At 44.6% G+C, this 59,018-nt stretch overlaps 7 protein-coding genes, 2 long non-coding RNA genes and 2 pseudogenes across 10 annotated transcripts in view; 5 read left to right on the top strand and 6 right to left on the bottom strand.

Annotated features, from left to right (window-relative positions):
- The window catches only part of LOC136474765 (uncharacterized), a 10,185-nt gene extending 4,920 nt beyond the window's left edge, over positions 1–5,265 (top strand). The window contains exons 2-3 of the long non-coding RNA XR_010763013.1: positions 3,947–4,107; positions 5,168–5,265. This is a non-coding gene — a long non-coding RNA (uncharacterized lncRNA). The remainder of the gene's footprint in view (positions 1–3,946; positions 4,108–5,167) is intronic.
- Positions 5,266–7,667: 2,402 nt separating this feature from the next.
- On the bottom strand, positions 7,668–12,728 carry LOC136474764 (alpha-mannosidase I MNS5-like). 2 transcript variants are annotated; one of them, XM_066472321.1, is made up of 15 exons: positions 12,485–12,728; positions 11,587–11,629; positions 11,441–11,506; positions 11,285–11,346; positions 11,032–11,131; positions 10,757–10,939; positions 10,113–10,195; positions 9,880–10,007; positions 9,543–9,663; positions 9,370–9,451; positions 9,211–9,296; positions 8,948–9,048; positions 8,447–8,588; positions 8,142–8,292; positions 7,668–8,024 (listed from the first exon to the last, which is right to left on the bottom strand). In XM_066472321.1, exons 1-15 carry the CDS (start codon positions 12,628–12,630, stop codon positions 7,797–7,799), a joined length of 1,722 nt encoding a protein of 573 aa, XP_066328418.1. In that variant the 5' UTR covers positions 12,631–12,728; the 3' UTR covers positions 7,668–7,796. The 2 variants fall into 2 exon arrangements, with proteins under 2 accessions (XP_066328418.1, XP_066328415.1); XM_066472318.1 differs by having other exon boundaries at positions 9,880–10,059; positions 10,147–10,195; positions 12,485–12,727.
- A 1,163-nt stretch (positions 12,729–13,891) lies between these two features.
- LOC136478060 (uncharacterized) lies at positions 13,892–15,541 on the bottom strand (the record flags this gene model as incomplete). The annotated part of the gene is made up of 1 exon (XM_066476383.1): positions 13,892–15,541. A coding segment is annotated over one exon (1,464 nt), but the record flags the coding sequence as incomplete, so codon positions are not given.
- On the bottom strand, positions 15,421–21,509 carry LOC136478059 (chaperone protein dnaJ 16-like). The gene is made up of 12 exons (XM_066476382.1): positions 21,063–21,509; positions 20,571–20,694; positions 20,415–20,497; positions 20,222–20,333; positions 20,033–20,137; positions 19,560–19,610; positions 18,106–18,192; positions 17,915–18,023; positions 17,688–17,836; positions 17,545–17,598; positions 17,174–17,474; positions 15,421–17,081 (listed from the first exon to the last, which is right to left on the bottom strand). The coding sequence occupies exons 1-11, from the start codon at positions 21,221–21,223 to the stop codon at positions 17,184–17,186; spliced, it is 1,326 nt and encodes a 441-aa protein (XP_066332479.1). The 5' UTR covers positions 21,224–21,509; the 3' UTR covers positions 15,421–17,081; positions 17,174–17,183.
- Positions 21,510–27,340: 5,831 nt separating this feature from the next.
- Positions 27,341–29,031, bottom strand: LOC136474763 (protein JINGUBANG-like). The gene has a single exon (XM_066472317.1). The coding sequence runs from the start codon at positions 28,740–28,742 to the stop codon at positions 27,447–27,449; it is 1,296 nt and encodes a 431-aa protein (XP_066328414.1). The 5' UTR covers positions 28,743–29,031; the 3' UTR covers positions 27,341–27,446.
- A 2,984-nt stretch (positions 29,032–32,015) lies between these two features.
- Positions 32,016–33,540, top strand: LOC136474762 (metalloendoproteinase 2-MMP-like). The gene has a single exon (XM_066472316.1). It carries the CDS (start codon positions 32,357–32,359, stop codon positions 33,446–33,448), a length of 1,092 nt encoding a protein of 363 aa, XP_066328413.1. The 5' UTR covers positions 32,016–32,356; the 3' UTR covers positions 33,449–33,540.
- Positions 33,541–36,338: 2,798 nt separating this feature from the next.
- Positions 36,339–36,769, top strand: LOC136476595 (uncharacterized). The gene is made up of 3 exons (XR_010763657.1): positions 36,339–36,457; positions 36,537–36,604; positions 36,681–36,769. It is a non-coding gene; the product is annotated as an uncharacterized lncRNA (long non-coding RNA).
- Positions 36,770–37,619: 850 nt separating this feature from the next.
- Positions 37,620–38,360, top strand: LOC136474761 (uncharacterized; annotated as a pseudogene).
- Positions 38,361–38,482: 122 nt separating this feature from the next.
- Positions 38,483–40,308, bottom strand: LOC136474760 (protein NRT1/ PTR FAMILY 5.8-like). Its single transcript, XM_066472315.1, has 3 exons — positions 40,119–40,308; positions 39,459–39,955; positions 38,483–39,384 (listed from the first exon to the last, which is right to left on the bottom strand). The coding sequence occupies exons 1-3, from the start codon at positions 40,257–40,259 to the stop codon at positions 38,514–38,516; spliced, it is 1,509 nt and encodes a 502-aa protein (XP_066328412.1). The 5' UTR covers positions 40,260–40,308; the 3' UTR covers positions 38,483–38,513.
- A 1,521-nt stretch (positions 40,309–41,829) lies between these two features.
- LOC136474759 (uncharacterized) lies at positions 41,830–42,628 on the bottom strand. The gene is made up of 2 exons (XM_066472314.1): positions 42,433–42,628; positions 41,830–42,242 (listed from the first exon to the last, which is right to left on the bottom strand). The coding sequence occupies exons 1-2, from the start codon at positions 42,538–42,540 to the stop codon at positions 42,015–42,017; spliced, it is 336 nt and encodes a 111-aa protein (XP_066328411.1). The 5' UTR covers positions 42,541–42,628; the 3' UTR covers positions 41,830–42,014.
- Positions 42,629–52,307: 9,679 nt separating this feature from the next.
- LOC136470559 (amine oxidase [copper-containing] alpha 2, peroxisomal-like) lies at positions 52,308–56,747 on the top strand (annotated as a pseudogene).
- Positions 56,748–59,018: the final 2,271 nt, after the last annotated feature.

Here is a 59,018-nt window from a genome sequence, read left to right as displayed (position 1 = left end):
GTCCTCCAAGCCTCGCTAACATCCTTCTATGTCAATGGTTCTCCAATGCTGACATGCCTTTGGTACCTTATGTGTGTTTTTACCCAAGAGGTTGCATCAGATTCAACCCAGATCACTGTTGCAACTTGGATACGAAGGCTCCCTAAGGAATGATCATCGAGAACGTTGAGCCAACAAAGTCAGCTACTATGTTTACCACTCACTCAGCAGACTCAGACCATACAATATTGTTATCAAAGAAAGAGCACTGCGCACATGGAACATTATGTAGCTTTCCATCAGTTGACATCTAAGTGATTGCATCGCTACAACCAGTTTGGATATTGGTTAACTAGCTTCTCATACCCTCAAAGGACGTTTACCCGTTTATGATCACATCCTTTACGAGAAGTTGTGCTCAAGCCACTTTAATAGAGAACTGCTTTTCAAACCTTGGGAGCAAATATAGCACCGTTGCAAGGAATATCCGTCAACCAACTGCGGTCTAGTGCAAAGTCCATAAGGTCTGTGCTATATCCACTTGGAAAGTAGATGCTGCAAGTATTTAGTCTACGTTTGTATCGCTCTTTGTACATCGAGGACGAAGTACGTAGGACATTGCTATCTTGGATTCCTCCCAAAGTAACAATACATCATGAAGGCCAACGAAGGAAATTCTTCAGACAAAACTTACTACAAAGGACAAGTATCAGAAAGTGTCTTGACCAAATTAGCCTCTCTTATGCTTGAAGCTATGTAGCCTAAAGCTCTGGCTGATATTGGAAACTGGTAGCATGTCTCTCTTCCACAAAAGTCTTTCGTCCTGAATCTCGGGACGTGATTCTTTTAAGGGGGGAGGGCTGTAACACCCCAGGTGTTTGCCACCAGTTGAGCAATGGGTTTGAGCTCAAACATGATAGATTAAGTGATGATGAAGATGTTAGATCAAACCTATGGAAATGAGCCCCAACCTAAACTTGGATATTGCACCCTTGCTTTATATATAGGCCCTTTTCAAGATATATGATTGGCTGGTGTTATTGGGATATCTTCATGTGTCTCACATCAATAACCATCTATATTAATCCATGGAAAAGTTTCGTGAAGTTTGGAATCAAGAAGTCACATGAAATGACGAGTTATGTCCTTGCTTGCATTATTTTATAAAGTGAATAGAATTCTCGATCGTCAACCAAATCTTGCAACCATGCCCAAATGACTCTAGATAAACTCTACAACAAAAGTCATGAAAGGTTCATGTTGAGCAAATGCCAAGAAAATGCTTCAATGGATCACGAAGGATAATTTAAGCTTCATCGTGATCCTACTTTGATCAAAGTAGAACAATAGGTTCTATACCAGTTTTGAGGTTGGACCTTAAATGAAAGTTGTAGTCCATATCATGTAGAACAAACTTTGTTTTTGGACCAAGAGCTGGATCAACATGGAAATAAGTCAAACAGAGGCTCGAAGTTGGAACCTGCTGCTGATTTCAACACTTAGAATTATTCTAAGTCAGTTTCGCTAAGCAACGACGTTGGCACTCCGCGTTCTCCAAATTTTGCTAAGCAACTTCAGTTGATCCAAATGTAAAAGTTGGAGCTTACATGATGGGGAAGAACATACAAGAAGATGGCACCAGTTGCATTTCATTTCGACCATCAATTTTGGATGTTTGCTTGTCGCTGTCAAATCACTGACACTATCAAGTTTAGTACTAATTATCTGCTAATCCAACAGCCTAATGGCCGAGCACCCTGAATCAAGTTTGTAGAGCATCAGAAGGAGAATAATTTTGCTTCAAGGCCCATAGCCGAATTCGGAGCAGAGATGGCCCAAAAATGGACCCAAGTCGGGCACAGAGACGCACGCCACGTGTTCGTTGTTTTGTCTCCGTGGCAGCCATGCAGCAGAGCGCACACTCCATTGCCGTCGCGCGTCCCGCCTCCGCGCCACGCGCTGCCCTGCCCCTGCGCCTCCAAATGCGAACGCCCGAGCTGCCCGAGCACTCACTCGCCTCCCCACTCTCCTTCCCTCGCTCTCTGGTGCTGCGCGCGCTCCGGAACGCGGCCGCCATGGTTGCCGCCGCGAGCTCGAGATTTGGTCGCCGTTGTTCCTTCGTCTCCAGCCTCCCTCCACCCAAATTGACAGCACCACCACCTCCCTCACCTCGCGCCGCAACTCCCGCACCCCTCGCCTGAAGCCACTCGTCGCCGTCGTGCCCCACAGCGCCGCCGCCGTCAGTCCATGCTCAGCCGAGCCGCATGCACACGTGGCCAGCCGTCCACGCTCCACCTCGGGCTGAGCCGAGGCCACCGGCGTGTGCGCGCAGGCCTAGGTACCCTCCCCACCACTTCACCGCCGCCGGCGGCGACCATGGCCACTGGAGCCACGAGCCGGCCGGCCACTCCCTGCTGCCGTCCTGAGGAAGAAGAAAGAGGACCCCGCGCATGAATAGGAGCTTTTCCAGGGGGTTAAGTGAACAGACAGTGACTCTGATGAATAGTGTAGTAAAGGATCCGTTCGTTCGGGTTTTATTTGTGGAAACTTCAGGGTCCTCGATGCAAGATTTAGATTCCTTTTCTTTCTGATTTTTGCAGATTTGAATGCTCCACTTTGATAATTCATAGTAATTCGTACAAAAATCATAAAATAGAAAATGAGGACTTTTTGGAATCCTTGTGAAATTCTCTATGTACTAGATCAATAATATTACATGCTTTAGTTTAAAGGTTTAGCTGTAAAAATAGATTTAAGCAGTTAGGTTCTCAATGCTAGTCATGTCTTGTTCTTTTTATAACTACAGTTATTTTACTCAAATAAATGTGAAATTTTTATGGAGTGTTACTGATGTGATTAGTGATGTCTGGTAAAAATTTCAGTATTTTAGGCTTGATAGTTTAAGATCTATAAAAATAACAAATTGCCTGTATTGCCTTACCCTTATTCTGAATAGGCCTGCAAGATTAAATTAATTGGCCTAGTTAGGTTATGAATCATGACTTTGTGATAATACATGAGTTGTAGTACTTTTATTAAGCTTTTCAAAAAGCTAAATATCATGATTTTTGGTTAAGTAGATCTTGAGTTATACTTGCTTAAATATCAGTGGTTGTTTCTGCCCAAACTCTGACAGGGTTACCTTGTTGGTATTGTGGGGCCTTCTTAATAGTAGAATTTGCTTTAGGTGTTTGCAACAAAGTTGTTTAGAATTTGATAAGCTTTCTAAAAAGTCTAGAACCACATTTATTGGATATGTATAACTCCATTTATAGCTGTTTAAAGTGGCATGTCAGTTTCTGTCTATGTTTTGGACAGAGATGCAATTATTGGATTAATTGACCCTTCTAACTGTAGAATCATCTTAAGATGATAATAAGAAAGTTGTAGATAACTCACCTAACTAGCTTGTGTTAAATTTTCATGGCATGTGGCCAAGTAGTTTGTGAGTTATGACTGTTCTAAGTTGGTCTTCAGAAATTGTAGCTTTCTGGAATTGCTGGACCAGCTTTGATAAATGTGCCTGTTTAACCTGGTTAACTTTGGAATCATGCTGATAGGTTTAAATATGAATTGTAGACAATTTCATAATATTTCCATAATGTCTTCTTGCAAGTCATTTGGATTTGTGTAACTCCAGTTATAGCTAAATCTTGTAGCTGTTGTTTGCATGTCCAGAAATTGGCAGATTCCAATTATAGTGTTTGCTTGTATATTGTTAAGTGTGACTTATGCCTTGAGTGATGACTGAGTTAGAGCACATGAGATCTTGGGAAAACTTGTGTCATGCTTGGTGTTGTCGTCTTCTTTGCCATCTTAGCATGATAGATTGTGTGATGGTTAAGTTAAGCATCGCAAAGTACTTAAGTGTGAGTGTAAACTATGCTTGTCCTTGCTTGCTATTTTGTGATGCGTCTCATGGTACTATTCTTCATATTCATACACTTGCATATTGCATCTCATCTAGGTGCGCTAGATGAACCACGTGAAGAATATGATGTTGGAGCCAAACCCGAAGACGGTGTATGGAGGATCTATCCCGAAGATGGAAGGACTAAGCAAGTGTTAGGACCTGTGATGTCACCAGGACGGTGCAAGCTAACTGAACTGACTTGTGGCGGATCCCAGGCAAGCCCCGGAGCATTATAAGTCTCCTAATTTATAAAAAGCAATTCTTTCTATATATGAGTTATATATTGTTGCATTAAGTTGTAGGAGTTGATTGAAACCGTTGATGCATTTATTACTATCCTTGCCTACCTTATTACCTTTTTACCCTGTTAGGTCAGGATCGAATAACTGCTTAGCCTTGCTTAGACCGGTAGCGATCGGTGATATCCGGTCACCTACATTATAGGTGGTTACTGGAAGAATTTAGCTATGGAAAGAATGATATCCTGGAATTAACCATGTGTGATGGATAATTGGAGACCGGACGGAAAAAGTTGGAGGCAACCAGACAGGGTTCTGGGGTGCTGTTAGTTTCCGTCTGTGTCGATTAAGGACCGACCGTTGTTGGGCCTCGAGTCATGTTGAACGCATGCCTTACATTTAGCTGGCCGGATAAAGTACCTTCCGACCGCGAAGCTGAGAGATTTTTTGGGCCGAGTAGATTGCCCGCAACGCACTGTGCCGGAGCAGGTGTGGTAGGACACGGGGGCGGGATGATAAGGCCAAAGTGCAGTCGGTCGGCCCCCGGGTACATGTGGTTCCTGGCAAACTCGAGATTCCTGGAAAGTTGACTCGGTGATCAATATCTCACTTTAGCGGGTGAGTGAGGTTTGTGTAAGGAATAAATCACCAGCTGGTTAGGAATCGATTCGAATCGCCATCGCTCCTGGATAGTGAGCACTTGACTCGAGTTACTGCATCGTATTAATTATTATGGAACAATGATGGTTATCTGGATGGTATGGGATATGCTAAATCTAAATTGGTAACTGGATGTTATTGGTTAATCAAGTGATTGCTATAGTACAGGTGCTTACCTAGATGGATAGGCCATAATAAAGATGATGCAAAGTACTTAAAATGGTTTCTTCATGATAGCTTATGCTTTTCGCAAACAAGTCAGCTAGCCCACTAAAGAAAGCCTTGCATGATCCTTGGTGTCATTTGTTTTGGTTTCCGACGGGTAAGTCTGGCTGAGTACACTCGAGTACTCAGGATTTATCCCACCTTGTTGCAGGTGATGTTCTCGACCTGTTGATGATGGTGGCTAACCACCGGTGGGCTCGGTGATTCTATACTTACTTCTCATCTATATGCTTTTGTCGGATGATGTCACTATGCTAGCAATATATTTAAAACTTATATTAATGTAATCATTTGAAAGCTATGTTGTTTTCACTAAGTGGTTTTGAAACCCAAACTTGTACTATCATTTGTTAACCCCTTTGTAATATCATTTCTGCTGCAACCCGATGTATATGATGTGTATTTGCTTAATCACGCGATCTTGGTTGTGATGTTGATTTACCGAGGTCTTTCGGGACACTCGGCAGACTACCGGGTTTATATGAGTGAAAGTATGGGTGTGTCAACGTGTTAGCGGGGACAACCGTACTTGATCTTGTATAAATTGGGCGGTTCTGTCACACCTCTAAAGATGGTGTTGCGAGCCTTTGCATTCCATTTTTCATAGTTCACTTCATCGTCTTGAAGTTGTGCGGGATTCTTAGGTGTTGGGAACCCTTGAGAGGCGGCTCTAAGTATTCCAACGTCTAGAGCTTCTAGGTATGCCTCCATGCAAATTTTTCAATATGAAAAATCATCCCCCTCGAAGATAGGAGGAGGTCCATCCCCGTGAGACATCTTACTCTAAGCGGTTAAGCTTAAAAACGTGAGCACGAGGCTCCGATACCGATTGAAAGGATCAAGATGCCCAAGAGGGAGGGGTGAATTGGGCTAATTCTAAATTTTCTTGCAATAAACAAATTCTACGGATAGCCCAATTAACCCCTTGTGCCTAGAAAAGTGTTTCTATCAAATTAACGCACAAAAGAATTGCAACCTATGTTCCAAAATTACTCTAGCATGGCAATTCTATGAATGTAAAGACAAGTATTGAATTGCTCAAAGTAAATACTTAAAGTAAATGCTAAAAGTAAATGGAGAGAGGAACACAGAGATGTTTTGTCGAGGTATCGGAGAGTCGCCACTCCCCACTAGTCCTCGTTGGAGCACCCGCGCAAGGGTATAGCTCCCCCTTGATCCGCGCAAGAATCAAGTGCTCTCTATGGGTTGATTCTTTGACACTTCGTCGCGGCGAATCACCCAAAGCCGCTCACAACTTGAGTTGGGTCACCCACAAGCTTCGCCGGGTGAACACCAAGCTCCCAATCACCACCAAGCCGTCTAGGTGATGGCGATCACCAAGAGTAACAAGTACGAACTCTCACTTGACCACGCGAAGCCTAATGAGAAGATGGATGCACACTTGTATACTCTTGATTCACTAATGAGGTTTCACTCTTGGATTCTCAAATCACAAACACCTCACTAGGACCTTGCTCTTCTTGGCACTCACAAACGTGTTTCTCAGCCGTTGGAATGAGCAAAAGTAACTCCACACATGAGTGGAGCTTCTATTTATAAGGCAGCCTGAAAAACGAACCGTTATGAGCTTCTGCGGGGTGACCGGACGCTCCGGTCGTATTGACCGGACGCTCCGGTCAGTTCAACCCGCGAACCAGTAAAAATGTATTGACCGGACGCTGGCAGGGTTCGGTCAGCACTGACCGAACGCGTCCGGTCGCATGAAACCCTTACTGGACCCTTACTCGACTCGATCGGACGCTGAACCCTCAGGGTCCGGTCAGCACTGACCGGACGCGTCCGGTCGCAGATTCCCTTCTCTGGAACCTTACTGGAGTCGACCGGACGCTGCCTTTCAGCGTCCGGTCACATGACCCCTCAGCGTCCGGTCGCACCGAACGCAGACAGCTGATTAAATAAACTGACCGGACCCTGCGGCCAGCGTCCGGTCGCACCGGGGCCAGCGTCCGGTCAGCATTTGACCCTCCATTCACTTCCAACTCTCGATCATATGTGAATGAAGTTTGCTCCAAAGGATCTTAGGCATTCATAGGAGCTACCTAGAGCTAGTTTCAACAAGTGTGCACCACACCTAACTCACTAGACTCAACTAGGTCAAGCTAACCGTCCATACCCCCTTAATAGTACGGCCAAAGAAAAAACAAAGTCCTAAACTACTCTAAGTGTCACTCCAACTCCAATCGACACTTAGAACTAGTCATCCTTAACCTTGTCGTCCATCCTTTGAAAACCGAAACGATTTCCATCGTAGGGGCATGACAACTTTGATTGCCCGATTGATTTCCATTACCATGACCTAACTTAATTGCATCTGCAAAACACACGTTAGTCATAGTAATCTTGTATTGTCATTAATCACCGAAACTCAACTAGGGGCCTAGATGCTTCCAGTGGCCATTGCCTGATTTGTATTTTTGTTCTGTTTGCCAAAAATAAATGTACGCCCGGTACTTGCATCCCAGAGTTTTTGGCTGGGGTAAACATGGTGCTCATTGATTAAGTCATATGGTGAAGGAAGCTGTTGTTACGTATCTTGTTACGTATCATGCAATTCCACTGAATTTACTTCCTTTACGTACACTCTCGAATGCTAAAAATCTGCACCAGAATACAGGCATGTACAAAACGAATTCAGAAAGGCAAATTTGAATGACTGAAATGCGCCATGCTATCCCACTACTCTATTTTACAGTTATAGGCCGAGGCTATTTTAATCCTCCCGTAATGGCAAAACAATATGGCCTCCCGATATTGAGATGCTAATAAATCACCAGCCATAAGCCGCAGTAGCCAGCCATACTGCAGGTCCTCTTCTTGCATGTTATTGCTTCTATACCACAGTCATCATCAGTCCTGCATCTGTGGCTAGCGTGTGCATCTGGTACATGACACGCACTCTCCCATGGGGTGCCAATGCTTTTCCAGAAAATTGTCTCCGGACAAACTTGAGACGATAATGCGCTCACGCGAATTGGTTGGATCTCATCCTGCAGAGGTTCTTGGTGTCATATGCAATGCCAATATTTTCCTAGATCAACTAATCTGAAGACCAATACTCATGAAAGGAGAACTTAAGGGATGGAGCCTGAAAGAAGAAAAGGCACCTTAACAAATGTCCAATTGCTGGGAACATATGCTGCAGGAAATTTCTCATGCCATGTGCTTCTTATTGGAAGGGGGTGCCCCTCTGTTGTAAATATGTAATTTTGATTCCTCAAGAATGAATCATCATACAGAAGAAAAAGATATTTGCACCTGCAAGTTATTAATTAGCATGTTAAGTAACTGAGTTATCGATGTGGGGTTCGTGCCCCACCATTGAGTCAAGAAAAAGAGAGACTTTCTGATGTGCACGAAGTATTTTCCTGCCAACTGCTTCAAACAAACAAGAGGAAGACTGTTAGCTTACGTTTCTGAAAGAAAGAAGCTGTGCTGATGATCTTCAAGTTTCATTGTTGAAACATCTTTGACGCTAGCAAAACCTCCATCCACTTTAGTATAGTAATTAAGTGATCCAACAATAGCTTCACCCACTTCTAGGTACCAAGGATCTATAAGAGAAGTGATTCAGAAATCTGGGAATGGAGAAGAAAAAAGAAAAATTCTACAATAAGAAAATGGCATGATTACAAAGAACAAGTCATATATGATGAGCTCAAGAGGACAGGAAACCTAGATGAACACAAAAAAAGGGCGTACCCAGTGCAGAGAGCTCCCGCACTGTGCGGGGTCTGGGGAAGGGTGTTAGTGGCAAGCCTTACCCTCGCCTGTGCAATGCGAAGAGACCGCGACTCAAACCCGGGACCTTCCGGTCACAGGCGGTAAGACCCTACCGCTTGCACCCGGCCCGCCCTTCGAGAGCTAGATAAAGATAAAACGAATATATTCTTCTGGGGTCTGTTGGGTGCACCTTTAGTAGCTTGATAAAGATAAAATGTTGACTCAGCAAACTCAGGACGCAAGGGATAGTACTTCTCTGTAGGATGCAACATTCCATAGTCCAAAAGATATCTATAAAATATAAAACATACATCAATGCATGTATCTAGATTATGCTTCATCTCTTTTTTTTTTTGAAAGATTATGCTTCATCTCTAACTGAAATAGTTTTGTCTTATTAGACGTGTGTACTTTAGTTTTCCATTAACGAAAACTTGGATGAAAACAGTATACCTTTCAGGTAGCACACCAAATCTTTGCCATATATTGTAAAACTCACGGTGTGATAGATTTGCAGCAGTTACGTCTCCCAGCAGTGTCTGTTCATTATAGTAGAACTAAGCAAACAATAAAAAAGTATCATCCAAAAGTAATCCATGGAGTTCAGCAAACCTGAAGACCTGGCCAAAAGGCCTGAAGGCTAGTTAGCTGCCAGTGTGTTGCTTCTCCAGTCCTCATATCAGCCTCATGATACCTGTAGAGTTAACAATCATTACTATTTCAATACAAGCATACTCCTGAGACTGACAAGGTGGGTGAAATGAAGTGCAGGAAGAATTGTTCACCATGGACCATGTCGGAAGTACTTCTGCACTGCAAGATAAGCTGAATGAAACATATCCCAGTACTCGTCACTTCCGAAAAGAATATATGCTTTAATCAGATACTCATAAAATGAATCAACACCTGCAATCATGTTACTAGAAATCACTATTATGCCTTAAAAGGTATATTTTCCAATTAGACATTTCACGAAGTGACAATAATTATCTGTTTTTAGAAATGAAGATGCTAAAATGTAACAGTGAAGGCAACAGAACAGCATATTCTCTAATAATGCTACAAACACATCACATAAGCACATGATCAATAAATCACATGGGTAAGTATTGATAGTTTTACCAGCACCAATTCCGGATGAATACTCAATCCACTTGCCAGTTAAAACATCTAGTGTTGTGCCTACTAGATTCAGTGAACTTCTCATGCTCCATAACTTGCGGAGAGCACGAAGAGCTGCAGCTTCGTATCTAGAATCACCAGTCAAACGTGACAATACACCCATTTCAAGTATAAGGGAACCTGTAAGCATGTAGATTAGTAAGCAACAACCACAACGGAATATGCATTTATACCTAGAAATGGCGAACCCAAATTTCTTCCACCTACCACACCCTGATGTGCTTGTTTCAGTTGTTTCATTTTCCATCACTCCGTACTGAAAAAGGTTGTTGTATGATCAACAAAAATATTTTAACAAACATAAGGTCAAAAGCTATGCCAATTGACAAGTAATAGTACCAGATTTCTAATACATGTGAACTTTGAGTTTTCCAAATAAAGTAATCATTCAGTGGTTCTTCATTCTACCATAGCATGCTTATATTTGTCACTCTTATCATTTTAGCTGTTAGCAAGCAATGTCCCAGTTGTCCTAAGGTAAACATTGATAGATGTTAACATTGTGCCGAATGAGCATGCTTGTCTTAATAACTATACACAGGTCCTTTCCAAAAATTATTGGAGAAAAAACTTAAGGTTTGTTGAAGTCTGCTTTCAGACAAATGTGGTAACTCTTTGAAGAAGATCCTTTCTCAGTTTGACCTGTTGAATGTACACAGATTTGTACAAACAACAAATGAGGTTATTCAAGTGGCCATACGATTTCAAAGCTTTTGTCTTATTTCACACAGGTTGTAAAGGGAACCTTACGATTGATCGATGCATACAATAATTTAGGCTTTTAAAGTCTGAGAAAAGACAAAGTTGGTATATGAACCTTAAGATTAATCCATGCATATGGCAATCCAGTAGGTGTCTCAAATGCCGGTAGAAAACGATTGCCTAAACTGTCAGCAAGATGTAGTAATCGATCCTGATACAGTCCATGTTTAAACTGGCTGCTGTAGTCTTTTGCAAGAATATGAGCAGAAATAAGCCCCCCAAGAAGTCTTATGTTACACTGAATAGAGAAAAAAAAAGAACAATGAGAAAAGGCTGCTTTGGTTCTTGAAATCCTGTGTGGTAACAGTGAAAATAATCAAATAGCATTACCTCAAAAAGATTAATCCGAGCATCAACATCAAATGTCAGATTTTCTGAAAGCCAGAGAACTCCTCTCTCAAACTCTGTGAGGTTACCTAAGACAACAAGACTGCATGAGCCAAACAGAGAGGCATCACATACCAATCTTATGAATAGAAGTGTACTAAAGAAAAATACAAAAGTTTACATCTTGAACAACAATGGACAATATAAATCTCAAAGCACAAAGAAACTAGAAACATTACAACTTCATAAAGTGTACCTTGATAATGACTCAACTAGTGTCAATGCGGATCCACTATAATCCTGTGGCAAGTGTTCAAGCTAAAAAAAAGGAATAAAGGGTAACATTAAGTTGTGGTACCTTAAGCTTATATAATACAAACTAAAATCCTTAAAGTTGTCAATACTTTAATACATTTAAGTTGCCAAGCTCACTAAGTGAGTCCGTGAAACTTTTAGTAAGAGGCTTCAATTCATCATGCTGAAAAGGTATCAAGAAAGAACATTAGCTCGTGCTAGTCAATGACCAATTGAACAAAAGTAAAGTGGCTGCTGACATACAGGGAATGCATAAGTCATGTAGTTGTCATAGGCATGGTAAAACCTGAAAGGAATGGAAGTATATCAATACCAGAACATATTTAAACATGGCAATGAAGCTAAGGCCTATAAGAGGCCAGGCTTCCTAGATAGGTCTTAACGCATGGCCACCCTGTCACACGCCTTTGTGGGTCATTACTTACAGCACTGGATCTTGATAGCGGCAACAATACAAATGTTAGCACCTTTAAAGTGGCTAGGATATGTTGGATCCTTTCATCAGGCATGTTCGATGCCCTAGAATCTTGACTGACAACACTAAATGTGCCAGCCTATCACATACCATTGTAATAGCATCGATGATCCATGAAGATAGATTTCGCGAGAGGGTATGCAACAGTGCTCTGCCTTGGAAGCATAAAACTGAAGATGTCAAGTTGACCAACTTCTACAGTCTCTTGATCTTTAATAACATCAATTTGGAAGAACTTTAAAGTCAACTCATTTCAGAAGAAGCTAATCATCGAAGAAAGAACAAAAGAACGTCAAATAATAGTGCTACTAGAGGCTAAAGCTCAAAGTGCTGTCAGATTTTGCCAACCACGTTGGCATAGAACTTTTGTTCCGAGGTGTGTCACCCCAATCCTAGGCCAAAGACACGTGAGCTCGAAATGTTAACATTTGACCCAACAAATCGAAATAGATTAGCATTGTACTCGTCAAATGTTAACTTGTAAGGATTCGTTTCACGACTTCAGTTCAGAACTCGTCAAATTAGAAGAGCTAGCCTTTGTGTTTACAGCATCACGTAGACAGCGCTGGATACACCACCCAAGGCGCCCACAACAAGATCCGTCAGAAGAAATATTGCGAACGGCGAAGACGGGAGGGATGAAGCACATGGCAGCTGAGTACTCACATCTCCAGGACCTTGTTCTTCATGTGCAGCCTCCTCGCTCGCCCGTACCCATCGGCACCGACGGCGCCCCCGGTGAGAGCCGCGAGGAGGAGGGCAGCCACGACGAGCCGCGCCGGCGCTGGGAGGCACGGCCCAGGGGATCGCATGGAGGCTTCCCGCAGTGCGGGTAACAAGGGACGATGAAGAAGGCTAGCCGGGCTGGGCTGGTGGGGATCGGGTTCGCCTCAGAAGTTGAGAGTTCAGACGGGTCTGATCGAGAGCGTAGCGGTATTTGCTAGGAAGCCCCCTTATGTTGTCCCTGCAGTGCCACCGATGCCTCTTGTTTTTTATGAGCTTGTAGAAATTGTGAGCCCGGAACACTATGTTAACAGATTAATTCACTGATGTTCAAAAGTACATGATTTACACATGTGTATAGCAAGTCTAGGGAAGGCAACACAAGGAGATGGGAGCGTGCAGGAGAATATTAGGTGGCCACTTGGGTGACAAATTAAGCATGAGAACAAATTTATCTAGGTGATAAATCCAACAATTTTATACCATTATTTCTTTTTATACATATCGCTCGCATCGTTTCTCGACTTAGGTGTGATCCATTGCCCTGTCGTATAGTCTTTATGCATGTTTTTTTCATATGAAACATGCTAATATTAACTGTTATCCTTCTTTTAATGTATCAATCACAAAGCTATGGTCATCGGGCATTACAGCTCGTTAGATCTCCTATCAAGTTTCTTTGTGCACTTCACATTGTTACCATCAATGATCACTTCCTGCTTGCATGCTCTTTTAATAGTAGTGTTGCTTTTGTTTGAGTCTACCGCAATCTGCGCCATATTAACCGGTTTCACCATTTCACACCATCTATTTAAGGTCCTTTCTCTTGCGTATGATTGGTCACCTCTATGTCTACCTCCACCGCTAGGTTCATTTGTTGCCAATGATCTCCCTCTAAACCTAGATAAGAAAACTTCCTTGAAAAGAAAATTACGTGAATCAATTGAACTTCATGTAAGGTTCGTTTTTTATATTCGGTTGTTTTTACTTATTTTTAAGTTATTGTATCTATTTTTTAAAGAACTAACAATTTTATAAAGTTTCATGTAATATTTATGCTGCGCTTAATTTTGCTTTCCCCAAATCATGAAATGAAACCCTGTGTACACATAGCAATGTACGCAAGGCGGCGCGCACTAAAACAATTTGCCGGCTTCAGAACCAGATCATCTATGACGTGCACGCCCACGGGACTAGCCAATCACAAGCGCGCAGACATGCTGCCGTGGCCTGTGTCCTTGTCCACCAAATGTCACAAATTAAAAAATGGTCTGTTTGAAATTCAAAAAAAAAAACGGTCTGTTTCGCAACATTTATTTAGCAAAAAAATCATGAGAAAACAATGTGATAATCTGCGTGAGTTATATACATGATGATGAATAAACTGGCAAGACGATCAAAGGACAAAAAAAAAAACGAATTAATTTATACTAGCAATTAGCAACATTTCAAAGTTCCTTTTTTTTTCCGCAGCACACAGATTAGGAATAAATAACTTGATCGAGCAGGAAACATATCACATTTCCACACAAAATGTTAATACCATCGTGACCGCCGCAGGAGGAGCAGAGAGGTCCTGGAGCAACGCGTCGTCGTCGTGCCACACACAGCTCGGCCGTCGATCGATCGGCAGACAAACACGTGCGCGCGCCGTCGTCGTGCCACGCGCAGCGTTACATCTTGGGCATGGCGCCGCCGCCGAAGGCGCCTGGGATGGCGGGGCCGCTGTTGTAGGCGTCGCAGCGCCGCCTGACCTCGCCGTCGGCGCCGGTCTTGACGCCGAACAAGCTGAGCTTCTCCATGGCGCGGCCGAAGTCGGTGAAGAAGGCGGTGGGGTTGGAGGCGTAGAGCTGCACGAGGGGCTTGGTGCGCGGGTCCGTCCACAGCTCCTCGTCGGTGCTGAGCAGGCCGAGGCCGCGCTCCAGGTTGACGAAGTACATGTTGTCGAACTTGCCGGGCGTCATGATGTCGTTGAAGGCGGCGATGGTGGGGTCCTTGAGGTAGTCCTTGCACACGTCCTGCAGCCCCCTGGCGTAGGACGGGTTCATGCTGGGGTCGAACGGCTCCGGCTTCCCGCCCTGGTTGCGGAAGTTGTAGAGCCGGTCGGCGAACTCCTTGCAGTGGGAGAAGCCCAGCGTGTGGGCGCCCGACAGCGCCACCAGCTCCTGCACCGTGAACCCCTTGGCGCCGAACATCTGGATGAGGCGGTCCATGGTGAAGTTGGAGTGGGGCAGCTCGATGTCGGGCGCCGTGGGCGACGACGACAGCGAGTCCTTGCGCCCCAGCGGGATCGGGTAGCGGGGCCCGCCGGTCATGGTGATCAGCACGCCCGACGCCAGCGCGAGGATGTCGGCGCAGGACACCACCCCGGGGCACTCCAGCTCCAGGGCCAGCTTGGCGCGCACCACGGCGTCGAAGGCGTCCCCGGGGAGGGAGTGGTTGATCTCCGCGTCGTGCTCCGACTTCTGGAACTGGGTGGACGCGATCAGCACCGACGCGTCGCACCCGCTGACGAAGCAGTCGTGGAAGAAGACGCGGAGCACGCCCGCGGCCGTCGTCGGGTTCGCCATCTGCTTCGTCTGCATCACCTCCGCGATGATCCGCTCCGCGCGCGGGCACGACTGGCTGTAGAAGTCCGGCTTCAGAGCGCCCACGGCGCCGCCCGCCGGCGCCGGCAGCTGCGCCGCGGCGCGCGCCGAGAGGGCGGCCACGAGGAGGAGGAGGAGGGACAGGCGCATGATGGCTGGTATCTCGTGCTGGTGCATCGCTGTGCGTATGGATAGCTCTTGGCTGATGGGTTCCCCTCCTAACTTTTGGAAGCGTGGGTGTGCAGGTCCAAGAAATGCGAGGAGCGGCCGTTCTTGGAGGCAATGGAGGGGGGCGAACGGAGGCGAGGGAGTGGCGGGGAGACGTTTGCGGTGGACACAACCGAAGAACAGGAGTTGTAAAGGGTGGAAAACGGTCGCTGTGCTGCTTGTAACGTGTGTCTCTCGTCCTGGGTGGTCGTTACTACATTTAGCAAATACCAAATGCTATCGATTTGTGTTGTGCCTGGGAAGTGGGAAGCCGTACAAATTTGAATCGTCGGATCTTTTTAGCAGGTTTATTAGAAAAGGAAATATAAAAATAGGTGTAATTCCTAGTTTTAAAAACGAGGATCAGAAAATCACACTATTAGGGTGCAAAGACAAGATAACTCTAGTACATGAACGACCCACTAAAAATTTAATACAACTTCTCGCTCATGAGGCCCTCCATAGTGTGTTCGGAGTGATGCCTAAAGAGAAGTGAGAAAATTGAGGCATCACTTCAAACACACTGTAACCAGCGATGCTAATTCGGAGTGGTGCCAGCAAAACTAGGAGCGAAGCAAATAGAGGTACCGGTGCCGAATCTTAAAAAAGATATTTAGTTCTGGTCCGAAACTATTGCTAGTCTTTGTTGCTCCAAACATAAGATTCAGAAGATGGAGTTATTTTATTTCTTGCAGTCCCCACATATACTAATGGCTTTGGTGCCAACTTTTTCAAACATTGCAGCTTCAGAGTCCGATGCCCATTTGATCACCGTGAAACCCATTCATTTTTGGGCATCGATTGCACACAGTGGAGGGCCTTAAGGTAACCCTGAACAAAATCGATCGGAAACATCAGTCTATCAGTTTCACTTAATCTAGCACTGACTTTACCAGGAAATTACGCCTATCACAATTACAGACCAACTATGGACCTGTATCTGTATCTAATGCTAGAAGGGAAAGGAAGCCAACATTCTTTGTTGGACAATTTGTCCGTGGGATGTGCCAAAGCTTGATTTTGTGCGGAACACATGGTCAGAGTTGATTTTGTCTCCAGCACACCATGAAAGCGCGGTTTGGTCTACGGCACAACACACCGGATAAACTAATCATTCTCAACTAGGGGGAGGGGTACAAATTCTCTCACTTCATCATGCGATACCTGAATTTGTGACTAGCCTAGGAGAATACCAAGCTCACACAACCAGGGAGCATACTGGTTCAAATGGCTCTCCTAATATGTAGAGTTGTAACAATGTGTTCATTCGGTGTTTGAAACAGCACGAATCATCAAAACCTTGTTCCTTCATGAAGCACGACGCACAGGTTTCAACCAGCGTCGTACATTGCTAGACTGCCTCATGGAATACAGGATCAGTAGTTTAGATCGGATGGTTCAGAGCCAAGTTGGACAGTAATGTCAACACAGACATCATCAAACAAATTGAACAAATCTGAATTGGATTCTGCCATTCTGGACAGCACACTACTAAGATCCCTATTGTACATTCATCATTAACTGTCCAACTTGAGATAAATACAACAGTATCCGACTAGGGTCCCAAAACTACGTGGTACATTTCTTTACACCATTTCTGAAACTGGCAAGGTTCCTGACTTTTCAGGAAACAAAATGGGTATGAATATGATCACGGGAATCATCGACAAAATGAAATGCTGCATCTTCCTGGACGTCAAATGGGAATTCCTTCCTTTTGCTTGGAGCAGAGATCTAGGGAACACCTAAAAATTAAGAACAGAAGAACAAGTGAATACTGAGAGATAGATCTTCCCAACCCCCACCCACCCACCAAAAAAATACAGTTACATGGTACATTGCAGTTATCAGCAGGGCCTTCTCTTGTCCACTTTCAAATGAATATTGAACCACTTCTTCCTTCGAATCCGATCTTTAGGCTTTTTTTCCTTTTTATTTTTGGGACCCTCGTCATCACTTTTGGATCCCTCCACTGGCTGGCTCTTCGATTTATTTTCCTTCTTTACAGTTTGGTCATCCTCACTTTTGGACCCTTTAGAGGGTGATTTCCCTTTGCTGCTACTGGAACTCCGCTGCAGAGTTGGGTTGTTGGTATAGGATGCATGAATTGCGTTCCTTTCCTTTAGAAGCCCATCAATCTATCATGAAAACATAGAAAGTTCAGACCACAGTGAGAAGCACAAATGCCAGTTTAATGAATGCACATACCGTTTGCATTTCCTGAGCATATCTGCTAGTCATCTCAGTGAACTTTGCCAAAACCTTCCAATTTAGTGATGTGTTTTAGCATTAAATCTTTATGATAGATGGAGAACCTGCATAAATAAAATATGTCAAAGGGAACTGCATACCTTCCGATACTCAGACTCAAATTTAGACAGCTCAGATCGTTTTGCAATTATCTTTGCCTCCACGCTTCGTAGCTTCTCCTTTTGATCAGAGAAGGGTTCAGCACATACAATCTCAATAGTATAGCTCGCACTTTTGAAGAAATTGTCACCTGAAAAGTGATTGATTTTCAGTAAATTGTAATATAGTCACAAATGCCTAGATATGGTACAACAGAAAATGATATTACCATATACAGCAAAATAATGGGTTCCTGCTTTCAGTTCATTTACTTCACAAGGTTGAAAGCCATCCAATCTTTTAAAGAAAGCACTGTCAGGATCCTTCGCAGCAGCAGCCTAGTAGTAATAGGGAGCTTGTAAAAATAAACACACAAAGAAAAACAAAAAGAGCCCAAAAGGCATTAGTTTGTATACTCACTGAATTATTTTGTTCAAATCGATACACAGGAAAGCCTAGAAAGAACATCCCCGCAGAAGTAACTTTTCCAGTTTTTGCACTATCTTCCTGCACTAGGCTAATAGACGTTAGCTGAAATCATGCTCAGACAACATGGTAAGATCACAAAATCCCCTTATGGATACAAGAACATTGTCAAGCAGCATACTTTAATACAAACAAGGCAATAACTTCAGAAATAAGTTAGTAACTATGATGCTCTTTCTAAATGATGCATCTGTTTTATTCTCTTGTGATGCCCAATGTGCATCCATGACATACTATCTGTATAGTTTCTGTGTTCCCTTTACCAAAAATGGCTCAACTGAGTTACTTGGGTTGGTTCCCTAGACATGATATCTGAATCAATACTGCACTAGATTAATTCAAGTGCAGTAGATTGATATGTTTCCTACCCCATCTACACTCCTACAGTCTCCCTAAATACATAGGCAACTGCGTGATCTCTCTCAATAAGAACTGGCTTTAATACCAAGGGGAAGTAACATCCTCTCACAGCATCAAGAATTGATGGGCCAGATATTACTTCCTTTTCCTTTGTGACAGCATCTCACAACAGCTCAGGGTGTGCTCACAATCAGATTCCTTAAGCTAATTACTTAACTGTTCAATATGGAGAGAAGTGGTGTGGTAGCAGCCATTTGCCCATCTCAGTGATCTGATAAATTTATAGTTAAAAGCTTCTAGATGGATTTTCTTCTTAATATAATGAACTGCAGCTCTCCTGCGTTTTCGAGAGAAAAAAAAAGCTTCTAGATGGATAACAGAACATTTAATAATGAAGTCAAGGTACACACAGTTCATCCCCTGGGAGAGTGGGACTGTGGGAGACTATGCAGGATAAAGTGTACGCTTGAGACCCTTGGTAATATTTCTGGACCAATAAAGGCTTCTAGATGGATTGTACATAATGCTAAGGAATATATTCAGATTTATATATACCACAGAAATATTTCCTACAGGTTATCCAATTGAACACTTATCTTGTGAGATTGAGCTAAAAAAAACACAAAATTAACTTATAATGTCAGGATGAGAAATTCCCCAGCCAACGATATTAGTATATTACTGAACTGTCATAAATCATGTTGAGGGGACTTGCTTCAACCACAATACCACATCAGCTATATTTTAGAATAAACAGATGCCAAACACATCTACAGTGATAAACAAAGCATTATTGATACTAACATACTACAGTTATGGCAGTCAGTGCGCTGTAGCTACTTGGCTGTGCCCTCAAGGTTGCCAAATCAACAAGATCTAAACTTGGCACGAAAATATTTGTTTTCACATTTTTGGCGTCATATGCTTGGCAGAATGGCAGGTGATAAGCCAGTAACCAATAGAACTTTGTCTTCTTCTTTTTTCATATGTACTAACAAAAATGATAAGCTGGCTACACACATGCATACCTGTAAAGCAAGGCTTAATCCACCATTGTCCTCAAGCTCAAAATACAACAGCTGAAAAGAGAAGTGTCAACAAACTTGTTTTGCTGCAATTACACAATATATCGAGTGCTTGGTTTATTTAAACGTTCTACGCTGCGACAAGATCAACAACTAAAGAGAATCAGTGATCGTTTATCAAATATCGTAATTTAATAACAATGGAAGTGAAATAATATTTTCCACTAAAAAGGTAGACTTATATTCAGTAAATAAGAACAAAATAGGTTGCTTATGGAACACTACAATTAAAAGAAGACGATGTTTATCAGTTAACTAACATAATCAAGTTACATGGTCAGTTCTGTACAAAAAAAAGGACAACATTTATTAGTGGAATGTGACATTTAGAACTGAAACACAATAACTGATGTAACATAGGAGTTATATGGTCAAACGGTCATAGAAGATGGATGAATAGTAAGTTGGCAACAAACCTTAAATTTACTTTTAGAAGTTGAATGAACTCTACAAACTAAGCCCATTTTGGCTTCTTTATCTGTTATGTCCACAGAATAAAAGTGAGCTGACTGCTTTTCTACCTGCCAACATGTGTATAAATACCAAAGTTTACTCACTGGTAAGAAAAATGAACAGATAAAGAACAAAAAGAAGCATTTGCCAACCTTCCTACATAGAGATTTGCCCAGCTGAAGCTGAGAAATCTCTACTGATCCATTCAATGCCTCCTCTAAAACTGTTGCCGAGACAGTGGTCTTGATTGGTACACCTAGTTTGCTGCACAAATATATTACATTACATAATGAGGCAAATAATATCGAGTAAAGCAGAATAGCAGATATATCATCTTTAAGCTACCTAAACAGAGCAGCAAACACTGTATTTACAGTATTGAGACTTGATAGGTCCAGCTCCAGTTCCTGACTATCTGCTTCAATGGCCTGAACAGTAACAAAAGCATTAGTCACATGAAAAAACAGTCAGCTCAAACTGCTCAACCATGTCATCAATCACCTCAAACCCTGATGCATCATACTGGCGCCTCTTATCTGGATCTGACAGGATGTTATAGGAGAATGTGGCTTCTTGAAACTTCTCTGAGGCAACAGGGTCGTCTGAATTCTTATCTGGATGGTACCTGCAGAACAATTTTTACCAGATATATAAATACTCAAACAGTTGTACTGTCTCCATCAATTTATCAATAAACGAGATAGCTAAACAGTCTAAACTGAGCCTTGTTTTTTCTTTTCTTTGCAAGACAGAGCCTTGTTTTTGGTTCCAATATAATGCATGATTCAGAAGCTACCTAATACTGGTCTTTATGTGGTTCCAAAAGGAGAGGAATTTATTCAAGATAAGCAAACGATATACAGCTACTCCTACTTGGAACAAAATAAGCACAAAATGCGAACTAATCTACAAAAAGAAATTGAACACAGTCCTTCCCTCTGAGCAAAATAAAATAAGAGCACGCGAACCAAGAGCATTGCAGACAATACTTACTTGAGTGCCATGCGGCGAAAGGCGCTCTTGATCACCTGCTCAGTAGCATTACGCCCCACCCCGAGCACCTCGTATGGGTCCCTCCTCTGCGCCGCCGCGCCGGCAGCCGCCGCTGAATCCCCCTTTTCCGCCTTGAACGACCCAAACTTGGGCCCCGCCATGCTCACCGGGCCACCCGACGGAACCAGTTGCCTCCCGCCACAAAAAGTCTAGGAACCCTTCGGATCTTATCAGCGGCGGCGAGGAGCTCGGGTCACGTCCACCCGCCGCAGCCGCGGCGGTGGCGGGGCTGAGCTCCCTGTCAACGGGGAGCGGCAGCCGATAGGGCTTCGCCCTCGGGGAGGCCAGCGGGCGAGCTCGGTCCGGTAGATTCGGAGCTCCTTCTAATTCGGGGTGGCGAGGCGGGGGAGAAAGAGGAGCGAGGAGACCGACGAGATGGGTGGGGGACACGAGGGAGGGAGACGCGAACGAGAGAGACGGACGAATTAAATTAGGTTCCGACAAGCGGGCCCAAAAGACAGTGACGGTGCGGTCCTCCGCTCGAGCAGTACTGTACCCGTGTACCGGGACTGCCGGTTACCGCGTCGCCGTCTTTGCCGCCCCAGAGGTTTAACCGTTAAACTGTACGGAGTACCAGTCAAATGGGTGTGTGATCATTCACTGGTAGGTGGGGTCAAGGGGCATTGAACTCGGCTATCTGGTCATCGAAGTGTGAGAGAATAGTCTTTCAGCCTGTTCGGTTGGCTGGTTCGTGAAGAAGTACTGTTGGTTGATTTGTGTGAGAGAAAAATATTATTCCGTCTGAAAATTTACGATCGTTTACAACAAGCCACAGCCAAACGAACAGGTTGTTTACTGGTGCCTCATGCACCTTTGCACCTGGTCAAAGTAAGTAGATTGTTTAATTTATGTCAAGTCTTTGGTCTTGGTCTTTTGTACGTATTATTGTTTTCCTTGGTAGATATAACAATTTTTTTATAGTTTTATTTAAAAGAAAGAAAGTAAATACATGTATACCTCATATAAACTCGTTTAAATCTTAGGACGTGTTTGGAACTCCGAAACGTTTTGGTTTTTAGTCTAGAACACAAGAATCGATTCCAAACGGTGGACTCGAGAAACGCTCCCATTAGAATCATTCTGAAACATTTATGGGTTTTACATTGCTGGATTCAAACAGCAAAAGACTGATTTGGCAGGAGAATCACTTTTGTTTCTCTATCTACGTCTTTGCTAACAATTATATTTTCTTTAGATGTGCACCAAGTTAATATGGGTTGTATTTAAGTCGCTACTTGCCCACAAAAAAATGAAATTTTAAATATATTTTTTAAGAAATTTATATTTTCTCATGGATCATAAATCTAGTTAACTAGTAAAATGTTTTTATAAAGTGATTCTGATTCATCGTCCTAAACGTTTCTTGAAAAGAATCTAAAATCAAAACACTTCTAGGAGATTATGGATTTCTAAATATAGTACTTCGACTCTTTTTGTCAGGATTAGTGGAATTAGCTTCAAATAATTTATTGCACCATGTACGATGTTTTAACACACTCTCATGTATATATGCACATAGCCACACATTCACCACTCTTGCGATGCACGTACACATATCTTACCCCATTGAGCACTTTTCAAAGAGGCGAGTAGTCACCCGCCAGGCATCAATCCTAACAGCCAGAGGTGACCGAAATCGACGGCCTGATACTACAAGCCCTCCTAAATCTTAAAATTTTAAGCATTTGATTGACATTTCATCTACCACTGAAAAAGAATAGTGTCACTAATCCTGAAATAAATCAAAAAAGAATATGAACACCCCTATCGTGCTGAGTGAAGGACTCGAATCCAAGGACAGGTTCTACTATAATAAATAATCTAACTAAATGAGCTACACTTAGTTCACTATGCCTTTCTTCCCTTCCAAAACAAAACAAGGACCAGTAAAATGGCCCCGTTCGCGTGTCCTTAAACCCGGCTTGATCCGCTTCTTTTTTCATCCGGAACAGTATTTTTCTCTCACAAATTCCTCCAGCATTCCTCCAAACCATCCAAATTCCTCCAGGCCTGTTCGCTTGAAGGAATTCTGGAGGAATTTGTGAGAGAAAAACACGGTTTCGGATGAAAAAAGGAAGCGGATTAAGCCAGATTTAAGGGCACACAAATGGGTCCTTTTCTGTGGAAGGAAAGGGGTAAAAGGCTGAATGTCTGCTCATGCTCAAATGTCTAAAGCAACTGTATCTGAACTGCGCGCTCTACTTCTTTCACTGACACCATGTTCAACGTTACAAACGAACATGACTTACAAAAAGGGCGGTTAACAGTTAAACTCCCAGAGAAGGAAAAGTGGGCGTTCAATTTTCCTAGCAGCCTACAGGTGTCCCAGCTATGCAATAGAAATCCACAATGTGCCCTCAGATAAGGATTAGTTTGGATGAGTTAGAACTAGTTACTAGTTGGATTAAATATTCGATAATACTGGCTCACGGGCGTCCGTCCTGTCCAGATGCGGCTCGTCCTCGTTCACTCATCCGCTCTCTCTAAAAAAAACACGCACGCATAGTTGCGCTGTCCGAAAATCCCCCTAGAGGCGGCCCATCTGTCTACCTGCCTCTCTCCACTTCCTCTCCCTCCCTCCACCTCCACTGCTCCGTTCCGCTCGGCCTCGGCGTGCGGTGCTCGCTGCGGCTTGGTCCGACGGAAGCGGAAAGACAACCTATCGGCCTCGGCGTCGCCGTCGTCGGCGGGCGAGGAGAAGCAGGAGGCCGTGCCCGTCAGGCACTGCAAGGGCGTCAACAACCTTGACAAGGTCGTGCTCCACGAGGTTCGGGGCAGCTCCGCAGAGGTACCCGTCTACCACTCCCGCGAGTCACCGGCCATGTTCTAGCTGTCGGATCCCGACACAGATCCGCGGTGCTTGCCATGGTGCAATTCGAAGCCCGATTTCTCGGCTGCTGCCTCGGCCTTTCCTTCTCCTATGTTGCATATGTATATTTCCAATGTTTCAGAACATTTCAGATGTATGCTGCAGTTGTTTCATCTTGATGTTGTAAAAATAGATCGACAGGATGTTGCACATGTTGCAAGTGTTTCAGAAACATGTTAAGATTTGTCTAAAAAATTAGCCGACCTATTAGCCCTCATGTTTGAATGCACTAGAGCTAATTTGAACTAATTTTTAACTAGCTAGTGATTAGCTCTTGTATCCAGGCCCTAAGCTGAGGATGATATTTTGCAAGCATAATGCAGCACAGATAAATCTGATAAACACACAGCAGGTATGCTTAGCTGCATAGAGGATGCAAGGGCCCACTGCTTGTCTGTAGAATTTGTCAGATTACAACCAAAATTGGCTGAACGGCAGATCACAATCTATCGTGAATCCTACTGATGGCTTGCTTATAAGTCGTATTTTTTCAGTCAATGAACAATATTTTTCTCTCACAGTAAATTAGTCAATAGTACTTTCAGTCATGGTTTATCAGCCAAGCAATCAGGGCAAATGATTGACCATCAGTGTGACCCACAACTAGCCAGATAGCTCTGTTCGGCTGTCATTATAAGCCGATTTTATCAGCCATAATACATTATTTTTCTCTCTCAATAAATCAACTATAATAATCAGCACGAGCGACTTATAGACCGGCCGAACAATCTGCCAATCGCATGCAGGCAAATGGGATAAAACAAACGCTCCAATGAGCTTGCACAGCGCAGTGGTAGCTGGCAATGGCAGCAACAGACGAATCCAACTCCATAGGATTTCAGGCTACTCTGTAGGCCACTGGATATGCATGCACATGGGGATTGGCATGGTGGGTATTTGAGATGGTAAAATCTTCCTGGGTGATATGTTTTTTTTAAAAAATATATCCTGGACGAAAATGCATATCTGCTATGTCTGTGGAAGAACACAACGCAAAGTCTCCAAAACAGAATGCCTCTGCATTTAAACGCGCAAGTATCATCAAGCATCCAGGTATGAGTGACATTTGATGTGAAAAAAAATGATATGCCAGCTTGTAATGTCCTGATAGGCAAAGAGTGTTCTTCCAGGGCCGCACTGTCACCATTAAGTGAATCTCCATTTGTCTCCTGATTGAGACTGAAATGAGCTCACATGCATGCAGAGATTGCAATGTAGTGATATAGCTGGACCATCTGTATGACTGTACTGTAGCATGGCAATTGGCGAGGTAGGGGGGTTGTCAAGACTGCAGCCAGATCTGTATTTTTCCGCAAGCAACAGCCCGCTCGGAAAGAAAATCATGGTGCCAGGAGAGACCCCTGCGGCGTTGGTAGCATACAGTGTGCTCCGTTTGAGGCCAGCCAGCCGGTAGGCCCAGGAAGGCAGGAACCTGTTGCCAGAGTCAGAAGAGTTGGGCCCGGCTTTGGCTGGTGCTTGCGTGAGTCCGAAATGCACATCAAGCACGATCCATGATATGTTTCTCAAAAAAAAAAAAAAAACGATCAATGATATCACCATTAGCTGACCAAGCTTCTTGCAAAATATCCCACCACCATTCAGTCACAATAAGTGACGTCTTGAAGTTGTTTTAAGTTAATTGCAAACTTCGACTACAAAATAGTTTTTTATATATTGAGTTTGAATTTGAGAGTGATACAATTAGATATGTATGGTTTCACAAAAATAATACTACCGTGTTTTCGTTGACAAGGCACAACTTGATATGGGACAGTCTCCAAATTACACTCTGATCAATTATTTATTTTATTTTATATAGTTTTTTTAACTTATGATAATTTGATAGTATATTTGATTACAAATCTAGTCGTAGCAAGTTTGTATTATAATAGTTAAAAAAATATTAGCTAAACTATTGATTGAAGATTTTAAATTTGAATCTTGATATGATGTGCGCCTCATAAAAGAATATGGAGGGAGTACATTCACAGAATCTGGTCAAACCTTCAAAACTACAAACATAAATAAATATTACATCCTATACTTTAGAAACATATAGCTTATGTATGTGTATATATATTTAAAATGCTAGTAAAATATGAACTTTAGACCAGTTGACATCGAAGCTTGAGGCAGCATTGCACATGTAAGCCATCAAGCTTTCATGGCTGCATCACTCGTGTAAGGTGTCGACACTATCGCTAGGCCTATTAGTAACCAGCAATCAGTTTTCAAGTAATATCTTCTTATTGAAAAATATATTGATTAACATATACAATATAAAAAAAAATGTATTACTGGAGTGTGTTTCATGCTAGATTTAATGAAGCTAATTTGATCTGTTGATATTGGTGTATTTTTTTATAAACTTGCTCAAAACTAGAGCAGTTTGACTTACTCCGTCCGTCCAAAAAAATACAACTCTTATTTTTCGAGAAGTCAAACAATTTCACATTTAACCAAATTTATATGAAAAATACTAACATTTATATACTGTACCAAATAAATATTTATTTAATTAGTTATCAAATATATACGTAAGTTATTCGAATACGTTTTGGAATCAGACTATGTACCGTATTTAGACGTTCTATTCTAACTTGTATTGGTGTGTGTCGTGAAATTGGATCACGAATCGGGCAATAAAACAATTAAGGCTCTAATATCTAATTCATTATGGTTGTGAGGTTTTGGGTCACATAGGGGACAATAAATCAGTTATGTCTCTAATTTATTATGTACTGCTACTCTTAGTAAAATCTGCTAAGACTTCTTTGTTTAGAGAGAGGTGGGCAATTCAGGCCCTGTTTAGATCCCACCCAAAATCCAAAAATTTTCAAGATTTCCCGTCACATCAAATCTTACGGCACATGCATGGAGCATTAAATGTAGGTAAAAAGAATAACTAATTGCACAGTTTGCCCGTAATCGGCGAGACGAATCTTTTAAGCCTAAATAGTCCATAATTGGACAATTTTTGTCAAATACAAACGAAAGTGCTACAGTAGCCAAAAGCCAAAAATTTTCGCATCTAAACGGTGCCTCACTTATACTACAACACTCTCCCTCACGTTGAGTGAAATATGAGCGGTCAACAAATATTTTATTTAATTGTGCCTACCGGATTGGAATTCTAAACCTCTAGCTTTGATATCATATTGAATTGCATGCATTGATAGTTCAACTCAAAAGCTTCAGTTGATGGAGAGACGTAGCCACGTGGGCAATTCACTTATATATCTTGTGTTGAAACTAAGTATATAATTGAATTATTCACCTTCCACTGCTAGTTTAAGTTTTTTTTGTTGAGCCAGTATGTGTATGCAACTCAATGTTTTAAAATAGATGTCGTTTTTTCCAATGAACAGGTGTAGCAAATCCCCTAACGCTAATTTCAATGTTTAAACACGCAGCCATTCGGCATCATGATTCATGCTCATGCAGCAGTATACTGTCTACAAGAGAACTGGAAACAATACGCTCCAAATCTTCACCTCGCCGTCCAACGCGCCACTGCAAACAATAGCACAATGGCCGCCGCCGCCACCACCACCACCGGACGATCCTTCCTCTGGGTCGCCCCAACCGCTGAACAAGCCGCTGTCACGTCCGTACACCAAAGTTAGGCTCTTCACAGGCGCGCCGTGGCCTTCCAGGACGGCCAGGCGAGTGTACCCCGTATTCTCCGCCCCCCTCCTCCACACCCTCACCGTCCTGTCCGCGGAGCCGCTGCACACCACGTCCCCGGCCGCCGCCAGGCACAGGATCGCCTGGGAGTGCCCTCTGAGCGTGCCAGTGGCCTCCATGCTCCCGGCGCCGCCGTCAGCCCGCTCCCACACCACCACCGACCGGTCGCACGCGCCGGAGTAGAGCACCTTCCCGTCGGCTCCTAGAGCGAGCGCGTTCACCGCCGACCTGTGGCGCTCCATCGTCTGCACGAGCACGTGCTTGTTCCTCCGCTCCGGGTGGCGCCTCCACGCCTTGATCTTCTTGTCGGCGGAGCCCGTGTACACGTGCCCGTCGGGCGACACGGCCAGCGCGTTGATGGCGTCGTCGTGCGCGGCCGCGATTGACTCCACGCACCGGAACCCCGGAAGCCGCCACACCTTGAGGCTCCGGTCCCACGACGCCGAGTACAGGAGTGCGCCGTCCGGGGACTCCGCGAGCGCGGTGACCGCGTCCACGTGGTGCACCCAGGTGAGCCACCGGTGCCGCCGGACCTGCACGTAGCTCCACGGGAGCAGGAACGTCCGCAGCCGGTCCACGCAGGTTGGCAGGACGGCGCGCCGAACGAGGCGCGGGGTCCCGTCCTTCCTTCCGTCGGTCCGCCACGCCATGATCTTGCCGTCTTGGTGGGAGCTGAGGAGGAGACCGTTGCTGCCCATGGCGAGAAGACACTTCACAGAGCTGTCGCACGCGGCAACGACCGTGGCCCTGCAACCGTCGTCGTCATCCCGTTGCTGTTCCTGCCTTCCGCTCGCGTCGCCCAATGGCCACACCCTGATGCGGCCGTCCGACGAGGCGCTGTACAGCGAGTGGCCGTCGAGGGCGAGAGCCGAGACGTAGGAGGAGTGGTCTCTGAGGGTGGCCACGCACTGGTGGTGGCAAGGGCTGACGTTTAGGTCGCGGGGACCTAACGATGGCAGGGAAGGAAGGCTTGGTTGCGACGAGAGCGACACGGCCTGAGAGAGCATAGCTTCTGCAGGCTCGTGCCGGATTTGGCTTAGCTCTTGCTCACTGGCGGAATTCATGGAACTGATGAAGAATCTAATGAGCCAAAAAGGCAGCGGCTTTGTTTCATTGTAAGCGCAGTAGTGGCTCTGATCTAGAAAGCTGCATAAGTTTCCTTTATTCGCACACCTGCAACTGCAACTTGGACCTGAAGAAGAACATGGCCCGGCGCCGGCGGCCCCATCGCGCGGCACAGCAACCAACTTGCCCCGCTTAAAGGGAGAAGCGACAGACGAGAGTGATCCAGATCGTGACAGCAAAATCTCGCATTGGTAAAGTGTCTGTATCAGATAACTAGAATCTAGCTACCACCGGTCAAAAGTAAAATCATAAGCTTCCTTGATCCTTCCGTGGATAGTTCAGCTGTTCAGTTCAAATTCTAAAGCGGTCTGTGTTCTTTTCCACGCGTTGTCGTCAGAGACAGAATAGCGTCGAAGACTCCAAGTGCCGCGTGCGGGGATCAATGGATAACCGATGTTAACTACCACCAGCATTTGCGTTGCGTTGCCCTACATACCATTTCCGGAGCCCTAGCAGATTCACTTTTTGCCTACTTGCAAGCAACATGCATTAATTCTCTTCTACACAATGGTGATCTTGTAATGATAGCATGGCCCCCATGGCTCCTCCATCTCGTTGCCATCGATCTCTTCCGGCATGGGGGTATGCATACTAGCTCCAAAAAGGAACCTTAGACGAAGATCGATATAGGAGGACTGTCATTCTTCTCTTGCTGTCTTGCACAACTGAAAAAAAAAATGAAAACCTGAAATATGGTAAAGAACAGCGTAGTACCAACGTGGTTTTGGCGATTGCGATATCCACCTGTACACTGCACCCGACTGGAACCACAGCCAGTAGCCAGTAGGCATCATGGAATGAATCACTGGACATTTAAAAAAAAACGAATCACAGGACAATGTACTGTCCCACACTGTCTCACAAAGTCCATCCCGGGAACTGTTCCCAAGTTGCTGTCTCCGATCTCCCTGCGATGCTCCTCGTACACACATTATTCTTCCGTTGCGCTATCTGCTCTCAGTGAAACCGAGAGGGATTTGTCACAAGATGTACTGTGTTTGCTGTGATCACAAGCAGCGATGACAACAATTCAGGCTTTGGAAACACATGGTGGTATGCAAGGCTATTAATTGGTTATATTCTTCGTCAAGGACGGTGTAATTATGCGAAGGATATATATATATATATATATATATATATATATATATATATATGCCGATTGCATCAACAGGACAACAGCAACGCGAGTGGTGGACTCGCGTCCGGTGTTCAATGGATCGCCGGAAACCAAATCAGCTCGGGAGCATGACGAGACAAGCAGATAGTTTAGCATGAGTACAGGACAAGCCAGCTTTGTCGTTGTAACTGTGATCACATCTACTTCTAGACAGGCTAGAGGAGGACGGCCTTGGACCATCTATCTTCCAACTCGAATTGGAAGTCCCTATGCATTATTGTGTGGGGCTCAAGCTGATAAGGTGATAAGTACCCTGTTCCCCTGCAGCTTCTAGATGATGCTTACGAGTAAAGATAGGTTTTCTCCACATGTAATGTAAGCCAAGCAAAAAACTTTGGTTTCTCATGTGTCTTATGCTCGTGAAAATTCATTCAGAGTTTCAGGCGATGGCCGCAAAGCAAGTCGAAGCGTCTTGTCGACTGGAGATGGCTTTTTTCATTGTAGTGGAGCTGTGAGATTCTAGCCCATAAAGTCAGACCACTTGCTCGGTCAATAGGCTTGTCGTTAGCATTTGTATGAGGCTGGAGAGTGACATATTCTAATCGCCATTTCGCGGGTGCGCCCGCTGCTCAAGAACAGTCATCTGCTTTTCTTTTCTTTTTCTTGAGCTAGTCATCTGCTAATTGACAGATCCAGCTGCAGCTGATGTGTCATGATGTGTCACGTGTCGGCCTAGTGCCCATGTCCTTTAGGCCCAGCAAAGGAGGCAGGCCTTAACAAAGGAGGCCCAGCATGATATCATCCCAGAAGGCCCAATAAATGTTGGGCCAGAAGAACTGTATGCCGACGCCATTCCAAATTGGCAGTTCCTGCTTTGTTGCTGCAATAGTGCAATGTAAACCCGAAGTCTGACGTAGTCTGAACTCTGAGCCCCTCCTGGATATTCTCCAACTGGTGAGGCCTGCCGAACGACGGCCAGATATTCTCCAACTGCTGAAAGCTGAGAAACAGACACGAGTCAGTTGCTTTGATCATTTCGCTAACCGTTGTCAGCCCGTTCGTTTCGTTTCGTCGTAAACGATCGTGGATTATTTACTGCCGGCTGGTTTGGCTGGTTTGGTGTGAGAGAAAAATACTGTTCCAGCTTATAATCCACAATCGTATACGATCGTATAAGTCCAGCCGAACAGGCTGACAACAGGATATGTGCAGCTCGCGTTGAAAAGTCGCAGACATCGGAATTCAAGAAATGTCCTTTGCACAAAAAGAAAAAAGTACAGAGGAGTTGTTCTTTTCTCATGCGCCCATAGGGCTCAAGCTGAATCAGGCGGTGCTAGTTGTAAGTTGTAACTGCATTTCTTTTGGGGTGTTGAAGAATTGCTGATTGAGACCGTCAGAACTAGAAGACAATTACATATTGTTCGTTTCGCTGAAATTTGGCTTATGCTGATGCTGATAGTGATCCGTCCTGATTGGCAAGTTGCTGATTCAGACCGTCGGAATTCAGAGACGTATGTTCTCTCGCCTCTTGTTCCTATTGCTTTTGGTTGCAGTTGTAAGTAATGACGTCCTTCATTCATATACTAAAACTCACACCCCGCTACATATATACTAGTAAAATGTTACGCAGACACCGGGCTTGGCTTCTTGAGCAGCCTACGACCCCTCTCCGTTACTGGCTTCGCCATCATCCTTCGCGTTGAAAAGTCGCAGCATTGGGAATTCAGGAAATGTCGTTTGTGCACAAATCAAGTACGGACGAGTTATTCTTTTTTCTCACGCGTCCATACTCCATACGGTTCAGCTGAATCAGGCTGTCGGATGTGCTTCTAACCGCATTTCTTTTGGGGGGTCGAAGGACTGCTTTTGTTGAGCGTGGCATACCTCCCCTTGTATTGATTCAGACTTTCAGATATTCAGAGATTCAGAGGCGTGTGGTTCTCTGTACTCTTGTTCCTCTCGCTTTTGGTTACGCTTAAAAGAAATGTTACCCAGAGCCGGGCTTGGCAGCCCACGACTCTTCTCCGTTCTTGAACCAATCGAGCAGCTCGCCGGAAACCAGTCAAGCGGAAGCTTCTCTGGCCGGTGACGGTGAGCAATGTTCAAACGCAAAACGCAGTTTTTTCAATTCTGAACCCGTCACTTCACGCCGATCACAGCCGTGGTACGACAGCAACTCGCAACGGACACAATGCCACATCCTCTCTCGCCGCCCTTGAGTTCTTGACCAAAGGAAACTCACCAAACCACACGCACAGAGCTGCGACGTCCCGACTCGAACAGAGCCACCCGGACCCGGCTGCGCGTACCTGCCGGCATGCTGACCACGCTGCCCGTGACATATCGGGTAGCGAGTCTTAAAGCTTACGTGACAGCTCGGCTTGCTGCGTGTTCTCTCTCTGCGCGGCCGGCCCGGCAAACTTCCTCTGGTTTCTGATGATGGGTGTATCGCAAGCTGCCGCCGTCGTGGCGGTGATGGCGTTCGCGGTCGCGTTGCCGGCGTCGGCCTTCCCGTCCGGCTTGCCGCCTGGGGCGCCATCGTTCCCGAACCCGTGGGCTGCGTTCCAGAACCTCTCTGGTTGTCACATGGGCGAGGAGCGGCAGGGCCTGGCCGGGCTCAAGGACTACCTCAGCCACTTCGGCTACCTCCCGCCGCCGCCGTCGTCGTCCCCGTTCAGCGACGCGTTCGACCAGGACCTGGAGGCGGCCATCGCGACGTACCAGCGCAACTTCGGGCTCAACGCCACCGGTGCGCTGGACCCGTCCACCGTCTCGCAGATGGTCGCCCCTCGCTGCGGCGTGGCCGACGTCATCAACGGCACGTCCACCATGGCGAGGAGCTCCTCGGCGGACGACCACGGCAGGCACCTGTACGCCTACTTCCCCGGCGAGCCGACGTGGCCGCCGTTCCGTCGGGACCTCAGGTACGCGATCACCGCGACGTCGGAGACGTCCATCGACCGGTCCACGCTGAGCGACGTCTTCGCGCGCGCCTTCTCCCGGTGGGCCGCCGCCACCAACCTGCGGTTCGCGGAGACCGCGTCGGAGTCCGACGCCGACATCACCATCGGCTTCTACGCCGGATCGCACGGCGACGGCGAGCCGTTCGACGGGCCCCTGGGCACGCTCGCGCACGCCTTCTCGCCCACGGACGGCCGGTTCCACCTCGACGCCGCGGAGGCGTGGGTGGCCGGCAGCGACGTGTCGCGCTCGTCAACTACCGGGGCGGTGGACCTGGAGTCCGTGGCGGTGCACGAGATCGGCCACCTCCTGGGGCTCGGCCACTCCTCGGTGCCCGACGCCATCATGTACCCGACGATCCGGACGGGGACGAGGAAGGTGGAGCTGGAGGCCGACGACGTCCAGGGGATACAGAGCCTGTACGGGAGCAACCCAAACTTCACGCCGACGTCGCCGGCGACGAGCAGCCGCGAGATGGACAGTAGCGCCGGCGCGGGATGCCGACCGGATAGAGTCTTCGTCGTAGTAGTCGCGGCAGTTGGCCTGCTCCTAGTCATAGTGCCGTAGACCTCTAGTGCATGTCATTTTTGGGGATGCCACGTCCGTCGTTACATTGATTTCTTGCTCGATTAGTTGATTCTTGAATAGATTCTTGTGTACATACTATGGTTACTATTACAGAATATTTTTTTAAAAAATAAAGACGGTAGTTCTACCGTTCAATTAAGAAAAAAATAGAGTTTTATGTACAGGGCAGGTGCCAAAAAAAACTCAGTCATAGGACCAACTAAAACACCGGTCATAGAGCCAACACACATCACACTACACATGCCCTTACGCCTCTGAACAATATCTTCCTTGGCCAGATAGGCGACCTGTTCCGACGTTTTGTGCTTATTTTAAAAAATTCTTCTATTCCATTCTTTTCACAGGTTCCACACAATGTAAATGAGCACTCCATTAAATGTTCGGTATTTTTGTTTTGGCACCTTGCTCCCCATATCCTCCTACAAAGTGGCTAGGCACTGGGGGTCTTGTTGGGGGCAGGTGCACATCAAAGTTTCCCCGAGATAACACCTGGCTCCAGACAGATTTAGTAAAGGGGCATAGCAAAGATAGATGCAATCCTGTTTTCAAAGGTCCATTGCACAAGACGCAATGCTCATGATGTGGCCACCCTCTCTTTTGCAAGTTATCTGTCGTGAGGATTTTATCGTGCATTAGTACCCAGGCATGTATCTTGCATTTTTTTCCGACCTTGCTTTCCAAATGAGATCAACCTGGAACTTGCAGTGTGAATATGTTATATGCCGAACGTGTGGAATAGTTTCCATTAACTGTCCATCTCCAAACTATGGAGTCCTGCACATCGGGCGTGAGCTGCACTTCCTGAATCCTGAACCAGAAGGCGACAAATTCTTGTATCTGAACGGATGTTGTGATTTACGTCCTGAGGGAGCGGATCCAATTACCATTTTGGTAGTTCCTGGCAAACCGTCCTATTATTCCGGCTCACTAGCTTGGAATGATGGGGCGCTAGGTATATTGGAGCTTCACCGTCTAGCCAATTGTGATGCCAAAAACGTGCCTTGTTACCATTCCCAATTGTTATCGTTGTTGAGGCGTTGAATAGGAAACGGTCTAGGTCATTGCACGACAGTGTCATCCCTACCCAAGGTTTTGAGTCATGAATCCACTCCTGCCACAACCAACATAGGTGCAAGGCCCTTCCAAAATTTTCCAAGTTTGGCACCCCCAACCTTCCCAAATCTTTTGGCATGTAGACTGTCAACCAATTTACCAAGCAGTGCCCTCCGTTGGTGTTCTCAAGCAATGCCCTCCGTTGGCGTTCTCATCACCTTTTCCACATGAATGATCTTATGATTTTATCAATTTGCTTTCTTGCTCATTTGCTAGAGGGAACATGGTGAGGTGATAGGTAGCCATCGAGGATAGCACTGAGGTGACCAAAGTAAGTCTGCCCGCTCTGTTGAGCATTCTACCTTTCCAACGAGGTAGCCTCTGCCCTATGCGTTTAATGAGCAGTTGCACATGGACCTTCTGTAGGGATCTCGTATGGAGCTGCTGTCCCAAGTAGCGGCACGGGAAGGATTCTCTTATCCCTGCAAAGGAGGCTAGCACATGGTCTAGATCGATGTCTTGGCATCTGATCGGGTGGAGTGAACTCTCTTGCATATTTATGTGTAAGCCTGAGACCCTCCTAAATTCCTGGGTCGTGATGGAGTCCACTTACAGAATAATATAATACTATAGATCACAGAAGGATATATTACAACAAGTCGTGGACACGTGGAGCGGCATTCTTTCCGGGTACAGCCCGGAGTTCGTATGGCGGCGTCGGAACCTGCCTTGGTCCAAGAGTCGTCAGGAGCTTCTATCCTCCGTCAGATCATCCGTATCCCATTTCGTCCATGAATAGGGATGTCAATGGGTACCCGCCACCCGTTTACCCGCGGGTAAAAACCCTATTAGGGTGCGGGTTTGGGGGATTTTGCCCCCCACGGGTATGTTACTGGGTGATTACCTCACCCATCGGGTGAAGCGGGTGTGGGTGCGTTCTTGTATACCCCAAACCCGTTACCCAATGGGTCCCCCGTTTGAGTATGACATGTAGGACCATCCGATCATTATACTGTATGTAGAGCTATAAAACCCTAGCGTTCCAATCCAATTCCTCATTCAGCCGGCCGCCACCACCCTTCTGGGCTTCTGGCTCTCTCATCGACTCAGCCTCTCTCCGCCTCCGCCCTCATTCCCTTAGTCCCTGGACCTGCGCCGGCCACGGCGCCGCCGCTCCCTGTGCTGACCACGGCGCCGCTGGCCCGCTGCCCCTTGCGCCGACAGGCCATGGAGGCAAGGATGGCTTCACCTCCCGTGGATGGAAGGCGCTCGAGCCCTGAGCGCGCAGAAGAAGGTGGGGTCGCCGGGGATGGGTCCAGCGCGACGGCGGAGGGCAGCTCGTCGCCATCTCCAAGGTCACCGCCGCCGGCGCTACAGATCCAGATCTGGGCCGGTGGCTCCTTACCAGAGACGCCCACTTCATCTCGTGCACGGTGAGCTCTTTGAATCTACTTTTCTGTATCTCTTGCGGATTTGTGGTACTAGTATTAACTTTATTGAAGATTAAAAATGATTGTATGTGCCTTATTGTGCTAACTGTTGGTTAATTTGTACCTCGTCGATTGAAGTTGAACTAACCAGTTCCTTCACTTGCCAATTCAAGCTTCCTGTCTACTATTAGCGCTCGTGTTGCAAGTAGAAGGCCAATGGCAACCAGATTCAGAACTGAGCTTGACAGGTACTTGGATGATGAGTATGTTCCAATAGAGGCCGGTAACTTCAACATTCTAGATTGGTGGAAGGTGGCTGGGACGCGGTATCCTACAGTGAGTAAGATAGCACGTGACATATTTGCTATTCCAGTCAGCATAGTTGCATCAGAGTCTGCTTTTAGCACCAGTGGACGGGTTCTTAGTGAGCACCGTAGCCGGCTTACTCCGGAGATCTTGGAGGCACTTATGTGTTCACAAGATTGGATGCGTCGCAAGTATATAGGTATATATTCTGTTCTGTACATTTTATTTCAATATTTTCTAATCTTGTTTTCTAACAATTGTTGTAAATCTACTTTCAGATGCTACCAATGTCGACAAGCCTAAGACCTTTTGGAGTTGTCTTCAAGAGATGTAGGAAGGGATGCAGGTGATGTGTAATGTGTTAACCTTTTCATCTTCAGATATTCAATTACATTATATACTAACTATCCCATCTTATGCAGAAACTTCTACTTTGACATGGCCCTGTTATGAGCAAGGAAGTGAAGAATGCATCATGAGCTCCAAATGTGTCCAACATCATGCAATTCTAGCATTTCAATTAATTTAGTGTCATGAACTCTTAGTTAATTATTGTGTCATGAACTCTTAGTTGATCATTAGCTGCGGTCGAGGACATGTAAGTTGTAACGCTTGCTTGCATACTTGCATGATCATTCTGAATTTCTGATGATGTTAGTTTTGTGAACTTGTGTTGTTGTCGGTGTGTAATTCTATTGTTAAGTGGGGATGGGTCACCCGATGGGTACCCGTTACCCACGCGGGTGGCGGGTCTAGGTGAATTTGAGACCCGACACAGGTGACAGGTGCGGATGACGGGGCGTTCTAACCATGGTGGGGGCGGATGTGTTCTTCTGCCCCCCACCGGGTTTCTCACCCGTTGCCATCCCTATCCATGAACGGATTAATTAGAGTCAATGTCTTGTATACCAATTCACAAACACGCTATGGAGTAGTTATAAGCACCGACGAAAGAGGAACCCACCGTACAGATATTTTAATCACGGAGCAAAAATCGTCACTGTGCATTATCTCCACGTAAGCTCCGACGTAATTTGCTGTGGAACCACTAACGCGTTGCTTTTGACGATGCTTGGCTTGGTTCACCAAATTGAGCAAGCATTGGAATCAAGCAAGCCACTATTTAACAGGTCAAATTAGACTTGACCGACAAAGATCTTATAGTAGTAATAATCCCATTAGGCGACCTGTTCCGGCATGCGACTTCACTTCTGGAAACCATTCTGATTCAGGCACGACACAATCCCGCCGGTCGCCGTTTTGCACTCCGACATGTGGACCAGTCCTGGGAACGGGCCCACTAGTCGGCCCCACGACCCCACCCCTGAAGGCTGGTCAAAACTGGCGCGCAGCTGCCTCCGAGCACGAACGGACCAACCAACCACCGCGTTCCGGACATATCCGGACACGCGACTCCTCCGTCCGCCCCCTTTTCAATTCCACAGGCGTGGCGCGCATGGGCGGCGATGCTTCCGGTGATCTGGTCATTGATGCGTTCTTCGGCACAGGTAAGCGTGTGCTCCTATAAAAGCCACAATCCCTTGGCATCCCAGGCTCCTTGCCTCAGCCCCACGAAAGCAGCAGCACACCGCACGGTTCCTTTCATTCTTCCTCGAGGGAATCGTCTTCTTTGCATCGGTGTCGCCGGTTCAGCCGATCGATCGGGACCATGCAGCGCAGCAACTCGTTCGGCACGTCGTGGGCGGACCAGTGGGACTACGGCGGCGACCCGAGCCCGCGCGCGCGCAGTCGGCAGGATGGCGGCGGCGGCAAGAAGCAGGGCGGGGTGGAGAAGACCAAGGCGGCCGCGGCGACGGGGCTCAGGAAGGTGAAGGAGGGCACGGCCAGCGGGTTCCAGTGGATCAAGGACAAGTGCCAGAAGAAGGGCGGCAAGAAACAGGGCGCCCATGAGGGCTCCGGGATCGCCGGGTACTAAGTTAGCTAGTCTCTGTTTCGACGGAAGCCTATTTGGTTATTAGGCGATTTGTGTTTGTTCGTTCCTTCCTTCCTTGTGTCGTCCATGTGTATATTGTTGGATGTAGTGTCAGCTCCTTCGTGTAGATTAATGTTTGGATTTCAGTTATTGATGATTCGTTTATTGTTTTCAAATCTCGTGCTCTGTTTTGCCGGCATGTGTATATTGTTGATTGGTAACTAAAGTTCGCCTCCTGATGTCTAAAAGATAGGGATGGTGCTCCGATGAGTACTTGCACAGATACGCGAGAAATCAGTTTATTGGATGCTAAGGTAAAGTTTCAAACTGGCGATGACATTGTTAACCGTTTGCACACATGCCGGCAACTAGCGACTCTCTGCGCCTGTCTCCCAGTCCCAGGTGCCTCCGGTTCATTGTAGTACTTGCACAGATACGTGAAGAACACAAAGCTGACGGTGCCGATAAAAGCCAGGAACCAGTAGTACTTATCCAGGTGTTCTTGCCGTGGATCATCAGAGAACCAGCCGTGTCCCTCTCCCGTCCTTGCAGTCATCGTCTCGAGGACCTCGATCAGAAAGGCACCGAGGAAGTTCCCGAAGCCAAAGACGCTGAGGTAGAGCGCGATGCCGATGGTCCTCATGGTGCTGGGGACCTGCGTGTAGAAGAACTCCTGCATTCCGACGACCGTGAACACATCAGCTACTCCCAATAGAATGTACTGCGGGAGCAGCCAGAATATGCTCAGCTGATGAGTGGCGCCGTCTCCTTCGCTGACGAAATGGAGCCGCTTCGATTCGACAATGGAGGCGGTGACCATGGCTGCGACTGAGAGGACCATACCGATGCCGATCCGCTGGAGCACGGTAATCCCCTTCTCCTCCCGGGTGAACACGCGCATCAGAGGAACGAATATCTTGTCGTACAGCGGCATGAGCAGTATCACCGACATCGTCGTCGAGCTCTGGAGCATTGCTGGAGGAATCACGAAGCTGCCGACGTTGTGGTTCATCAGTGTCCCTTGCTCGGTGAAGAACGTCATTGGCTGCTGAAAGATGACGGCGAAGATCAGCAGCGTTGTCCAGATCGGCAGAAGCCTCAGGATGGCATTGGTGACTCTAGGTGCAGTGTCATGGTCATCTTTTGCCTCCTTCATATCAGTGAACTCATCTTTAAGCGCCTTCTCTTCTAATCTGTATTTCAACATATTAACATATATACTAGTACAAAAGAAATTGAGGTACGGACTACTATAGTAAAATCTTACTCTAGCTCCGAAATGTCATGATCATCATCTCTAGCCGGTAAACGGACCTTCCGAGTAATGAGGCATGTAACAATTTCTTTCAGTACTCTGAAAATGCTATCTGAAGGCCTGTTGCCAGTATTCTGTTCGTTGCACATATACAGAGGAGTTCCGCAACAGAATGCGACGACAGATAAGACCATGACGCCGCAAGGAATGGCAAATCCGAGACCCCAACCAAACATGTCTTGGATGTATGACATGATGGAGTTCCCCAAGAGGCTACCACTGCATATACCAAAATACCACCACTGGAAGAACAGGCTCTTCACCCGGTTCTTTTGTTCAGCTGGCAGAGATTCCATGTCATCTTCACTCAGTAGTTGGTCAGCTCCAAATGCTTGCAACGAAGGGTTGTATCCACCCTGCCCAACTGAGATCAAGTACAGTGGCAAAAACAGCAAAGAAGATGGCATCCATGAGTGCAGCACTGCCCATGAGGTTAAACCTACTAGGCCCTGATCAAGAAACAAGAAAAACGATAGAAAAAGGGTAGGTGAACTGCAATTCTCACCAAAAAAACAATAACATAAACTACGGGTGTAGAATCTCTGAAGTAAACTTGTTTTAAGGGAGTGCTTGTAGTAGTGTAGCATCCTGGAACAGAGAGAAAAAACTTACCACTATGTAAAGCAACGATGAAACAGTTATTGTAGAATAACGATCCCAGAAAGAATCAGCAAGAATGGCACTAGCCAGTGGAAGCATGGACGTGACTCCATTCCATGTGCTAACACTCTTCGCAGCGGAGGATGTGCTCATCTTTACAACATCAGTGAGGAAAGTCACAATATTTGAGGCTACCCCCTTGTAAACAAATCTCTCCACACCAGCCACCGCTGCAACACAAAATGTAATGAACTGAAAAATGATGCACAGATCATATCTTGCAGGGGAAAAACAATAGTACAATGACATCGAGCATGGTTACCTATAATGAGAACACATGGCTTGCTCAATGCTGCCGACTTCACTTCTGAATCCATGAGAAACAGTGAACACCGAGAAGCCTCACTCAGCTCCTTCAAAAGTTTAAATATATATGGGATATTCTGAACAAAGACAGACGAGACCTAATATTCTTGCCCCTTCTTTTATTAGTGGTAACTCCACAATGGGGAGGAAAGCGTGAGGACTACTAGTGCAACCTCCACAAATCAACAGATTTATTTTATGATTGACGACTTATGAGTATATAAGTCCAGAATTAGTGCCGTTAGAAGAAAACGAATCCAGGAATATTATGGAATGCCCAGTTTGGATCACCTAAAATAAGCTGCTAGCTGCTAAAAAAGCTCAAGCTGATCCATATAGTCCAGCTTATAGTCTAGTTTATAGCCCATTTTAAACTATTCAACCACCCCGGTTATAAAAAGCTATTAGCGGGCTCTCTCTAGCTAATGCAGCTTATAAAAAAGTTAAGCTGATTCAAATTGATCTCCAGTAGTTTGCATGTTACATATTTACACTGAAATTTTCACACATGAACGAGAAACTTTCTTTTCAGATGTTTGTTTTTATTAAAAAGAAATGAATATGGCAGATCTTATGTGGAAAATTTCTTTGATGAGTAGGAATATTTCAAGTGAGATGAATTTCAGAAATGATACGTCAAAGACAAAGCACCATACCGACTTCACTGTAGTGCCTAGAGTTACACACCATTGCTAATGATCATGTACTCCTGCCGATATGAACAGAAAACTAGCACAACATGGTAAGACTGAACATAATACTGGAATTTCAATCGGAAAAAAGAACTATGTAGCCATTCTAATACAATGATGGCAAGATAGTGAAAACAGGACGCGGCAGAAAGCCAAAAGAGCACCTGATGTAATATGTGAAAGGTTCTACTTTTATTCATAACAATGCTTGTGGAGATCAGCTTGACAATTGAAACCTAAACAACATCTTATCATCATAAGCCATTAACTGCTAGTGATATAAATTTTACAATGCAGTAGTGCTCAATCATTTAAGCACTTCATATGAGACAAAAGATTAGCAAACTAGACGCATCTGCACACTAACTAAACGTCCTGGAGGTACTTTCTGATGTGGAGTTCACCAAATCGAATCCCATTTTCCTGTATGAGCATTGAGATTGCCTTTCCCGTGAACTGCTGAAAGCTAATATGAACATTTCTATCTGCACTGATTAGACTATTTTTGCTATCCCTTACACATGACACATCGGATTTCCAACAGAATGGCTTCATAATCATACCCAAGTTGCTTCACCATTCCAAAGTGACAAAAGGAACACAGGCAAAACTTTTATTCAGTGAGAGATGGCATGTAGTAGTACGAAAGATCATTGAAGCACAAAAGCAAATCTTATTTATCCTACAGGAGATAACTTGTCCAGTGCTGACGGTCACATTATTGGAGGTGAAAATTGGACAAGACACGACATGTCTGGATGCAAAGACTGAACTTTTACAGACTACAAGGCCTATGATGAGTATAGTAATAAGCCATGACTGCATACACAGTCAAGAGAGCACAAGCCACTTATTTCTGATGGTACCTCCCTTCCTCCACCCTCCTTTTGAACTTCTCCTTCTCGTCATCCGACTCCCCGACCACCGCTTCCTTCGTCACGTGCAGCGTTTCCTTTGCGCTCTCGGTAACATCGTCAGTCTTCTCCTTTGCCACCCTCAGGAACTCTTCGGCTGTTGATCTTGCCTTATTCCCGATTTCACCTAGTGTGGTGTCATCGTGTTTCTCGGCTGAATAATACTGTCAATTTCACAGGAAAACAGAAGATTCTGAACATAGGTTAGGAGTATACCAAAATCATTCGATCAATCATTTTGATTGGAATGAACTGTTGTCTAAAACATTTGTACATCAGGATTCACGCCTTGTGCTTGCTTAAAATTCAAAGAACATTGGGGAGTAGCAGCAGTGACAGGATTGGTGAACTCACCCTGTAGCCGGGAATAACATTGTTGCAAAGTGCAGGCAGGGCAGGGGATCTGGCCACCAAACTCCGGGAAGGGCAACCGAACTGGCGATGAGCAAGCAACCTATTCATCTCGCCTACGATGATGCTCCAATGCTCAAGCTCGAAGCAATCTGATAGAGACGGCCGTTTGTTCTGATCGGGAGAGCCGCCGTCTGCCCTTTAGCCCTTATAAGAAGTCGTGACGCGTAAAGGCAGGGGGCCGGCCGAGCAGGTCGATCCCCTCCCTCGACGTGGCGCCGGAGCGCCTGGCCACGTACCCGAGGACGCATGCGAGGCCGCTCCAGGCGGCCGCCTATTGTGATTCGTGTGCCTACCCGCTTGGGGGGATGTGTACGGCTGAGAGGAACTCCAAGAGGTGGCTGAGACGTGGAGTCTGGATTCTGGAACTGGGCACACGTGCCGCCGCCGGCGTCAGACGTGAAGACGTCCTCACAGTGGGTTACGTTCACCGCCGGGCCGCCGCTGCTTCTTGCGGCCTGGGTTACATTACCTGGGCTCACAAAGGCATTTTGACCCCTCTTGGATACGAGTCCAATCCCCTCTGCTGCTGCAAACTTTTATTCTCGTTGGTTGAATTAATAAAAAAAAATGCCGTCATTGCCTATAAATGTGCGGAAATGCTAGTAGGGCATTCGTCAGTCTGAACGTTGCTTTGTGGGTTTGCATACGAGCTCCATAAACCTCTACTTTGTGTCCGCTAGTTTTTTATCACGGTATCCGCATCTGTCTTCCGTTGCGCCGGTTGGATAAGGAAAGGAGAAAGGGAGCGGGACCTGCTCTGCATGTTTTTTTTTTCTCGAATACGCAAAAGATTTGCGTATCATTGTATTAAGGAGAAGAATTTAAAGAAAACATACAACGTGTTTCTATCGAGCGCTGAAGAAGGTCGACCTAACACAGCCGAAGTTGGACCATCATAGCAAAAGAGCTCATTATTTCGATATTCATAAAAGAAAACAATCAATATCGACGCAACTTTATGGCCTAGGTGGCCTTGCGTCTTCGCGGCTGCCTGGACGGTGCCTTTTCAACGGCCGGGAAGAGCTCGTCCAGCGCCTTGGCTGCTCCGCACGTTGACGGTGATCTTGCTTGCTCCTGCTCCGTCGGCCGCCCCACTACTCCTACTCTGCAGCACGCTCCGTCGTCGACGGTTATCCCGTGCTGCTCCTTCCTGCCGCCCCATTGCTTTCCTGCCGCTACTTATGCTCTGCGGCCGGCTTCGCCTGACGGCGCGAGCACCGCCACGGCCATGCATGGCGACCGTTCCCTCGGCCACCAGCTAGCCACTGAGGCAGCTGTGCAAGGAGAAGCGTCGGGCCCTGGCGCGAAAGCCCCCCGGTCTCGCCTCCTGCTACGGCTGCGGTGCCCCGATGCAGATGGTAAAGGAGGCCGCACCGAGATATGATGCATGTTGCAAGTGTATATTTCAAATGTTCCAGATGTTTTAGAGGTATGTTGTAATTGCAAGTGTTTTATAAGGATGTTGCAAAAGCAGATCATGATGTTACACATGTGGCTATGGGCTATACACGTATGTTTATGTTCTAAATGTTTCATATGTTTCAGACGTATGTTGCAAGTGTTTTATTTGGATGTTGCAAAACTAGATCGGGATATTATGCAAGAGTTTCAAGTGATTTTATACGTACGTTGCAAGTGTTTCATCTTGATGTTTGCATATGTTTGCAGTGGCTACATATGTGCTTTTAAGTTTTTTATGATGCATTTGCAAGTGTTTCAGATATATGTTGTAAGTGTTTTAGCTATTTCGGACGTATGTTACGAGTGTTTTATCTGGATGTTGCAAAAGTAGATTCGGTGTTGCACATATTGCAAGTGCGAAAGAGAGGAAGCGTGCGCGGTCTGTGCGCGCAGTTTGGCAGTGCGGGCGTCGTCTGGGCGCACGAAATATAGACTCGGGCGGGGGCATGGTAGCCCGACATTCGGGGTACTAGCACAGCTGATACATGTGCAGCTGTTCGTCGCTAACAAGGAGTAGCCACCTGAGATCACCAGCTTGCCCCCGCGCCAGATCCCGCCTCACCTTTCTTTGCTTCCGATTTTGGCTCCCGGCTCCATTGCCTCGATGCCTCAATGGGGCTGGGTCGCTGGCTCGCTGCCACGCAGGGACAAACCCTGAAACCCCACAGGTTACGCGCCCCACTTTGAGTCCTGCAGCAATTTTTTTTTTTACGATGAGATGCAGCAAACCTCTTGACAGTTGACACAGACGCAAGGTCATGATCGGACTCCAGAACAGGCGTGGCGGCGTCCCGCATCGGGCCTCCGCGACTCCGCGTGACGCAACCGTGAACCGCACGCTTGGCCCCCTTGACGTCTCGTAATTCGGTTGCGCCCGTGTAGTAGTTCGGCCCGGGAGAGATTCAGTACGTTCTTTTGGTGGTGTCAGCCAGCCCAAACCAGTTAGTTAATAGTATTTTTTTCTCACAATAAATCAACATCAGCCAGCTTAAATCAGTTCATAAACCAACCAGCGAACAGGACGATTACTTTTTCATGTACTCCTAAAAAAACAGAAATGCTATAAAAAAAACTGGTGCGGCTGTTAGGCGTGGCGACCGCACCAAACCGGATTGGAGGAAAGCTCATGTCGATGTCCTTACTATATCAGCTCATTCCTATATATCAAAGCAGGTTAGTTTAGCCAATGCTCAGGCCATCCACATCATCCGAATTGTTTCCAGCCGTCCGATTCTCCATCGTGTGGCCCAGATTGCTTGTAGCCGCTTCGCTTTCTGTTGAAATCTGCTTCTGCCGGCTCCTCGTCACTCTGGGTTCATTTTGATATAGCTTCTGCGGCTTGTCATGTGAATCTCTATATATCAAAGCAGGTTAGTTTAGCCATGCTCAGGCCATCCACGTCACCCGAATTGTTTCCAGCCATCCGATCCTCCATTGTGTGGTCCAGATTGCTGGTAGCCGCTTCTGTTGGAATCCGCTTCTACCGGCTCCTCGTCGCTCTGGGTTCATTTTACTAGCTTCTGCGGCTTGTCATGCGAATCCGGTGGAACAAATATATACTCCAGCTCCTGATTCTTCTTCAGGAAACTTCTCATCCCCTCCCCAGTCTCCTGTACGCTCCCTCCCTCGCTCCCGAGTCGCGACGCGATCGACGACGGCGCAAGGCGGCCTCGGCAGTGGCTGGCCCTCCGTGCGGCGGCGACCTCCCTCCTCCTCCTCCTCCACCACCACCACCGCCACGCCCCTTCCTCCTCGCGACGCAAGGCAGCGGGTCGCAGCGGCGCGAAAGGCGGCCTCGAGTTTGGCCCCTCCGTCGCCGGTTGTCCCCACGGCCGCGCGGGCAGGTCGGCAGCGCGAGCAGACCTCCACAATGGCCGGTGCACGGGCTGGATGGTGGCGCACGTCCGTGAGCTGGCCCCCGCTGTCCCCCGCAGGTGGCCGCCGCCGTGGCTGCCACCCCGACGCGGCTTCGTCCCGCAGGTTCGCCTCTCCTCCTGTGCTCCGCATTTTATTATGATCTGTCATTTACATTTTTTTGGCGCTGCCTGTGATTGATCCTTGCTGGGCGCTCAGAAAATGAATAGTCATTATGCTGACTTGTATATTTTGGTCCAATGAAATTAGTATGACTGGTCAATAAGGACTTACTTTTTATCTTACTTAGTTTCCTCACAGGAAGCAGCTTATGCCACTTGCACTCTAATACAATGAGGATTGATAGGGTTTGGTTTGGTATTTTTTAGGGTGAGATACCAGTGCTTGCCTGGCATCCCATGCCAGTTTCATAGTATTCCAATCCTTGTTTTGCATAAACACTGGGGTTTTAAAACACAATCAAACATTGATGTCAAGATGTTGTCTTCTTTCATACATGTCGATGGTCCTGCGTATCCTGAAACTGCTATATATGGACTGTATTATACCTATTTTGGAGGACGACACTCAAGTCAGTGTTTCCATGGTACTGCTAGCACATGTATGCATTAATATCTTTTAATTATGTACAGGAACTGCCCATTCTGGCTTGCTTTGCCATCTTTTAACATATCAGTGCACAACCTAGACATCATGTTTCAGGAATGCATCTTTATGCTGCTGTCCCTTCCCTCTCCCTTCCCCTTGTTTGATTTTCTTTAAAAAAATTATCTCCTGGTAACCCATACTAATACTGCTGCTCCCCCTTCCCTCCTCCCCCCTCCCGTCATGCGTTTCTTAGACCAAGGTAAAGTAGCACATTTTGAGAGGCTATTTATAGTTAAACTGAAACAATATAAACTACAAGCAAAGATGGCTTAGTCTTGATCTATATATGCCATAGCCCTTTTATAGTTATATTTTTATGACAGGTTCCATCCTCTCTATATCAGTTTGCTTGTGTCAGATTGTTTAGTCAATGTGTTAGAGCATAGTTCCCAAAGATCTGCTCTACATTTTAGCCACCGACCTCACCTTAGTTAGTTGTTTTTACTTCGAGTGGCAGCTTGCATTACTGGATTGCAACTTGATTTTTGTTGATCACTCTTTACGAATTGCCTTGCTGGTTTGTCAATTTACTTAGTTACTTTCCATTTCCAAATAATATTTATAAGCATAGGTGGATGACGCAATGAAGCAATACAGCAAAAATAGGCGATGCCACTTCCAGTTTGCACTGTTCCTCTGCTTTCGGAGAGATTAGGTGACTGCTAATATCACCTCTTTCCTTTTGTTTCGATTTTTCAGCCTATGAGCTAAAGGGAGGAACTTTATTCCCTAAGTGTGAATACGTACGATGAACTTTATTGTTTTGTCAACAATGAACAAGGATTAGCTTTAGTTTCTTGCTGTGAAAAAAGGGGAACTCAGATTCAAACTTTAATTCTCTTGCAAAAGCATATGTACACTTCGTTTTACAAATATTGCTGATTTCTATTTCCTGCTCATTCATCCTGTCCTTTTTTTTATATATTGATGGCATGTTGGCAAGGCAGAACACTGCACATGAACCCAATGTATTCTGTTCATAAGATCTTGTGATCATGTAGGTTTTAAGTGTCAGATTGCAGTACTATATGACACAACTTCACACTAGCTATTTAGTTGCTTAGATTTGCTTAAAAAAAAGATGCTATGGTTATGTCCTACGAATGTGTCCTTAGCTTCGCACCGGAAAGAAGTTATTATTGAGCCTAAATAATTATTCCTGTTAACTTCTTTATAATTGAAAACAGATTTTTACCTTCATTGACATAATCGCAGGCTTGATTAGGTTAGTTTCTACGACGATAAATTATTCAGCTCTTTGAGGTTATATATATGAGGTAAAGTAGTTGCTCATATACCTGCAGTATTTCCCTAGCAAATATAGTCATGGTGTTGGTGCCAACTAATGCTATCAAACAAAGTTAATTGTACTCTTATGGTTATTTTTTTTATTTACCATTCTGGTTTTATTATTTTAAATGCTATATGGATCTACATGGAGTTGCTAAACTATCCTACAACATTATGCCTGTCAAGACTCTTGCTGCTGAAAAGAAACGACCTTGTGCAGGACGTACTTTATGCCTCAGGAAAGTGGCTAGATAAGGTACATTCTATCACTATTGGTTTGAGTATGGAACGTATTTGTAGTAATGATAGCTATATACACCAAGTCTCCTTGAACGATCTTGTATTCTTTCTTCTATACAGAGAAAAAAATAACCTTCCAATACATTGATCCTAAAAGCATGTCTGTGTCTAACAATCAACAACTCTACTGAATTTCAAAAGAAGGTCATGACTTCGGTCAATATAAAAAAGCGTACCAAATAGTGACAATAGGTTGCACATGCCTTATCTAAGTTGATCATTCGTTTGAATTCCTTGGTGTCTCCATTTTGATAACCCAAATGGCTACAAGTTCTCGGTTCTTATTCTAATGATGCTCCAAACTACTAAACTACTTGGTGAAACCTTGTGAAGTAGATAAGATGAAAGCAGGAACACATTGTTTTGCTGTATATGGTAATACCATTTCCTGTTGCACCATATATAGGCATGTGTGACTATGTCACAGTTTACTGAAACTCAATCACTTTCAGGTGACAATTTCTTCAAAGGTGTCAGCTATATTATTATTGAGGTTGTATGTGCTGAGCCCTTCTCTGCTTAAAAAAGAAGAAGCCACGAAGCGTGGAGGCAAACATAATTGCAAATCGATCCGAACTGTCTAAATTTCAGTCTAAGTATCGGGAGGTATGCAGTTCCCTTTAATATATTTTATTCATGTAGGTTCTCCATTTACAATAAAGCCATAATTCACTCTGTTATTTCATAAAAATTCCTCTACACATGCATATGCATAATTATATTTAGTGCATGCTCTTCATGTCCACGTACAAAGGAAGAGAATTTCATGACCTTCAAAACTACATGTGTCCAATGCCTAGAACTACTCTTTAAATTTCTTATGCTTTGTTTCGAGTTTGGTTCATCTATACGTTACACATAAATTCCTGTCAATTTTATAGATTTGGTATTTATTGTAGTGCCCTCAGCTTTATTTAGAATTCATATGTTTTTTTGTGATGGATGGTCCAACGTCCTAATTCGGACTTGCTCTGCAGAAAGTGCCGCATGCTCCATTTTATATGAGACTTGATCCAAAATGCTGATAATTGTGGACCAATAGCAGACTCATTGTTCGGCGAGATGGCTACAGAGCTTAGTATGCTTGTCGTCAACCAGGTGGGCACAAAAAAAAGCAATAATTCTCTGCATACTCTGTTGTTAAGGAAGTCTAATTGAACACTAAAAATTATCCAGTGTAAGTCAAATTAGACAGTTCACATGAATGTCTCTGTTAGGTATTTTCTTCGTTGGTATTGAAGGGAAGTAAAGCTTGGTTATAGGTGCAGTGTGTGTTATGTTCTAAGCCATAACAACCTTTCAAAGTTCAAACAATAATATGGTTACTTCTTCTCTTTGGTCCATGAATGTGTAGCGGTTCTCCCCGTTTAGTGCGTACTAGCTGCGACCATTCCTGTCCTGTTCTTGGTATAATGTGTTTATTCCAAGACAATTAATGACAGGTCAGAACAGCAAGAAATTTCTAGGAAGCATGGTAATTGTTATTTATTATTGTAACGTGGTGCCTATAGATCAAGGCTCAAGATCATTATATTGACAGTTGATGCTTGTAGCTAATTGATTCTTTCTTCTTTACCAAGATGTGATGCCATACTTTCCAGATGTTTGATGAATTCCTGTCTACAATAGCAATACGTAGAGTTCCTATAGTTTATCGATACCGTTTAGCATCAAGAAGATAGGGCTTCATATACGTGTCCCATTAATGATTCCTGCTTTCACCCTTACTCCACAATTTAACCAGTACAGCACCGCGAAGAGCATCTCATTTTCACGTATACTTGGCTTCATATATGTTGTAGGCCATTTGTTCGCATCTTAGTTTTGCTTGATGCAGCCTGTTCTTAAGGTTTTTATAATGATTGCGTCCTTGTTTGTGCATTGTGCTTGTTGCTTAATAGTATATCTTAGTGTTTATGAACAATTTTATCTGACTAAAAAAACCTTGAACCTCCATATTGTTAATTGAGTCCCTACAATTATAGAAACTAATGTCAAACTGATATCAGGTCCAGCCAAAACAAGGAAGAGATACATGGAGTATAAACTCCATTCTTCAACAATAAAATCATTGAACAGTCCACATTTGGCTCAAACTTTGCCAAATATATGCGCCTTTTCCCATTCTAGGTTACTAAAGATGGCATTGCCGCCTTAGTTTAGAGCCCAAATTTTGCTTTGTGTGTGTGCACATGTGCCTTTTAATTTTGTCATTATGTTTGTTTATAGCTGAGCTAACATGTCTTGCCACTTTAGAATCAAACTGCATCTTGAAGTCTGGTATACAATGGGATAGGGTGCTAGCCTGGCTTGGCGCTTTACAATTATGGCGGTGGCTTCTGCCTTGACCCAATAGAAAATTACACGCTAACGGCTTCTTCTTCTTTGGAGGTATGCTAATTTTTTCGCTGTTCCTCCATTTGTCGTTTCTTTACTATCCTAAATGTAATTGAAGGTATGTTTGCAAAATATTTATGATCTGAGAAAGTAATATTTTAATCTAACGTAGCTTTGGTTTTCCCTCCGCTTCATTAAGGGCACCTTGAGAAAGTTCATGTCTCGGGATGATTAGTATAGTTGTAGTCTACCTTATTTGTGAAAGACGGAAAAATCTAGATTTTAGCATCCCATCAATTTCAAAAGTTGAAAGTCCAATTCAAGATTGGCTATATCACTTATGGTAAAAAAAACAGAATTTAGGTTCCAAACAAATTTGCTTTTCTCTAAAGCTATTTTGAGCTGCAGAGGAGTGCCTCCATCCTCATGAAAGAATATTGAAATCTCAAACATATTTAGATTTATAATAGTTGGTGCCAATAATTTTGTATTGACATTTTTGTATGCCGCTAATGGATTTTCAGAAGAAGCAAGAGAGAGTGGGTTCCTTTGTTTTTGCTTTGTATAAATGTGACCGACATGTAAATGATTCTTTTTTCCTCCTAGGGCGCTCTTGCTCTTGTGCTGTCTTTATAGCACATCATTTTAGATCAGATATAAGTTTAGTTTCATATATCCTGCCTAAAAAATATAGTTGATGGATAATTGGTAGGATTGCAAAACCCCCAGGTCAAGTGACTATCTACGACATATAGCACCGAGTTAATTTCATTTATAAGGGATTTACTCAATTTCCATCTCTCAATCTATAGGATGGCATGGATGTGTCCTACACCATATAAAAAGAACTTAAATCTTTCAGTTTTTGTGCATGACATATCTATATTAAACTCATTTCTCTAATATTATTTTCATATAAAAATTAAATGGAAAAAGTCTACTTCACCCCCCACCTTTCATACTTGGTCTACTTCACCCCCTCAACTATGAAACCGTTTGTTTTACCCCCTCAACTTTCCAAAACGGCTATTTTACCCCCTGGGCGGGTTTTCAGCGGCGGCGTTGCTACAGTAATAGCGGGTTGCTACAGTAACGATGTTTGCTACAGTGTCGGCGGTTTTGAATTCCTTTTTTACTTTATTTTCGGTGAATTTTTGAAAAATCATAGTAAATCATAGAAAAATCATAAAATAAAAAATCTAATTTTATTGGACTCCACATGAGTAGATCTACACAATGAATATATAATACAGTATGCTTTAGTATAATTTTTTTTGTAGCTTTAGATTAATTGAAAAATCCAATTTTGTCTGTAATTAATTATAATTTATCTATAACTAAGTTATACATAGTCCAATAAGTACGAAATTTTTACTATAGTTCAAGAATACAATAATTAGCGTAGCATAAAAATTTCACCACAATTGAACCATAGAAGCTGTAGCTATGAATTATTCCAATTAATTACAAACAAAATTGGATTTTTTAATTAATCTAAAGCTACAAAAAAAATTGTACTAAAGCATACTGTATTATATATTTATTGTGTAGATCTACTCATGTGGAGTCCAATAAAATTAGATTTTTTATTTTATGATTTTTCTATGATTTTTCAAAAATTCACCAAAAATAAATAAATAAAGGGAATTCAAAACTGACGACACTATAGCAAACCACCGTTACTGTAGCAAACCCGCTGTTACTGTAACAAAACCGCCGCTGAAAACCGTCTAGGGGTAAAATAGACGGTTTTGGAAAGTTGAGGGGATAAAACAGACGGTTTTATAGTTTGAGGGTGAAGTAGACCAAGTATGAAAGCTGATGAGTAAAATAGACTTTTTCCAAAATTAAATATATATTTTTTACCGGTACGAATATATATTTTTTTACCGGCGTCTTAGTCAATGGACTACAGGCTTGAGGCTTCCTCGCAAGTCGCAATGATGCTTGCTGTCCTCTTGCACATTGATGGCCGTGTTGTCAAGTACAGTGTCACATCAACCGCTGTTCGTGATAGGATCACTGTTGATGTGTGGACAGAGCCCACACCGTTGGTGATCCACATGTTCCTGCTCTATTATTATTGTTATTTTTCTATGGACCAAGCAAGCGTTGCATCATTCAACAGTAAGGGATTTGCAAGTTACAACGAGATACAAAAGCTAGTTCGCTAACAGCATTGATCTTTATGTCAACGTTCCTGTTTATAATTGAAGTGCTCGCTTTTATGTCATTGTTTTGGACGATATAAGCTAAATGATTTGAGGATAAAACCATTTTTTTGTCTAGAGTTATATTTTTATTTCGTACGTTAGCATTTATAGAAAGGGGAGGTCAATACCAGATTCTAGTAGAAAAAAAAAGTGGAGGTGAAAGCAACAAAGACGAAATGGGCAACATAAATCACCTGAATTTATGTCAGCCTAGCATCGGTGTCTTCACTCCCCCAACTCTGCACCAGTATAATCTTCTCTTTGATCCTCTGTCTCCAGACCCTCTAACCCTCTATCCTGAAGTATTATTCTTTCTGTTTCAAAATAATTTAATATCTAGAGTTGCAATGTCGCAAAAAAAAATCTAGAGTTGCGAAAGTTAAACTATTTTAAATTTGACAGAATTTATAGAAAAATACATAAATATCAATGTAACCAAAATAATATCATTAGATACACCATGAAATATATTTTTCAGTATATGTTTATTTACTATCATAGATATTGAGACTCTTCTCTATAAAGTTAACCATATCTAAAATAGTTTGACTTAATACAACTCTAGTTATATATTCACACCAAACGACAAATAGAAATTCAAAAGTTACCTTCGCTTGCCGATGCGTTGCACCCCTTTTTCCTCTACTTCATGCACCACCCAGAAGCTAGTTTTACTCTAACTCAAATCATCTTACATTCTTATGTTTGATTAAATTTACACAAAACTAATATTTATGATACTTTAATCATCATTAGGTTCATTATAGATAATATTTTCACTAGCCCTTCAATCTGTGTTCATGTACGCCCTAGAATCTAAGGAGAGATAAGTATGAATTTCGTGCTTAGTATCCACAACTAATCAAAATGATTTATCTATTCATGTCCGCACTCTCTATTCATTTCCTAATATAATAGAATATGTATTCAATGTTACCTTTACCGGTTGCGTTGAACTTATCAATTACACTCCATGTGTTTTTTTCCCCTGTCGCCAACCAATCTTTTTCTACTCTATGTCACACAAAATATGTTTTCAATATGAATTTAGTTGAAACCAGAGTTATAATAGCTCTCGTTTGAGCTTTGTCCTATGTCAAACTTATATATATAGACACACACACACAATATCAAACAAGAGCGCAATCAAAATATATTTCATATATAATGAATCCAATTTCATGTTGTATCTTTTCATGTATTTTTCTTATAAAATTGGTGAAAGCTATAATGAACCTACAAGAATCCAAATGAGGTGAACCAAATTTTGTTGGATTCATCATGAAGAGTACTATTTGATAAAGATATGAAATTTACTGCTTAGGGTATTTTTTGGGAGAATTAAATTGAGTAAGTTAAGTGCTTTTAAATGTGTGTATATCTTGTAAATTGCATAACTTGAGCTAGGAAGGTGATAAAATTGTGATTCCAATTTTGCTGGTCTTGTGTTGACATGCTTTAGCTAGAAAAAATAATAAACCTACAGTAATCATACTTGAAATATGGTCTTCCTATTTAATCTTAATTAATTGCTAGTTTCCAGTGAAAATAAATAGGGTAAAAATACATAACATATCTCGAAGAACTTATGATTTGAAACGGGGGAAGTATAATTTTGTTGTTTGCAAGTTAAGTTGGAAATCTTGCTCTTAGTATACCTTTATTCTAAATCCTCCTCCTGTATTTTAGTAAAACATAATATTTTAGATCCTAAATTGCACTCTTAGTTATTACTCTGATGCCATAAAATACGGTGCCAAGAAACTTGATGAGAAATCCAGGGATCACGGTGTGTGAGGGATGGAGGTCGAGGGGGCCAACACGATATTATCATTTAAGCCACTTTTTTTAGCACTAATCTTATCTCAAGATGTTGAACTCTCTTGATCAAATAAGTATACTTGTACTCATGTTTTTTTTATTAAAATATGTAGATATGTCATTATAGTGCAATAAGATTATATAAATAAATTTATTTAAAGCAATAACTTATATTTGTACTTGTGTTTCGTAAAATCATTTTTGTATTATGTTTCCTTCGCTATATCCCGCTTGCGCGTGACTGCAGATGGGCCAACTGGCAGTTCCACGTTGGCTTCGACATGTGCGCCGGCATGGTCATCTCGCTCGCCTCAATTCAAGACGCCGATGCCCCAGGGGGCCAGCGGCGCCGGCGGGTGCTCTACCGCGGCTTCGTGTCGGAGGTGTTCATGCCCTACATGGACCCGGCGGAGGAGTGGTACTTCCACACCTTCATTGACGCCGGCGACTATGGCCTGGGCGTCTCGGCATCGCCGCGTCGCCGCTGCTTCGCGGCGCTGAGCCGCTGACTGCCCCGCGAACGCGGCCTACTTCGACGGGTACTATGCCGACGCGGACGGCAAGCCCGTCGAGGCCATGGACGTGATATGCCTGTTCGAGAGGTACGCCGGCGACGTAGCGTGGCGTCACACCGAGTTTGGGCCGCGTGGTCGCATGGTGAGCTGGCTGGGTTTTTTTGCTGGCTCAAGCTTTTTCATGGAGTTCACGCGCGACGGACATTGTTTTATATGCATGATGATCTGCATGCATGTGATGCAAGAGACGGAGGTGAGACCGGACGTGACATTGGTGGCGAGAACGGTGGTGATTTGCATGCATGTTGGGCAGGAGTTATTGCTGTTGTGGTTGATTCGTATGACTGATTTATTGTGAGAGAAAAACACTGTTATATGACTACAAAAGTAGAGCTGATTTTGACTTATAAGCTCAAGCGAACAGAGCCGTACGACTAAACCTTGGTTTGGGAGTTGACCATGGGCTCCATCAAGTGCGTGGTAGTGTGTGTGTCACGTGATGATGCAACCAAATACGCACTCTCATCATGTGGGTATGCATGCGCTGCAGGTGTCACTCAGCGGCATCCTTGAGATGAAGGCGACGTCGTATACACAGGTCCAGCAGATCAAGTCAGACGCGCACGGCACGCTGGTGGCCGAGAACACGGTGGGCGTCTACCACGACCACTTCATCACGTACCACCTGGACCTCGACGTGGACGGCACCGACAACTCGTTCGTCAAGAACACCATGGTCCCCGAGCGCAATACCGGAGACCCCGCCACGGTCGGCGCTGACACGCCAAGGAGGAGCTACTGGACGGTGCGCCGTGAGGTGGCCGAGACGGAGGCCGACGGCCAGGTGAACGTCAATGGCCCACGGGCAGATCTGCTGTTCGTCAACCCGAGCAAGAAAACCATGGTCGGGAACGAGGTCGGGTACCGGCTTGTCCCGGCGGGGGCGACCGGCGCGTCGCTGCTGGCGGACGACGACTACCCGCAGCGCCGCGCCAGCTACACCAAGCGGCAGGTGTGGGTGACGCCCTACAATAGGTCGGAGAAGTGGGCAATGGGGCTGTACGCGGAGCAGGGCACCGGAGAGGATAGCTTGCAATTGGGTGCCTGGAGCAAGAGGAACAGAGGCATCAAGGACCAGGGCCTTGTTTAGATCACCTCCAAATTCCAAGTTTTTTCACTCTTTTTCTATCACATCAATTTTTAGCCGCTTGCATGGAGTATTAAATATAGGTAAAAAAAATAACTAATTACACAGTTTAGTTGAAAATCACGAGATGAATCTTTTGAGCCTAGTTGGTCCACGATTGGACAATATTTGCCAAATAAAACGAAAGTTATACTATTCATCCAGTTGAAAAAACTTTCAATCTAAACGAGTCCCGGGGCATCGTGCTGTGGTACACGGTGGGACGTACTCCACCACATCCCCTACCAGGAGGACTTTCCGGTGATGCCCACGCTGAGCGGTGGTTTCCAGCTACGCCCGGCCAAGGCCTAGTTTAGTTTGCGAAAATTTTTGAGAAATGGTACTGTAGTATTTTTGTTGTTATTTAGTAATTAGTGTTCAATCATAGTCTAATTAGGCTTAAAAGATTCGTCTCGTAAATTTCGTCTAAACTGTGTAATTCATTTTATTTTTTTTATATTTAATGCTTTATGCATGTGTCTAGAGATTCGATGTGACGAAAAATCTTAAACAGCACCCAACTTCTTCGACAGCAATCCGTTGATTCGGACCAGGCCACCGGCTGATCACAACTACCCAAACTGCTCCTGCGGCGTCGCGTCCATGTGATAAGGCTATAAAAGAACCTCTTGATCTAGTTATTGACAAGAGATGGGAATTCACTGAGATTGTTAATTCATGTAGGATTACAAGAAAATATATTAAATGCATCACAAGCAAAACTGGCAGAGGAGAGAGTTATCGTGAACATGGTTATTATGGTCTGGACTTGTTTGGTTTAAGTTCAAAGACAAATTTGAATTATGTGCTTCAGCGCCAATTATTATTCATGCTTCATTAACACTTACGTAAGAAGTGATAATTGGCTACAAACAACATGCCGCAAAGATCAATCTCAAAACACCGTCTTTTGTCATTGTCTTGGTACAATACATGTGCAAAATCGAATTACTATGGCCTTGATTCTGGCTAAGGATGGTAACGGGGATGTACCCATCGGGTATCGCCGAAACGTTCTCTTCCCCGCTACGGAAAATTCGTCCCGTCCCCATCCCCGTTAACTGTATCAGATATAGATTCTTGCCCATACCTGTGCCCGTCGGGCATCGGTCAGGTAACAGATACCCGACGGGTACTGCATACCCGATAAATAAGGACACTTGGGGTCGCAGCTTTGCAATCGGAGACGTTTCTTCTTCACCCGGGTATAAGTGTCGGAGTCTCGGAGATGCCGAGGAGAAGAAGCGAGGTTGCGAGGAGGACGAGCAAAGGTTGCAGAGAGACCGAACTGAGGAAGCGAGGGGCACGAGCGCTCGTGAGGCAGGCGTGCTTGTGCTGCTGGCGGAGATGGTGACGAAAAATTAAACTAGGGTTCCTAGAACACATAAACTATATATATGATTGTTCAGATTTGGGCCAAAATACCTATGTTGAGTTTCTTTGGGCCTAATACTCGCATGACAGCTCAAATTAATAGTCGGGTTCCCCAACGGGTAACGGGGATGGATAAGCAGGGAACGTTCTCGTACCCGCTACACCCGTCGGGGATGGATTCTTGTCCATTTAGATACCCGCGGGTAAAGATAAGATCTCATCCCCGTTCCCTAATGGATCAAATACCCGTCGGGTATCGGGTATCGGGGCCCGTTGCCATCTTTAATTCCGGCTTAGCAACCAAACCTCTTGTTCAGTTTTTTTTCTCCCATTACAACATATGGGCAATCGCATAGTTATGAATTAACTCTTTAGGGCATGTACAGTGGAGTGATATCACCTGTTTAGAAAAGAGAGGTGCCACATACGAAGGGAGAGAAAGAGGAGAGAGAAAAATGTCGTATAGTAATTAACTCTACCATTGGTCCCGTTCGGCTTACCTAGAAGTCGGCTTGTTCGATTTCTTTTTTTAGTCGGAACAGTGTTTTTCTCTCACAATAATTCAGTCAGAACATTGTTTTTCAGCTAATTTTAGCTAAAATTCAGGAAGCCGAACGTGGCCAAATTTAGAGCAGAAGAGAGGTATTTTATATAGCAGCACTTTTTACATTGTGAAGATATTATCTTTTTTTAAGGCAAATATATTATCTATTATATATGGTCACATCACATATCATTTAACAATTAGATGCTATTTAGATTGCTCATAGACAAATTTATACATTAGGTTGTCTATTATATTATTTATGGCTGATATGAAATGATTATATAAATAACAGTTGTCTGGCCCACTGTATATATGTTTAGAAAGGTTGAAATAGGAAGATAAGCTCAAGGAAAATTACTTAAAAGTAGTGGAAAAGGGTTGTTGGGGAGTGCGACCATTGACAGAGACCTTACTAGCACCCCGGACAACCAGACAAGTGCGGCCATCGTCAGTGCTGGCCATGTGCTATGAGCCTATGACCGCGCCGGTCCGGCCGGCCAACTTTTACCCAGAACAGAGGCACCACATCGCCAACCAGCCCACTGACCCATCATGATGTCCCGATTGAACTTGACGGGAAAGGGCCATGTCAGCAACACCCCTGACTCTGCTTCCACTGTCCAGACCGCGGCAGCGCTCCTTCGTCTCCAAGCCCCAAGAGGCGAGTTCAGTTCAATCCCAAAGTATTCAGGCCGGCTGCTATAAGTCTAGAGAAAGAGAGAGAGAGAGAGAGGAGAACAAATTCTGAAAACTATAAACTCAATTATGTTATTCAAGCACTCATCGTTACTGTATTTCTTCTTCCTCTCCTCCAAGCATTAGTTTCCTAGTTCCTGCTTACAATTGGTATCAGACTACTGTGTTGATCTGGACTCCGCTCATCCGCCGCCGCACGAGCACTTCACCATGCTCCGCCGCGCCCACGGTGCTATGGATCCCACGCCAACGACGACCGCAAC

The sequence above is a fragment of the Miscanthus floridulus genome, chromosome 8 (genome assembly GCF_019320115.1).
Source record: "Miscanthus floridulus cultivar M001 chromosome 8, ASM1932011v1, whole genome shotgun sequence".
Taxonomy (NCBI): domain Eukaryota; kingdom Viridiplantae; phylum Streptophyta; class Magnoliopsida; order Poales; family Poaceae; genus Miscanthus; species Miscanthus floridulus.
This window is presented reverse-complemented; position numbering and strand designations above follow the sequence as displayed.

What these genes read in the sequence shown, in the direction of transcription:
- LOC136474760 (XM_066472315.1), bottom strand. Translation starts at nt 40,259, where the DNA reads ATGAGCACATCCTCCGCTGCGAAGAGTGTTAGCACATGGAATGGAGTC. An exon ending in CATCGTTGCTTTACATAGTG is followed by an intron (nt 39,956 to 40,118) that starts GTAAGTTTTTTC and finishes TTTCTTGATCAG; the next exon opens with GGCCTAGTAGGTTTAACCTC. An exon ending in CATGACATTTCGGAGCTAGA is followed by an intron (nt 39,385 to 39,458) that starts GTAAGATTTTAC and finishes GTTGAAATACAG; the next exon opens with ATTAGAAGAGAAGGCGCTTA.
- LOC136474763 (XM_066472317.1), bottom strand. Translation starts at nt 28,742, where the DNA reads ATGAATTCCGCCAGTGAGCAAGAGCTAAGCCAAATCCGGCACGAGCCT.
- LOC136474759 (XM_066472314.1), bottom strand. Translation starts at nt 42,540, where the DNA reads ATGAATAGGTTGCTTGCTCATCGCCAGTTCGGTTGCCCTTCCCGGAGT. An exon ending in ATGTTATTCCCGGCTACAGG is followed by an intron (nt 42,243 to 42,432) that starts GTGAGTTCACCA and finishes TGAAATTGACAG; the next exon opens with TATTATTCAGCCGAGAAACA.
- LOC136474764 (XM_066472318.1), bottom strand. Translation starts at nt 12,630, where the DNA reads ATGCGATCCCCTGGGCCGTGCCTCCCAGCGCCGGCGCGGCTCGTCGTG. An exon ending in GTGAGCTTGGCAACTTAAAT is followed by an intron (nt 11,347 to 11,440) that starts GTATTAAAGTAT and finishes CCTTTTTTTTAG; the next exon opens with CTTGAACACTTGCCACAGGA. An exon ending in TTCATCCGGAATTGGTGCTG is followed by an intron (nt 9,664 to 9,879) that starts GTAAAACTATCA and finishes ACATGATTGCAG; the next exon opens with GTGTTGATTCATTTTATGAG.
- LOC136478059 (XM_066476382.1), bottom strand. Translation starts at nt 21,223, where the DNA reads ATGGCGGGGCCCAAGTTTGGGTCGTTCAAGGCGGAAAAGGGGGATTCA. An exon ending in CTTCTAAAAGTAAATTTAAG is followed by an intron (nt 19,611 to 20,032) that starts GTTTGTTGCCAA and finishes TTCTCTTTTCAG; the next exon opens with CTGTTGTATTTTGAGCTTGA. An exon ending in ATGCTCAGGAAATGCAAACG is followed by an intron (nt 17,475 to 17,544) that starts GTATGTGCATTC and finishes TTTTCATGATAG; the next exon opens with ATTGATGGGCTTCTAAAGGA.
- LOC136474762 (XM_066472316.1), top strand. Translation starts at nt 32,357, where the DNA reads ATGATGGGTGTATCGCAAGCTGCCGCCGTCGTGGCGGTGATGGCGTTC.